Consider the following 72,089-nt stretch of genomic DNA (forward strand, 5'->3'; position numbering starts at 1 on the left):
GAACCTCAAAGAGCTAACTAGGATTGGCCCGTTTTCCCAGAAGCCATTGGAGATGACTTCCTAGGGTAGAGAATGTTCCACTACATAAAAATCCTAAAGAGATTGTTAGGGATTAGGTTCAACTTGCCTTAGATGCAAGATTTCCCTAAGAAATCTCAAGATAAAGCCTAGACAAAATATAAAGGATTCAAGGTCACATAATCTATTTCTAGAATATGTTCCAGTAGTATTTAATGAAAAATTTTAAGTCAGTATCAAAAAATACAAAATGTAGATTGTTCAGTAATCATGCCAAAAATCACCAAGCCCGCTCTATGGTTCAAAGAAAAGACGGAATCAATACACTCTGCCCATTGCTTTAGAACTTTGAGCTAAGGGTCCAGAAGGACACAATGTAGTAGTGAGCCTATTCCCTATGACGTCTGCACAGTTTGTGAGGTATGTGTGCCAAGTGGCCAGTCAAAAAGATTTATAACCATTGCATTTTCTTAAAGTGCCATTAAGAATTATAATTTTAAAATACAGAAAGAAGTGAAATAATTCAATATCAACCTAATACTAATATCAGTTCAGCTTAATTCAGTGATATATACATACACACACGTGTGTGTGTGTGTGTGTGTGTGTGTGTGTGTGTGTGTGTGTTTCGAGACAAAGTTTCTCTGTGTAGCGTTGGCTGTCCTGGAACTCACTCTGTAGACCAGGCTGGCCTTGAACTCACAGAGATCCGCCCCCCTCAGCCTCCCAAGTGCTGGGATTAAAGGCGTGCGCCACCACACCTGGCTGAGTCCTATATTCTTAATAGATGGAACATTGATCAACAGTGCTGTGTTCACCTTCCTGCTCAGGTGGAAAAGTGTCCTGGGACTCGGAGCCCAGGAACCACACAGCTCTGAGGTGGCACAGTGTCCCATTGGAAGGGCATCCCGAGACACGGGAGCCCAGGAACCACAAAGCCCTGAGAGGAAGTCTCCTCAGCAGAGACACTGCAGCTCCCAAAGGAGGGTATCTCCAGCTGAGCTGCGTTGCTCAGAAGCCTCAGCTCCACCTCCCACTTCTACTTTTCTCTTCATTGCTTCTTGGCTGACTTCTTTGGATGAGTCACATGAGGCAGCGTCTCATAAAAAGAGATTTATTGGGAGTCCAGAGGGTGGAAAGGTGAATCCAGGGTAGTCTGACCCTGCTCCTGGGAAAGGACAGCAGGGAGCTGAGCAAACACAGCCTTTCTATAGGATTTCTTAGAGGGTGGAGATTTCTAGGGCAGATTTCTAGGGATCTCAAGTCCTGAGCTTGGAGGAGCACAGGAATTGGTGGGGTTTGTTGTTATTGTTGTTGTTGTTGTTGTTGTTGTTGTTGTTGTTGTTCAGACTTTTCACCTAAAATTAGCCTAATATGGGAAAGGTCCTATTGTGGGGTTGGAGATGACCTTTGTGGCAGTTACGGAGGTTGGAAATGCTGTTGTGACAGTTAGGGAGGCCTGGGGGAGGAGCCTAACTGCTGGAGCTCCTCAGGCAGGGGCCTGGCCACTTTCCTGCCTTGAAAGTTTACAATGCTTAGAAAGTTTATAAAGTATACAAAGTTTACAAAGGGAGTCCAAGCAGGCATGAATAGCCAGCATACTGTCCTTCAATTTTTTTCTTCATGATTTTAAAAATTAAATTATATTCAAACATTGTACTCAAAGGGTTTACATTATCATGCATGTTTGTTTGTTTGTTTTTGTTTTGTTTTTTGAGACAAAGTTTCTCTGTGTAATCTTGGCTATCCTGGAACTAGCTCTGCAGACCAGGCTGGCCTTGAACTCACAGAGATCCACTTGCCTCTGCCTCTCGAGTGGTGGGATTAAAGGTGTGCACCATCACCTCCCAGCATCCAATCATGAATATTAGAAGACCCCCATCTTCCAACTTTGTCATCCTTGAGTGTTTTCTTTAGCCTGAGGATAGCCTTTACCATCTGCCTAACATCTGTGTATCCTCTCTCATCAAGACTGAGTGACTCTACTCTCCTATCTTAGCATAGATTCTTGTCCAATCTGGACCCTGACAATATGACATGCAAACCTTCTACTAAGTATTTCCTCCATAAAATGGCCTCTTTCAACACTTTTGGTTTTCAGTAATTCAAGTAGCTGGTTTTCTTTATGTTTATCTTGCTGATGTTTTTTTTTCATTTTCTTAAACATGTGTATTTAGGTATTTCAGTAAGTTTGTGCTTTTTCTCACCATAATCTCTACCAACATTTTATCTGTGATAGTCTACTTCGGTTCGCCATGAAATCCAATCACGTACAAACATTCATACACTGTATCTGCAGTAAAAATTCCAGTGTGTGTGTGTGTGTGTGTGTGTGTGTGTGTGTGTGTGTGTTCCACATATGTACAGGTGCCTGTGAAGCCAAAAAGAACTCAGGTTACAGGTGGTTTTGAACTGACATGGCCTCTGGGAACTGAACTCAGGCCCCCTGAAATAGCAGTAAGATCTCTTAACTGCTGAGCCATATTTTTTGTTTAATTAGTGGTAGATTTTTAACTTTATTCTTCCCTCTACTCTATGCCTCATATATGGACAAACTGATAGGGAAACCTTTGCAGGCCTTCATTACATCCCTTGAGGAAACTCAAACTATTATCCCTGCCTTGTTTTCTCTTCAGACCAACCTAAGAAGACATACCTACTTACCCTAAGTTGCCTTGTTTTATAAGTAATAAGCATTTTCATGCCTTCTTGATAAGGTGTCACTAATTTAAATATTTCAATAAAGTTTGGGGGAGCATCTGTCATTTCAAAATGACTACAATAGTTTTATAGAGATCTACTAATTTATTTTTCTCTGTAGTGTAAAATTTAAATAATCATTCTTCATATAAGCTAACTGTTTCTATTTAATCATTTTATAGTTTCCATTTATTTCTTAAAATTATCTACTTCCTCTATTAGCATTTTCACTCATTATTGACATATCCTTCACTCTCAGTGTAGAATCCTATATTCACTAAGCTTTCCTCCAAGAATGAATGATAACTGTTACATAAGATGAGAGTTTATTACCAGATATTTGGAGATTCTTGTGAATTTCAGAACAGAAGAGAAGCAACACCAGAAAAAAAAAGCCATGAAAGAATTATTGGAGGCTGGGTACAGTAAGAAACACCTATAATCCCAGCATTGTGGAGGCAGAGACAAGAGGATTGCAGCAAGTACAAAGCCAGCCTGAACTACTTTAGTGAGGTTTTTTTCCCTAAAAAATAGAAAAATAATTATTGGTAAACAAAGACATTACAAAATATATGGACAAAATAAAAGAATAATAGCTTGTAATTTAGTTAAAAGTAAAATACCTGCATATATATATATATATGCATACATATATATGTAATGTTAGAAAGGAATAGATCAAACTTAACATATTCTAAGGTCTTTAGTTGACTAATGATTAGGAGAACATTATTAACGTCAAGATTATTTTAAAGAATACTAATATAAATAATATAAATGTAAAAGCAGATTTAGAACATATAACTTACAAACAGACTGAAAACAAAAATTGAATAAAAATAAACAAAAGAAACTAGTCGCAGAGGAGATGTGGATGTGGACATGTAATAATACAAAGGACAAGATGTAGAGAAAATCAAAGGTAGCATAATTAAATCTAAACACATCAATAAAACAATAAACATAAATGTACTATATAACTTCCAGGTGAAAGATGAAGACGGTCAGAGAGCAACAAAGCTCTAGACGTAAAGACAAAGAATGTGAGAAATTACACAAATAGAAAAATAGGATGTCAAGAACATGTTAGTAAAAGAAAGCAGACTAACACTGGCACCATACAAAACAGATGGTGAAGCCAAATACACCATTGAGAGACAGGGGCTGCTTAAAAAATGGGAGGAAGCGGGGGTGGGGTGGGGGGGGGGGGAGGGACTGCGGTGGCACATGCCTTTAATTCCAGCACTCGGGAGACAGAGGCACACGGATCACTGTGCATTCGAGGCCAGCCTGGTCTACGAAGAGAGTCCAGGACAGCCAGGGCTCTGTTACATAGAGAAACCCTCTGTCTCAAAAAACAAAACAAAACAAAACAAAACAGAAAACAACAACAAGAAAGAAAGATTGGCAGGAATCTCAATTCACCAGAAATCTGTAGCAGATCTGCATTTGAGTGAATCCAAATAGCACAACCACGACACTACAGACACACCAAAAATCATGAAAATATTAGGCAAGCTTACTTGTGAATGTCAATGCCAAATTCATAAACTGTTATCTACCTAATTTAGTGATAAGACATGACCATGTCAGCCAACAGGTGATACACAGAGCTGAACACAGCAGAAGTTTATTCTCTTAGGAGTTGTGGATGTCAGCATCTGAGCCGCAGTAATGGAGCCTTACAAGGAAGGTCTGGTCTGATGCTATGATTCATTAGAAGAGCAGCCCCCGGCCCCCTGCAGTAGGCACCATGTTGCTGAAGGTCTTGTTTTAATAAGTTTAGCAGCTTACCATAAATCCATATATCGAAGTACATAAGTAGACTCATGCAACAGAATAGAAAGTCTAAAATATAAGTAGACCTGTGAAACAAAATAGAACCTGTAAGATGGATAATAATCTATAATCATGTGATAGGGGTCTAGAACTGTGAGTTGAGCAAATACTTTTGTATCAGCAGTGAATAAAAACACCTAAGGTAGACACGGGTCTACCCTGTGACTCAGGGTTTCTGTGTAAGTGTACAGTTGGGGAAACTCATGCGGTGCATATCAGAGCACACACATGGGCATGGTGGTAGCAGCAGTGCCCAAAACTGAAAATTCTGAAATGAGTGCAACATCATTATACTACAATGGAAAAAAAAATAATGACCTATGTAGGTTTAATAGAACATATTAAAAAGCAGCGAAAATAAACTGTCTTCTAACATAAATGAATATCCAAAACAGAACACTAAACAAGACAAGTTATAGAAAAATGTATTGACAGGTAAAGCTAAGCCATATGCTATTTGTACAATTAAGAAAACCAAGAGAAAGTGGCCACCAAGCCATAGTCCGATTGACACTGAGAAGAGGTGTGCGTTAGGGGAAGTTATGAAACCCAAGAGTGTCATAGCAGGAATTAGTCCAAGGCCATACTGTCTGCTAGCTCAGGTAAGACATTCATGGGAGCTATTTAAAGTTATTACTTTTTACATGGATCATGAATTTTCATGAGTTATTTTACATACAAAATAAATTCTGTAGTTTAAAAAAAAAATAAAGCAAATAGAAAAGGTCAAGAACAGAAAAGGCATTCTGAATAAGAAAGCCAGAATGCTTGTGTGAAAACTTTGATATATTCCACAACCATGGTGAGTCGTTATATTTTGATAATAAGGCTACCTTCCTTTCTGGTCTTAATTCAAATTCACCATGCAATCCAATGCATGTTTCCTAAGGATCCATCACATGACAAGTCTTGTATCCCTCTGTCAGACATTAACACTTTTATAAAATTGTAACAATGAAAACTACAGAAACAGGGAAGCACAGACAAACTACAGGGACAATAGAGCCGTCTAAAGCAAACAGCCTAGAAATTATCTGTGTGAAGTACACTGCAGACCCTGGGAAAGGACTCAGATAATGCTACTGGAACAAAAAAAGAATAGATCAAAGGTGTAGTGTGCTAAATTTTGTCAACTTGACACAAGCTAGAGACCTATGAGGAGAGGAAGCCTCAATTGAGAGAGTTATCTCTATCCGACTGGCCATTAGGCAAGGCTAGAGTGGCATTTTTGGATTAATGATCTATGTGTGAAGGCCAAACCAACTGTGGACCCGGCTACCCCGGCAGGTGTTCCTGGGATGTGTAAGCAAGCAAGCTGAGCAAGTGATGAGCAGACCAGAAAATATCACTGCTCCATGGCCTCTACTTCAGTTCCTGCCTCTAGGTTCCTGACCTGACGCCCCTCAAGGATGAATTGTGACCTGGAAATGTAAGCTTTGAGCCTTCATTTTTATCTCAGTAAAGGGAAACAAACAACAAAGTGTGCCTGATTCTTACTGCCTAACTTCCATTTGCTCCTGGAGAACAGGGAAGGTGTGCAGAGCCTGACTTTGCAGCATGTGGCTGCATTTCAGCAGATGGCCTGGGCGTTTTGTGAGTTGCTTCACCAAAATGGGTATAAAGTGAAAGCAAATTTGCCTTGCAGCCTTTTGACAACTGTGCGACACAGCCAGCCTCCAGTACCTCTAGGGCTACATGTGAGTGCCTGTAGCAAACTGGTCCAGACTTCGTTCCTTGTCAGTCTTCCCTAAACAACGTCCAACCCCACTGTATTAGTTACTACACATCATCTAGAGCTGACGCAGTGAGGGTAAGAGCCCACGTGTGGGTTCCCAGCAAAATTGAGCCATTATCTGTCAGGAATCCAAGTCTGTGGCCCTTGGTATCTAAAGGGTCCCTGGAAACGGGGATCCCTGTGTGTATGGTGGGAAGAGTGTAGCCCATTGTGGGTATTTATAGAAACACTACCCACTGGATGAATTCTCAATTAGCAGCTAGCTTCCAAGATTTCTGGGTTGCAGTTTAAAGGCTTGGGGTGATATAGCTGAAAAGATTGTTTAAAATCATTATTTGTTATTTGGTACTTTTTACTTGTGTGTGTGAGAGAGAGAGACAGAGAGACAGAGACAGAGACAGAGACAGAGACAGAGGAGGCGGGGAATGATGTTCAGGAGTGGATTCCTTCTTTCCACCAAGTGAATTCCATGCATTGAGCCCTGTTCCTCAGGCTTCTTTGCAAGCGCTTTTCCCTGCTGAGCCACCTTGCCAGCCCATTGTTTATCCTGTTTCTGTGTAAAGCGACAGGCTTTAACTCTGAGCAGCTGCAACTTCATAGACTCAGCACCTTGTATAAAACTTTGCAGATAATGGCTTCATAAGAAGTAAATACTGTTGCACTGATGCAAATCAACAGGAGAGAAATCAAGAAGAGGAAAAGAGGCAACGGGGGCGTTGGAAAATGCCACGGCTTTTCACTGCTGTGTGTGGGGAAAAAAAAACAAAGCAGTGTTCTAAAGGCCAAATGTAATGGATTCCCAAGGTTGTGCCACTGTGAGATTATGCTAGCGTGGAGGAGGAATTAGAATCAGACGGTCCAAAATGTAAAAGAGCACGAAAGATAAAGTAATAAAATATAGTACATTTTTAAGTGAATAGTCCAATTAGGCAAACACCAGGGAGAACTTGAGAAAGAACGTAACTTTATATGAGCAGAAAAAGGAGCAGCCGTTAATGTTCACTGTAATGACAGCCAAAGAAATCACAGCAACCTCGGGCTTGCATGCCATCGTAACATACCCTGATCACTAAGCAGGCCTCACAGTTCCCGGGTCCACAGCTAAAATCACCCAAATCTGGAAAAAATCAAAAGAAACAAAAATCGTGATCTGTCCATCTTCAAAGAATAAGATATGTCCCAAATAGCTCGTGTTCAAGCAGAATGATGTTCAGGGTCACCTAATTGTGTGACATCTTTTTAGATGCTCACTTGAGTATTTGTCAAACTGCAGTGTCATGGAAGAAACACATGAGTCAATTAATTGCTGCCATTCACTGCTAAGATACTGAAAAATATTTCTTTGGAAATTCAGGGCACAGAATTATTACATTTTTTCCGCTTAAAAATTGTCATATAGACTTTAAATTTTTTTATAAAAAATTCACATTAATTCATCTTCTTTTAAAAATATATGGCCAAGCTGTCTAAATGTCAGAATTATAACATCTTTATCCTCTAACAGAATATGATCTTTCTTTTTTTATTTCTTCACTTGGGACATCAGAAGCCCTTTCCGTCTGCATTTTTTGTCATCATTCTGGGGGGGGGGTGATCCGCTGTCGTATATCAAAGCTGGGTCTCCCAAGCTATTACATCTCCCTGTCTGGTTAACCTTATCAGGAAAGCACAGGAAAACCAACCCCACACATTAGAATGCATCCATTCCGTGAGTTATCCTGGCCATAAAGTGCTGCACAAAACTGAGATGAATCATGATGGAGACCAGAAATGGGTTACATTAACTCTGTGTGATTGAATTGGACCGGAAGAGCTGAGTGGTGTCAAGCCACGGTGTGCAGTGCTGGGGATAGTGGGATGCGGAAGGAGTGCAGACTGGGAAATGCCTGTCGCTCAGCTTACCCTGCCCAGCCCTGATAAAGCGCACACACACACACACACACACACACACACACACACACACACACACAAATACCAGGTGCAAGCACATCCAGACTTTTGGAGTTTTTAACCAATAAGAGTGTTGGATCTGCTAGAGTGTCTCAAAGTTCTGTGATTTTTCACGCTCCTCACCCTCAGCTCCAATATCTTGAGTCAGCTCAGACTTGACGGAGGCGCAATTTATTAGGACCCTAGAAAGGTGCTGAAACCAACACCTTCATGAGTAATGAGAATTTGTGAAGATCTGTGAGTGAATTTCCGCTAGGGCCAACAGCCCAAAGCACACCAAAGCGTGGTCTTAGAGAACACACAGCAGCCTTAAAGAGTGTACGAAGTGGTCCCAGCGGCTGTCACTGACGTTCACAGGAGACACGCGAACGCCCTCATCTTCTCTGCTGGCTCTGAGTTCAGGCAGGAGGCGGCATTGCTAGTAAAACTGCAGCACAAGAATACTGTTAGCCCTAAAATACTGTGGAGATAAAGAGTTGCTACCATCTGACGCAGCGAGGGTGCCTGTTGGAAGACACAGCCATCCGGGCTGTCTCCTCATTTCTTGCCAGGCAGTGAGAGATTCATTTCACACTCTGAGGAACCCATCCCACTCGTCCCTTTCCGGTCTGTCCCTGCATTCCCACAGAATGTGTAGAACTTCCAAAATGCATTACCATGCAAACGTCTTGGGTGCTTTTTACCACACATTTATATTGCAAGGTAATCAATAAATTATTATTTCAATATTTATTGGGATCTCAGAATAAGAAAGGAGATGGATTACACAAATTCATCTTCTGTGATTAATGGGTGTTCCAGCAGAAGGCAGTGCTGATGGAGGAGGCCAGTATGCAGACTATATTACTGAATATTTCAGCCCAGGCTGTAAATACAGTGTCTGTTTCTCTTAGGGACTGTCACACTGAGTGCAGTATAAAAGGTAATAAATTTCAACAGATTAATTAACTCTTTGGTTACTGGGGCTGTGTATCACCTACCCTGGCACCTAATAAAAATTCCTTAATGCCAGGACATAAAGAAGGGGCCTCTTTGGAAATGAGTTATTAACAGCGTTTCGTGAATAGATGGAGAAATTGTAGCCGAGCCATTTAAGTGTCATAAAGAGCGGCAAAGGCTGCTGGAGGCCTCTGAGGGACGCCAGGCAATACCATAACAATCAAATCTGAGATGGAAGAGGGATTGAGCTGTCCACTCAGAATTTTTATATTGTCAAAGAGCGGCGAGGAAATAATGTGATCAAGAAGTGAATTAACCTTGTGTGTGAAAGGAAGGGGACGGTCTGAAACTGCAGTCAAGGAAAAATCGCTCCATAATGCCGACCTTGCCAGAACACCGAGGGGCGCCCCCGATGTCTGTGCACTGATGGGGAATGGATCCCGCCCTTCACCTGTCATAACTCCATTATCTGCTCTCACTTGAAAATGTGATGCCACGAGGATGCGATGTGACTTCTGGCTCCGTGTTGTATGCAAACAAACTCTCAGATGATGTGCACTTGACTCCTCGGCTCTCCACGTCACTCTGCATTGCTTCGTTTAGCAGCTGGGCTGCACCCTCCACTCCCGCACGTCCTTGTTGGTTGTTTGACTTCTTTACTTGTATTCATTTTTATTTCAGCACAAGCATTTTCATCAAGCAGAAAACTCTAAATATCAAATACAGCCCATGTCTAACTACTGATGCTCAGGTCTTTCATTTTCTCCCTCGAGGTTAGACCTCAGTATGACTTGTTATAAAGTCTTATGAAAATCAGAAATATATATATATATATATATTCAGAATAAAGTTTAATCCAATGATGTTTTTCTGAAGGGAGCACTGTCAGCCTGTTATTTCAGGAAATCTAACCCAGCAACTACTAGCAGATAGGTGCTTGGCACACAGAAAGCATTTACCACATAAGAGATGTTGATGTAATCAAGTCATGTAGATGAAGCCAGTCGCTTTAGATGAAGCTCCTAGGAAATAGATGCTACTTATTAGGAAGTTGCAGCACACAGAGGTTGAGTTCGTTCCTCAAGCCACACAGATAATTTGAACCCCAGCCCCAAATAACTGTAGGAATGTGGGTCCTCAGCAATGTTGCAGTGTTTCCTCGTCAAGCAGTAGTTATAATAGGACTTGTGAGTCTCTAATTGGGTAATGTGCTTGCTGCAAGAATGTGAGGTCCTGAGTGAGGGGCCCGGTAAAGCCAGAGGTGGGCCTCTCTATTTGGTAGTATTGGGTTTTACCCTAGCTCCCATGGCTTATCTATCTAGTCTCAGGTTCTTCATCACCCAAGCAGTGTTGAGTATGGGTTCCATTTCATGGAGTCGGCCTTAAAACAAGCAACAGTTGGTCTCTCCCACAAGCTACCATTGTGCCTAGCATATCTTGTAGGCAGGACACCATTGTAGATAAAGAGTTTGTGGCTGGCTTGGTGTTTATGTTTCTCTCTTGAGAGCATGCAGAGTACTTTCCTGTACCAAAGACCCTGGAACAGCAGGGCGAAAGCTCTATGTGGGCACTGGCTCAACATCTCCATCTTCAGTGAGTCCTGTAGGCATCATTTGTTAACAATGCAGCCTTCCTGTCAGTTTGTGGATAGCAACCTATAATTGGCAATGGTCTGGGTTCTTTGGGGATTTCTTTGGAACCCCTTTGGCCAACAACTCAACTACATACAACTGAACCCTAGTGCTGGAAGCTGTAGTGACAAAAGATGTCCAATTTGGACTCTGTCTCCCCCATTATTTAGTGATTTCATTGTGATTGCCTTCATATACAATATATACATACACACACACACACACACACACACACACACACACTAGTATGTGTGTGCATGCACATTTATTTGGTTATACTTTAGTGCTCTTATTTTATTTTTTGTTCTTTTGGGGTGTGGTCTTATTTTGTTTTCTTGGTTTGGGTTTTTGTTTGTTGAGAAAGAACTTAAAGTGGGGTGGGAAGGGAAGGGGAAAGACCTGGAAGGATTTGTGGGGAGAGGAAGAATATGATCAAAAGATATTTGGATTTTAAATGTTTTAAATAATAAAAATATAATTAAGGGGGACAAAAAAGAAAAGGAGGTAGATGCGGTATTGCAGGTCAGATTTCCTAGAGTACAGGAAGATGGGAGGCTGAGGCAGGAGACTCCCTGGCAGCTCTCAGGCCAATGAGTGAGCCTGGTGTAGGCCCATGATGAACTAGAGATCATCTCAAAAGAAGGGAGGGATAAGGAGTGACACCTGAGGTTGTCCTGTGACTACAACAGGAGTGCAGTGACATGCATGCACATGTGCTCACACACGTAAGCACACACACACGTAGGTTCAATTTTCTTAGCAATTATGTTTTATTATGAACTTATTAACCAAGAGTACCTCACTTATAGCCAGACTAACCTAAACAATAGGAAAAGGAGATTAAAGAATACAATAATGAAACTGTAAGGATATCAGTTCCAAGGAACGATTCTCCCGGCATAATCAGCAGGATTTCTTCTGCAGGAGCCTGGAGCACCCAGAACCTGGAACCTCAGCCAGAGCCTGGAGCCCCGAAGCCTTCCCTCAAGCGCTTCTCTCTAGGAGCGTCTCGAAGTGGAGCAATGAACAGCCCAAACTATCCCAAGTCTCCAAAGGTCCTGCCTCCTGTTTTGGGCTCACATTTATATCGTCTCTCGGAATTTGTTCAAGGAGGTTTTTCAGCTGGTTAATAACCAATCTCCCACACATGGTGGTTTGACTTCTAAGGGGATAAACATCACCTGCTCTCTCACAAGTCTTTTTCTCATCCCCCACTTGTGATCTAAACAAAACAAAACAAAACAAAAAAACATGTTTCTCTCTCTTTCATACACATGAACACATACACACATGAACACACACATACATATACACATACATACTGTTAAAGAACATTTAATGCCAGCATAAACTTCCCAATGAATATATTTCTACATAAAATACTCATTTTAACATTGTGCTTGGAATGATGCTTGTGCATTTGGGGGTGGGGGTGGGATTTTAACTCAGCTTTCCCTTACTCCCTGTGCGATCAGCCATTCTTTTCTGTGCGTGAGCATTGCCATGGCCCTCTCATCATCTCTGCATCCTCTACCTTAACTGCCTTCTCTGTGATCTTCTTTCTCCGTTCAGCTCCCCTCTTCCACTGGATTGTTTTCACTAGCTGGCTCCACTTCTCTGCTCCATTCCCCAACTCCGGAAGAACCGGCTCTTCATGCCAATCCCCAAGAACTGCTGTGCCGAATCCAAAGGTCACTTTTATGTCTTCGTTTTGTTCAGCCTTTGGCAAACAGGACACAATTACCCGCCCACCTCCTGCTTCCTGAACGATCACTCCCGGGCTATCTGCTTCCTCCTACCCTCCACCCTTCCTGGTTCTCCTTCCTGTTCTTTCCCTCCACTCCGTAGCTGTCAGTTACTGAAGCTGCTCAGATCCTTCTCTGGGCTCCATTCTGTTGCTACCATCCACAACCACGATCAAGTCATCAATTAAATCGGTTCATAATCTTCTTTGGCTAACTCGAGTACTAACACAACAATAACAACAACAAATAAAAGAGAGCGTTATGTGTGCCAGGCTGGCCTCAAGCTCTTTGCATAGAGGGAGATCTTCTGTGAGACCTTGGATACAGGCGTGCACCAAAACACCAGGCACACAGGCTCGAACCTGAGCTCTGTAGACTGAGCTGCATCCCAGCGCATGCTTATATTCTTAGCTTCTCTTAGTCCATATGTGAATGTCAACCTGATCTCTATTATATGCAATTAGAAGTCTTTCAGGCCTCTCAGATTGAACAGGTATAAATGGACCTCTTGACCCCTGGTCTTCCCCTCCCTAGATATGCATATTTGCCCGCGCATGCGCGTGCACACACACACCCCCAAACCACTTCCACCCAATTGCTTCAACCCAAACTAGTCCTCCTGATTCTGCTCCGCCCTCCCGCGCTCACCTCCAGCCCGTTGATCGGCAAACATCCCCAAGCCCTGCTCTGCCCATTTCCCCTGCCAGCGACTCGTTGGAGAGAAGACATTTTATCTAGCTCTGGCTATTGTGACTCAGGAGATTTTTCTTTATCTCTAAAAGACACACGGAAGGAAATTACTCTTCTGTGCTGGGGAGGATTCAAACTTAATGAAAATTGTAAGGAAATTTGTGAGGAAATTTGCTAAGGATGCTCTAATGTTGCCATTTCCTTTTGTTATCATAAAATACCTTGGTAAAAGCAACTTCTATTTGGCACCCAATTCCAGTTTACATTCCACTGTAGCATGGAAGTCATCAAAGCAGGAACTTGAGCAAGCTGATCATGTAACATCCACATCAGAAACACTTAGAGCAATGAATGCATCCCAGTGTTCAGTTAATTTTCTCCTTTTTATTCACTCTAAGACTCCAAGCCCAGGGAATGGTGCTACCCATGGTCGTCAGGTCCTCTTAAATCAATTAACATCTGTAACATCTGTCACAGCCATTCCTAGAGGCCAACCTAATCAGGTTAATTCTTCGATGAGACTCCCTTCCCAGATGACTCTAAATTGGGTCAACTTTCACAAGTAACCATCACATACCAAGTACAACAATGCTGTGCACATGGATACATTTCTTGAGTGAGTGGAGCATAGGCTTGACCCACTCCAAAGTTGTCCTACCCCTGCAATGTGTGTGTGTGTGTATGTTTCTGTGTGTGTGTGTGCACCCTTCCTTCTTAGGTGTCATCCACCTTGCTTTTTTGAGACACAATCTTTCACTGCCCCAAGGCCTGCAAGATTGGTTGAAGCTGGCTGGCCATGAAGTCTCAGAGATCCACTTGTCTCTTCCCCCAGCACTGGTATTGTAAGTGTATACCACGCTAGTATTTTTATGTGAGTTCTGGTGTCAGACTTAGGTCCTTATGCTTACATAAAAAGCACTTACTAGACTGAGCCAGTTATCATGTGATACAACAAAGTCCACACTAGGTTTAGATATTTGTAATTTGTTCTTGTGTTACTGGAGTTAAATGTCTTCCAACTAGTCACCATCCCTCACTTATTTGCATAACAAATTACTTCAAACTCAGGAACTTACACAAGAAACTTGGTATCTCTCAGTTTACAATGTGGTACCTGCTGTTGGCAAAGGCCTCACATCCTGACTGTAGTACCCACTCCACTGCTGAAAGACCTCACATCATGGCAGGTGACGTCTCTGAGTGGTCTTCCAAGGGGAAGGGAACTAAGGATGCATGGTTGTCTTTAGGATCTCACCTCACAAATCACAGAGCCTCACCTCAACCACAGTTGACTCACTTAGAGGAATAACATTCTCACCAGACTTAAGAACTGATCCCCCATTTAGATGGGAGCTTATAGACATTTTCAGTCACATGAGCCCTTTTTCTTACTGCTTTTTAGTCACTGTGACCTTCTTTTACTTCCTATAGTCACTTCCCTTTCTGTCTTCAAGTGCCTCCCCACAGTGCACATGCCTGGGTAAAGGACATTCTCTGGCCAACCGTCCCTGAACACCTTCTGCAGTGGTTTCCCTACCACAAAGATCTCACTCATTTTCCTAGTATATTTCATGCAGAGGACTCACTGTGGCTAGTTTATGACCACATGCCCATTCCTAACAGTGTCTTGTAGGGAGCAGGAACACAGAAAAGGAGGAGGAGGAGGAGGAAGAGAAGAAGAGGAGGAAGAGGGGGAAGAGAAGAGGAAGAGGAGGAAGAGAAGAGGAGTGGGAGAGGAGGAGGAGGAAAATTATTTGGGAATGAATGTGAAAATGAGCAGAGAAAGGTGTGGGGTGTACATTCCCAAAATGTTTTTAAAGAGCTACAAAGCAAAGCCACTCAGTGGAAAATGTCTAAGATGATAAGGTAGTTAATAAGTTAAATGTGCCAAGTGACAGTACAGTTCTCTTTAAAATATTTAAAGGACTACTGTGAGGGAAAAGATTGAGTTTATACTTTATAATTCATGGGACTGAATTAGAATGGATGAGCAAAAATTATGGGAAAACAGAGCTGAATAAAAGATGGAGCTTTGTAATGACTGGAGTTATCTGAAAAGGAAACCAGTCCACTTTCCAAAGCAATCTTCCTGTCATTCAAAGTGTTTAAGCATTTTACATAAAGCTATAACCAACCTGCCTGCAATATAAGAGATAAAAAATTTCAGATCCAGAGACTGGCTGGACTAGATGTACTTTTACACACTAAGACCAGTGGTTCTCACCCTGTGGGTCGCAACCCTTTGCAGGGGTCTAAGGACAATTTCACACAAGTCACATACCAGAAATCCTCCATATCAGATATTTGCATTATAATTCCTAACACTTGCAAAATAAGTTATGAGTAGCAACAAAAATAATATTATGGTTGGGAGTAACCACAACATGACAAACTGTATTAAAGGGTCACAGCATTAGGAAAGTTGAGAACCACTGATTTAAGACTCCATGAGATTTTTCCTAAAGAGACACAACACAACACAACACACACGTCTACAATACACAAAAGCACAGATACCACTAAAGTCCAATTTGTTACGCCAATGAGTTCTTTTAGGATTTCTTACAGGAATATAGATGAGGGGTTACTCAGAAGAGCAGAAATGACTCAAAAAGAACTAGATCACCAAAGTCAAACCCAGCCATGGGCAATCAATCGTTCACAAAGGCTGGAGACGTGGAGCACAATGCACAGCCTGGGAGCAGCTCAACAAGGCGGCAGCTATCCAGCTGGGCAGGTTGGAAGGTCTCCTCGCTAGCTGACTCGGCTGGGCTTTGCTTCTTCTAAAGTTCAGCTGCTCTCTGCTTCTCCCAGGCTGCTTTGCTCATCTTGGAGTGACTCCAGACAGTCCTTATTGTTTATAGGGTCTTCAGGAGCAAGGAGTGAATGTGGTTAGTTTCAGGGACTTCCTGAAGCTATTTTTGAGTTGTTTACTTCCTGTCTTAAATAACAATAACAACAACAACAACAAAAGGCCATTCTGTGTGGACAAAAGGGTATACTGTAGAACACACTATGATACACTCCAGGTTCCAAGATGTTGTCTGTGCTTTGTGTTTTGTTTGTTTGTTTTTTATGTTCTGTGGGTGGGGGAGGTTTCAAGGGCAGGGGGCAGATACAAAGGGATAGGGAGATGAGTGGGGCCGGCACGCATGATGTGAAACTCACAAATAATAAGTAAAAATGTTCAAAAATGAATTTATTATACACAACCTAAACAGTTTTTCACAAATAACCTAAAAACAATCTCAAAGATGTAGCACTAGATAAAAGAAAGCAGGTGCAGAAGGTCATGTATTACACTACCATCTTACATTTTTAAAAAGAAAGGACATTGGGAAGGTGTATTTTTTATGCATGTACTATCACTGGAAGAATATTAAGCTCCAACTGTCATCAGCTGCCATAGGACAGGAGAATTAAAAGAATTAAGTGTGTGATTAAATTTTTACCACTTATGCTTTGGTAACTTAGTTTTTAATTATGTGAATGCATTTTATAATTATAAATAAAAGGTAAACTAAGAAGATAATAAAATATAAACTCAATTAAAAATCTCATCAGTGGCTAGAATGTGGCTGTGGCATCCGTTTGGCCCTTAATATAAGTCCCAGCTTATTCACTGACCACAAAGAGATTAAATGATCGGAGTTTAATTCAGCCCTTAAATTGTTTTCTTCCCTGAGAGTCAAACTAAGACACATTCCTACATATGTACAGACACAAAAGAAGTAAAATAAGCTTCCTGTTCATCTATTATTAATATTATTTTCTTTAAATTTTCATTCCTATGCATATTTCATCCAGAATAACACTATATGTTATGTCCTGACTGGAGATTTCAAGAAAATGCGAAACTATAATCTCACTGGTCATTTTAGCAATGACCGTAGTGAACTTGTCTGACAGTCTGGTGAGATTAATAGTCAGAAATTGGTTAATGATGTAGCAAATGAGCTTGCACATCATTAATATGTTTCATGAGTATTTACATTTTACACACTCTTCCATTGTTGAGGGTCAGAATAAGACAACATGGAACGGATATCACATGCTTCAACAAGCCACAACCAATGGCTACCTCAGGCATACAGGAATTTGTAACATAGGAAAAGCCAATGATGTGTTTAAAAATCATTCTTTTCATGAAACACACCAATTGAACTAAGATAACCGTATGTGCTAATATCAACTTACAGTCAAACCCCATCAAGTGCTGTCAATGACACAACCCTGACCATACAGCGTGTGTGGTAAATTTTGCATTACGGGGGGTACTAGCAGCCATTGTTGTCACAAATAACTAAAGATGAAAGGCTTAGTTTGGCGCATGTTTTCATTTCATACACAGTTGCCTGGCCCTGTCGCTCTGGGCCTGTGGTGACACAGGATAGCATTATGAGAGTACACGGCAGAGGAGGCTGCTAACCCCATGGCAGCCAGGAAGCATACAAAGAACCCCAAGAGACCTCACTTCCTATATCCTCTTCAAGGCTGCCCCACCTCTTCACAGGCTCTAATAATTATCCCATTAATTGTTAGCAATAAGTCCAACATGAAAACCAAGAGTATGCAGAATAGCAATTCCTATGTTACAGTGTGAGGAAGAGGAACAATGTTGCCATATCTAAGAAATCACAATGTGGAGAGGAAAGCACACATACATATACATACACATATACATATATACACAAACACACATATAAATACATGCACATGCATAAAAACACATATACATACATACATAAATACACATATAAATACATACACATACATAAACATACATATACATATATACACATAAGCATACATATATACACATAAACACACCTACATAAACATAAACATAAATATATATACACATGTACATACACATAAATACATACACATATATACATATATATATACTAATGCCCACTTTATACATACATATACTTACATACACATATACACACAAGCACACACGCATCATTATTTTGTGAAAGGTTATTGTCACGCAATAAAGTCAAGGCACAGAGTCTTGCAATTCGTTACATCCTCTTTGAAATCCTTAATGCATTTATTCCTATCTACTTTGAGATCAGTGAACATATTTTTTTAAATCACTCCTTGCAGTTATTTGGAGGCTGTCACTATAAGATTAATGACTTTTGGAGAAGACAGTCTTGGCTTCTCATGCTGGTGGTGGTATTTATGCTGGGAGTTTACTTATCCAGAGTTTGTTGGCTAAGACTTTCCGAAAAACCTGGGTCTGGTGAGCATTTGTTAGCGTGCTTGGCATTTCCTCTGCTCTGTGGGTCTTGGCTAGAGAAGCTGGAGAGACTTGGTGCTGATTCATGGATGGAGCAGCTGTGGGTGATCTTTGCATATACATCTTCCTTACCTCCTCTCTAGATGTAACATTTTGAGACCGTAGGGAAACAAGGTAACCTGCAACGCTTTATGTCAGTCACGATTCCTGCAGGACTGAATCATAACTGGAAGCAGAGGGCTTTTTCCAAGCTTAGAGACAGTCAGTGCATGCATCCTCCAGGTGTGTCTATGAAGGCGCCAACTATCTTGTTCTACTTTACTAATGGGGTCAGCCAGCTCAATAATTGCATTCTAGTAAAACCTCACCTATCCCAGAGAAGCTGCCATCGGAGCTACTTGGATACATTTACTAGAGCCTACCAATGAACACCATGGCTTCCCTAACTACTGCAGAGGACAAAACAGCGCATGTCAACATCTTTATGTTTCTAAAGTCTTTGTTGGTAATGCTAATTCTGAAATCCCTAAGTACAATTAGCTTCTAACTTCAGAGCCTCATTGTCAGAACACAGTAAAAGAATGACCCACAGTGAACAATGTTTGGGAACTATTGAGAGAGTCCTCAGGGAAAAAAAGGCAAAGAGCGTTTGAACATCAGGGGGACTGTCCCCTGGATTGCTTTTGGACATGACTTTGTGCCTCCTTTGATACACAGTTACAGTCAATTTATAAGACATGTTTATTCTTGTTGGATGTCAGATTGTAGCTATAGAACCCAATCTGGATATGGTCTTCTGCCTGGCTTTCGTGCTTTCCCACATGCCAGGCAATTGTGCTTCAATTGTTCTGTCCTGAGAAAGTTCTGGGAACCTGGCTGCTCTGTTACTATTTAGTATGTGCTTACTGACGTCCATTTACATGTTGTTCTGGTCCTTTTTTTCTGAACTCAAACACCCTTACTGGAGATCATTGCTTCCTTTGTTAAGTTCGTGTATAAAAGCACACTAAGAAGCCGGGTGTAGTGGCACACACCTTTAATCCCAGCACTCAGAAGTCAGAGGTAGGTGAATCGCTGTGAGTTCGAGGCCAGCCTGGTCTACAAAGTGAGTCCAGGACAGTCAAGGCCACACAGAGAAACCCTGTCTTGAAAAAACCAAAAATGAAAATGAAAATGAAAAAAGTACACTAAGCTCCCGAATCTCAGGTCGAGCAGACAAGATCTGCGCAGGTTGGCTGAAAAGTCGACACCTGCCCATGGAGGGGAGAACACCTTCTGTGCATTTTTCAAGTCTGGCTAGTAATGAAATCTCTCCAGTTCCTTGGAAATGCAATTAGTATCTAATTGCCTACCTCAGACCCTAAGAGGTAGAGTATTTCAGGAGCTTCCACCTGCCCCTTCCTAGCATCATTAGTCAGCACAGACCAGAGAAGATCTTATCTGTCGTGAAGTAGGTGATCATCGCTCATTCCCTGAAGGTTCCCTCAGACCTCACCGACATCCTTGTGAGACAGACTAGGACCAGCAGGCCTTCCGCCACTTGGCCTCCACTCTGCATCTTCAACATCAGTGTCAATGCAGCATCTGTGCCAGATGGCCCTTCGTGACTTGGTAATTTGTTTTCCCCCAGAATAAGTCCTTGTGCAAACAGCGCCAAGTGCCTTGGGAGATGAGCACGTACTGAAAGGGCTTGCAGTGGCATTACAGCGCTCTTCATCGAGAGTCAAGGGACCTGCTCCTGCCTCAAGGGAAGAGTTTGGGCATGAGGTTATTTTTTCGTGGAAGGAGTTCTTTGGTTCTTCTGTTTGTTTTGTGCTTAGTCACAGCAATTGACGCCCTGAGACTGCCCATCTGTCTTCACATTAAGAACAGGCAATGGTAATGTGGTTTCTGCTCTGGCTTTGTGGCTGGCCATAACTGCATTCACCTTGCTCCCACTGGCAATCAGGGCTGCTCTCACCTGCAATGCTATCACCAACTTCATCCCTAACTCCATGGTAACATCTGTAAATGCTTCGTTTTCATTTCCACTGGGCACATCTGAGGGCAGTGTGTTGTGCCAAAGGATGGGACAGTAAGTGCAAAGCACAAGGCACGTTGTGCTTGACAGGGGTCAGATGAACTCTAAAATGTGGTTGGATATGACCCATCAACAAACAAGCTGAAAACCATGGAAAGGGTTTTAGATTTCAATAAAACGGTAAGCCATTCGTGTGTGAGCACAACAGCATTGGACCCTAAATAGACTCATTCCTGCTGCTACACAGAGAAGTAAAAAAAAAAAACAAAAACAAACAAACAAACAAACAAACAAACCCAGACGCTCTCTTGGGCCACCGTGAATGCCCAGGCAGGAGTGGCTGGACCTTGACCCCTCTTGTATTCTACGTTTCTATTACTATTTACCATTTCACTTGTGTCCTGTAACTCCTTGAAGGGTAGGGCACTCTACTTATAAATTATGCATGACCTACACATATGCCCACTCAACAGGTGCTTGATAAATAATGCTCAGTGGCTAACAGTAATAGGATTTGCTGCCACTATTTGCTATTGTTGACTGTCAGAATGACATCACCAAATGGGCTTTCTTACTCTCTTTATGATTTTTTTTTTTTTTTAAGTTTCAGCATTCATTCAAAACTGGTCTACCAAGGCTGGTATTTTAAAAAGGGCTAACTGGGCCTCTTCTCCCCTTCAACACTTAAGAGTCTCACTCCCTAGACATAAATGCTTTTATGGAACTAACTGGATTGCAACGTTTTGGTTGACACCACCCTACCAACGCAGACTCTCAATTATTATATCGGCTATGGTAATTGTAATAGCCCTTGTCGCCAAACCCAACTTAGCATTTCCTCCATTGTATCTCAGTAATGTTAGGTGTAGCTCTCAATGATATCTGGAGATCAAATATCTTAAGTTTTATGATATTTGTCAGACCCCCAAGCTAGAGATTTACGTTCCAAGCAGTGAGTGGCCCCGCCAACACAATCCTGGCCAATTTCTGGCCAATTACAAACCATCGTCACTGTAAGTGCATGTGACGTTGGCTCCCTGTTTCTTCAGTCCAGCTTGGCCAGAAGAGCAGGAAAGAGTCCAGAGAACAGGGACAGGAAAGAAGCAACCTCATTTCTTTGAATCAAAAGACACCGGCTGGGGAGAAGGAACCTCAGGCTGTTTAGATCCAGTTCGAACATTCTGAACTCGGCCTCCTTCACGGGTCTCGGCTCACGGTCACGGATGTGAAATCACCTGGGTCATGGACCCCGCAAAATGGACACAGCCAGTCCTGGCCCAGGCTCAGAGCACGGAGCATGCGCAAGAGGTAGCGACCGCAGGCAGAGGGCGGGCGAAAGGGCGGGGCCGTGCGCCTGCGCACGCGCACAAAGACGCATAGGCGGAAGTGGTGTACAGGGTCCGGCAGTGTGAGGACCTTCCGGGGAGGTGGCGGCGGCGGTGGCTGGAGCAGAACCGGAGGCAGAGGCGGATGTGGAGTAGGTGACAGTGTCAGAACTGGGAGGGGACCTTGCCGCGCTACCTGGTGCCATCAGGCAGGAGTGGTGTGGACGCCCACATCGCGTCGGCAAAGAAGGTGGACGCTGCGGTCCGAGTGGCGGGGCTCTCGCAGACCTGTGAGGGGTAGCAGGTGGGGGTCGGGGGGTCGCGCTTCCGGCAATAGTATCCTCTGGTCCAGGCCTGAGACCACCACCCAGAATCCCCTAGCCTGCTCACTGTGCTCGGAGACTATTGGTCTCCCGGATTCCCTAGATTGTTTTTACAGTTCAGAGCCACTTCTGGGTCTGGGTCCAATCCCTCCGGTGCCCGGTGCTTGTTTGCCTTGCGGCCAAGTGACTATTCTTGCAGGGCTATTAAGTTTATGTTGCTGAAATTCCTGTGTGTTCTTTCCGACTTTGCAGTCGAGTGCTCTTCCTTCTCTGCCTCTTTTTCTTCTGAAAAAACGCTGAAAGGTTTTGTTAGAATGCTATCAAGAGTTGTTTGTTTTGATTTTTCTGTATTTTAAAGAATTACATCTGCGTCTCTTCTACAGGAGATTATCAGAAATAAGGAATTTTAGTTAAATGTTTTTCTTATAAGTTAATTGAAATGGTTTGAGACTGGGGGTAGACACTGAGAGCATTTGAAAATATTTTATATAGCGTTATTTCTGCTTAAAGTAAAGATTAAATCCTGATGTTAGCCCTTAAGGGGGAAAGAGTTTCTTTGTGCGATGAGGGATAGAAGAAGTCATAGTCTTGTTTTTCTGCTTTCTGATCTTATTCAGCACACTGGACCTAAGACCTGAAGACAAGACTGTTACCAGAGTGTGGCAAGTTTTGGGTGGAGTTGGGTCTTTTGTGCACATGACAGATTTCCTCTTTACATTCCAACTTTGTAATAGAAAACTTTCATCTTTCATGTTACAAAAGGCTAGATTAAGAGCTAAGCTGAGGCCTGCAAGATGGCTCATCAGGTAAGAGCACTTGCCACCAAGCCTGGTCCCCATAACTCGCCAAGTGAAAGGAGAAAGCCAACTTCCCACCAGCTGTCTTCTGGCCTCCACCTGGCTGCCATCTGTGGCATGTACACACAGATTTTTTAAAAAGAAATAAATCAACCTTTATTTCAGTATGTCATTGAAAGTCAACATCACCTGTTTCTGAGAGAGAGAGAGAGAAAGAGAGAGAGAGAGAGAGAGAGAGAGTGTGTGTGTGTGTGTGTGTGTGTGTGTACACATGTGCACAAATGCACTTGCGGCTATATATAAGGGTGATTTGGTTCTCATCCGGAGCTAGAGTTAATGGGCAATTACAAACCTCCAGATATAGGTGATACAGGAACCGAACTTGGCTCCTCTGCAAGAGCAATAAACATTGTTACCCGCTGAGCCAGCCCTCCTCCAGCCCTGGCTCTGATTCTTTAGATAACAATGTCAATTATTAATACTAGAAACAGAAGTGAGGTCGCAAGCATCAGGGATCACAGTTTGCGAGTAGCAGAGGCCTTGACCAGCCATGCTTTCTGACCAGTGATGTACTGCCCACCTCCCCTTGCTCTGTGTTTCAGTTCCTGAGGAGAAAGTGTTCTGACCTGTTTTCTGTGTGCACAGCATCAGAGCACAGGGCAGTCGTGTAAAACTGCACGCTAACTGCCAGCCTTTTGAAGGGAATGGTGTGCGGTACTGAGGCATCATATAAGCAGGTGACGCCATTTCCTTGTTGATCACAAGTCCTTTGTGGGAACTCAGGAGACATGAGTAGTGTGTCGCACACATTTTAAAAAGGGTAGTGCTGAAGGCATTTACCTGCCCTTGCAGGTGGAGCCTAGAGCTGCGGCTCATAAGGACGCCAGGAAATGTGTAGGAGGGTTAAAGTGGTGGGGGAGAGTGGACCGGAGTAATGCTGATCACATGTTTACTAGAGCCCAAGAGCGTCCTTCAGTTCAGTGCCTTTTTTTTTAATAGTGTGCTGTGGCGTCATATAGCAGGTGTTGGAAGGGCAGGCTAGGTAGGAAATCAAGATCAACCTGGCACAGCCAACCATTTCAGTCAGCAGTGCTTCTGAAAAGCTGAATAATGAAAGCTAACATATACCGGCTGTCACACTGTGTGCTGGGCGCCTTTACATTTATCCCCTAGATGCCACACGGATGCTTTAATCAGCACATTTCACTTTTCGCAGTAGAGTTACAGAACCAGACTTTCAGAGAGATTACTTAGCTCAGCACGCCTCGGGTGGTAGCGTAGCTCAAACCTCAAAGGTTCCAAACCATGGGGTGTTTCTTGTATTGTTAGCTGTAATGGAGTCGATGCCGTATGCCTGGCAATTTATAGAACTCTAAACATTTCAGAAGAAGGTAATGTTGGGAAAGAGTTGCCTTCTGGAGAAATATTCAGTAAATGTCAGTAAAAGTAGGAACGAGGTTTTCTAAGACTGTGTGTGTGTCTGTGTGTGTGTGCGCGCATGCCTGCCTAAGTGTAACATTGTTATCTGCATTGTCCTCCCACTTGTTATCCACCATGGGTTCTCAGTTTTGCTGATCAAGTTTAGCAGCACTATAGTCCTTTCAATACAGTTCAAGTGAGGGGTGATGTGAGCTGTAGTCTGAGAGTCTTGTAGGTGCGCCAATTTATTTGTTTGCTGGTGTAGATTTAAAAAAAAACATGACAGATACTAAGAAACTAGTAACATTTCGTCTTGCCTTTATCTTCTTCTAACCAGAGGGCTTAATGAGGGGTATCACAAAGAAGGGGTGTCAGTGGTGAACTTAAATCTGACCCAAAGAAAGAATTCATCAAGCAGAAAGGATACCATGAACAACATGAGGTTCTCAGGAATGGATGAGTGGTTTAGGTCTTTTATTGAAAGAACTCAAGGAAGAAAAGCTCAGAACCTACGTTTATTTAACTAGTGCCCTGTGCTCTGTTGCTGTGCATATAGGAAATAGGCCGTAGCATTTTTTTCCCTAAGTATTGAAACATAGAACAATGGGAGGCGGGCAATTTAAAATGTGGATTATTGTGAAAATTCTATTTCAAGGATGTCCTACAACGTGGCATTAAATAAACGTATGGAAAGCCAGACGTGGTGGTGCATGCCTTTAATCCCAGCACTCAGAAGGCAGAGGCAAGTGGATTGCTGTGAATTTGAGGCCAGCTTGGTCTACAAAGCAAGTCCAGGACAGTCAAGGTTACACAGAGAAACCCTGTCTCGAAAAAACAAACCAAAACAAAAAAACAACAAAAACCTTATGGAGATAAGAATAATTGAGACACAGCAAGGGAAGCCAGAATAAAGAACAAAAGCATGAAGAAAAAGAAAAACAATAAAAGGACTTATAAAGTTTAGACATAGGACGGATGTCCCACAGAATAAATGTCTTGGTGCCTGCATATTACTAGTTCGATTGTGTACCATTCCTTGCCCCTGTCAGTATGACTAATGAAATTTCTTTAATGTCTTCAGCTCAGCTAACTAGAAGCAATGACTCTAGTTCTTGTTATTTCAAACTACCACACGACAGTTTCTTTTATAGTTTTTTGAGAAGCCCCTATCAAACCTGTTCTCTCCTGCCCTCAGATTTGTGTGCCCTGGAATGCCAACAGTGCAACTGTCTAGGAAGATAGTCCTTCCTTCCTGTGTGCTCTCCATGTTTCTGCCTTTCCCTTAGTGTTACCAGGAATTCATCATTTTCAAGTTATGTAAATGCAAAGAGAAACTGACAGTTGTCAGTGGTGGTATCATGATTTTTTTTCTGACAAAGAAATGACACATTTCCTGCTATTTATAATCCAGAGACTTTAAGGTAGAATAATTTTCTCGTAAGGTAGGGGAGTCTTCTTAGTCATAATGGGTGGCTTGTGCTTTTAACTGTAGTGCTTAAGGCACTAAGGCAGAGTATCACTTCCTAGCTAGCCTGGACTACGTATATCTTTTTTTCTTCCAGCCCAAGGAATATTGTTGCTAAATCTCCTGCCTGCTTGACTTTAATTTTTAAAACTTCACTAGCAAATAGATTGTATGCTTGTCAGGTCCTTAAGCATCACTTTATTCTCCTACAAGGTCAACTATAACTTGAAAATATTTTACAGTTTACTAGTTCTAGTTTGGGTTGCTATGGAGATGAATATAATGCTATCCGATGCTGCATGAGTGGGGTGGGAAGGGTATTGTATTTGCTTGTTGGAGAGCTGGGGTGTGGGTGCTAACACTGACGTCCAGCAAGACTGAGCTGCAGCTATATATTTTAAAGTGTACTTTGGAATATTATTTGAATCTGATACTTCAAGTGCTTTGCCGTAATTGCTTATTCCTCTCTCTAGGCCCAGGCAGCAAAGGAAAGACCCAGCAGTGGAAAACAGCAAAGACAAGGTTGCAGGCCTTGAATGCGGCAAAGCAAGAACAATGGACTTCAAGTTCAACAACTCCAGGAAGTTCGTCTCCATCACTGTGCCCTCCAAAACCCAGACAATGTCACCACACATCAAGTCAGTTGATGACATTGTGGTGCTGGGCGTGAACCTCAGCAAGTTTAACAAGCTCACACAGTTCTTCATATGTGTTGCTGGAGTTTTTGTATTTTACCTAATTTATGGATACTTACAGGTAAAAAGTTTCATTTGTTAATAATAATGTTAGTTAATTTAGCACTTAATGCCCATGTTGGTTTTGACTACTTTTTCACCATGATATGTTTATTTACAGGCTACCTGTTGACTGATAGCTTGACATTTTCACAGAAAAAGAAAAAGTAGCCTCTTAAAAGGGCTACTAAGAGTAAAGATGAGAATCTTCAAATTAAATAAAGACTGCCTTACAAAATTAAAATTATAAAAAGTAAACTTGTAACTATTTAACAAAACATAGGTAATTGCAGCTGTGTGTTTATTATCTTTAAAAACTTATTTATTTTTTATGTGTATGAGTGTTTTGCTTGCATATATGTAAGTGCACCACATGTGTGCCTATTGCCCAAGGAAGCCAGAGGAGGGCGATGGATCCTCTGGAACTGGAATTAAAGGAAGTTGTGAGCTGCTGTGGAGATGCTGTGAAGTGGACCTGGGCCATTACAAGAGCAGCAGTGCTGTTAACCCTGAGCAGCTACACACACACACACACACACACACACACACACACACACACTCACACACACTCACTCATTCATACACACACACACACACACAGTGATTTTTTTAAAAAAGAATGAGTTAAGCATTGGTTGATGTCTACTTCTTACTGACTTGTTACAATGGCTGATTAGTAATTCATGTACATGTAATTTCAAAGTATAATACTGTATTTAGTAGCTGGGAATTTAGCTGTTTTGGTAGAGTGCTTGCCTAGCAAGCCCTGCATTCATTTCTTAGCACTTCATAAACAGGATAACAGCACGTGTTTAGGATCTTAGCACTTTGGATATAGAGTCAGAAGTTCAGTGTCATCCTAAGTGAAGTGTAGTGAGTTTTGGGTAGCCTGTGTTACACGAGACCCTCTCTCAACAAAGAAAAGAAGGAAGGAGACACATGCACAGAGAGAGAGAGAGAGAGAGAGAGAGAGAGAGAGAGAGAGAGGAGAGAGAGGAGAGATATCCACACTCTGTGTTTAGGGAAATTAAAACTCCCCTGTACAATGAAGATTTTTAAGAATCTGGTATATAATTTTTAAAATGCTGTAATAAGAACCGTATTTCTGTAGAAAAAAGTTTGTAGATCCCTGGCTTTTAGTGAAATGAGTATTTTGTGTGGGTTCTCAGATCAGCCCCCTATCTTGTCTGGGGCAACTTTAATTTTGGTCCTTTTTTATTTTTTAATGGAGAACCATAAGATGATGTTGCGTTTTAGTTACTTCTCTGTTGATTTTCACATCTAAGTTATCTTAAGACCTGTGACCTGGCGGGAGTGGAGGCGGGAGTGGAGGTGGGAGTGGAGGGCGGGAGTGGAGGTGGGAGTGGAGGTGGGAGTGGAGGTGGGAGTGGAGGTGGGAGTGGAGGTGGGAGTGGAGGGTGGGAGTGGAGGGCGGGAGTGGAGGTGGGAGTGGAGGGCGGGAGTGGAGGGCGGGAGTGGAGGTGGGAGTGGAGGTGGGAGTGGAGGTGGGAGTGGAGGGCGGGAGTGGAGGGTGGGAGTGGAGGGCGGGAGTGGAGGTGGGGTGGAGGTGGGAGTGGAGGGTGGGAGTGGAGGGTGGGGCGGAGGTGGGAGTGGAGGGCGGGAGTGGAGGTGGGGTGGAGGTGGGAGTGGAGGGTGGGAGTGGAGGGTGGGGCGGAGGTGGGAGTGGAGGGTGGGAGTGGAGGGTGGGGCGGAGGTGGGAGTGGAGGGTGGGGCGGAGGTGGGAGTGGAGGGTGGGGCGGAGGTGGGAGTGGAGGTGGGAGTGGAGGGTGGGGCGGAGGTGGGAGTGGAGGTGGGAGTGGAGGGTGGGGTGGAGGTGGGAGTGGAGGGTGGGGCGGAGGTGGGAGTGGAGGTGGGAGTGGAGGGTGGGGCGGAGGTGGGAGTGGAGGGTGGGGCGGAGGTGGGAGTGGAGGTGGGAGTGGAGGGTGGGGTGGAGGGTGGGAGTGGAGGTGGGAGTGGAGGGTGGGGTGGAGGTGGGAGTGGAGGGTGGGAGTGGAGGTGGGAGTGGAGGGTGGGAGTGGAGGTGGGAGTGGAGGGTGGGAGTGGAGGTGGGAGTGGAGGGTGGGGTGGAGGGTGGGAGTGGAGGTGGGAGTGGAGGGTGGGGTGGAGGTGGGAGTGGAGGGTGGGGCGGAGGTGGGAGTGGAGGGTGGGGCGGAGGTGGGAGTGGAGGGTGGGGTGGAGGTGGGAGTGGAGGGTGGGGTGGAGGAGAGGTGGAGTGCGCTTGTACAGTGGACTGGAGTCATCGCCGCCTCGGACCTAACAGCACTCATTCATTGCCTTCTCACAGGAGCTGATATTTTCAATGGAAGGCTTTAAGCCCTATGGCTGGTACCTTACTTTAGTGCAGTTTGCATTTTACTCCATATTTGGCCTAATAGAACTTCAGCTTGTTCAGGACAAAAGGAGAAGGTATGTGGTGAGCTTGGCTTTTCGGGTGGTTATTATAACTCGCATCAGTTGAGTCTGGAAAAAAAGGCAGCTTGCTGAATGTGCATGAACTGTATGTTTCCTGTTAACATCTGGTCATGAGTCTTCGTCACTATAAACTACTTATTTAAAATACTAAATCTCCTTCTTTTGTGCACCAGAAAAAATAAGATTCCCTCTTTTAAGTGTAGTGTCACGAAATCAAATAGATCTGGGGTCAGTTCATGGTTAAGCACAGCCCCTCAAATAGTGCTGAGCTACGCATTTTCATGACTTGACCAAAACAGATATGCCTAGTGACAGATTTAAAGTAAATGACCAGTATTGAGCTTTCTAATAGTTTTTAAAGTGTAAAGTAGTGTTTTATGAGCTATGTACCACTGACATTGTCATGAATGCCTCGTAGCTGAGATACACGTTCTTTTTTAAGTGCTTTCGTTAGTTAATAGTAACTCACATTCTCAGGTACATGTGTTATCATATGTTACTGTAGTTCATCCCATCCCTGACTGCATCCCACATCTTATCTGCCCCCTCTTGTCCCTCCCTCCCTGTAGGTCTGATGTTGGCCATGTTTTCAAATATCTCCTGGCCAGTTGCATTTCCTCTAAAGAATTGTGTATTCTGTTTCTTAGCCCATTTCTTGACTGTGTGATTTGTATTCTGGTGTTTTATTGGGGTGAGGTGGGGTGGGGTGGGGAGAGGAGTATTTATTTTCAATATTAATCCTCTGCCTGGTATATAGTTAATATTTTTCCCCTTTTTATTGCAACCCCTCCCCTTTTTTTTTTAATAGACTGTCTCTTTATTCTGGTGCTGTTGTCGTTGCTGGGCAGGAGGTTTTTACGTTTATATGATATGGTTTGTCTGTCCTTGAGATTCTCTGTCCCTGCCCTTACCTGGATTTGAAGTGCTTTCCCCAATAGTTTGAGGTCATTGGGTCTTATATTAAGCTCTTTGGTGTGTTCTTGATTCATTTTAATGCAGGGTGAGAGATGTGGATCTGATTCATTCTTCTACATAAGGATCCAGTTCCCGCCACCATTGTTGAAAGGGGCTGCCTTTTCCCATTTATGTTGTGACATCTTGTCAAAATGAGTTGGTGTAGTTGTGTGAGTCTCTTTCTAGGCCTTCTGTTTTGTTTTTCTGTTGGTCTGTATCTGTTCTGGGGTCCACTGTCATCCTTTTTTATCAATATGGCTCTACAGTACAACTTATTGTGATACCTCCAACACTGTGTTTTCTGTTAGGAGGGCTTAGAGGACTGTTATGCTTATGAATGATTTTTAGTATTTTATCATTGTGTAAAAACTGCATTTGAATTATGATGGGATTCTGTTGACTCTGTAGCTCACTTTAGTAATGCAGCTCTTCTCACATTGTAGTTCTGCCAACCCATGTCGTCCTCAGCTTCTTTCTTCATCGTCTGCAGGTATCATTGTAGCAGTCAGTCATGAGCTCCTGGCTTAACTTTATTCCTAGGTTAAGTGGGTTGGGATCTTTCTTCTTTATTTCTTCCTTAGCAGGCAGGTTTTGACATAAAACCTCATCAGAAGAATCTTCTGCTGGGCTTTAAGGAGTCAGTTCTCTAACTGCAGCATGAGTCCCGGGGAGCAAGCCCAGGCTGTCGGTCTGTGTAGCCGGCGACTTTACCCATTGCCCCCTTGCTGGCCCTCTGCTAAGACTTTGAGCGCTTTGAGCCTAACATTGCCCATAGGTTTGCCTTTTAGAGCCTTGACTTTGTTCATGTGTCTTCTGTTCCTAGCTTCAGAGTTTTAGTCATGAAGGAGTATCGAACTCTGTGTGTGATCTTTTCTGCATCTATTGAGACAGGGTTCTGATTTGTGTCCTTAAGATTGCTTATGCGGCATATTACATTGATTTGTGTATTGAGCCAGCCCTGCCATTTGACCAGCAGCATAGTTTCACTTTGTTTCTTTGTAGATTGTCTGTTGAACAGTTTGTCTAAAGATGAGAATTAGCAATAAAGTCTCCACTATATTGTACTCACACCTAAGTGACTTTTTATGCCTGTTAATATTTGTATGACATCATGAGCCATAGCGTTTGGTGCATATTTACTTACAATAGTTATAACTGCTGTTCAACTTTTCCCTTTATTACTATATGCTGACCTTCTCTATTGTCTGTCCTAATTTGATTTCAAGTTATCAACTATCAAAAAGCTATACCACCTTGTATGCAGTTTCCATGCGCTTGGTCAGTTGACTTCCACCCTTTGACTCTCTGTGAGGATCCTCCAGACAGATGGTTTTTGGAAACATCAGTTTTTATGTGTAATACATCAGCCAGTCTGACTCCTCATTATTGAGTTGAAGCCTGCTACACTTGAGGTCATTTCTCTCTTTGGACATTGGTTACTAACTTGTGTGGTTCTGGTGCTTAGATTGGTGTTTGTCCTTCTCCCTCCTGGTAGAGTTTGCTGCTCTGCTGCCCTGGACACACTGATTCCCTGTGTGCTCTCCACTGTCTGTTCCTCTCATGAAAGTCATACTTTCCTATTTTCTCATGACTGAGACTGTTTTTTCATCTTTCTCTGTTATAGTATTCCTGTAAGTATCTTCTAGAATGCCAAGTTAGTGGTCATGAACTGCCTTAATTTGTTCTTATCTTCACCGAGTCATATTTCTTTATCAGTTTTCAAAGACAACATTGGCAAATGTAGCCACTGGGTCAGCGGACTTGAACTATATATAGCATTCCATGATTTCCTGGCTTGAAGCTGCTGGTGAGTGGCCTGATGTTACCCTGATGCTGTGTCCCTGTGGGTGAGCTGTGTTTTCCCCTTACAGCTTTTGCTCAGGTTTCTTTGTATTTTTGGTTTCCTGGTTATTATGTGCCATGGACACATTCTTATCTGGTTATGTCTGTTTGGGACTCAGAGCAGCCCTTTGTGTTTGAATGTCCGTTTCATTCTCTGGGTTTGTGACATCTTCTGCTCTGGCTCTATAGGCTGTGTACCTGCCTTTCTTAAGTTTCTACCCCAAGTTCTTAGGTTTGGTCTCTTGCTTGGATCCCAGAGTTCTTGGGCTTTGAGGTCATACTGCTTCATTGTTTTCTTTATTGATATTTGAATGTAGCATGTATCCTCTTATGCCTCATTCCTGAAACTTTTTCTTCTACTTGGTCAAGTATCTTGTCAATGCCTTCCACTGTTTTCTATTTGATCCATTGAAGTTTTTTCCAACTTTTTTTTTCAAAATTTCAATTTCTTGTTTTTTTTTTTAAATCCAACTTTTCATCCATATTGCTGAGTTCCCCCCCCCACCTTAAACTTGTTTATTTTGCCTGGATTTTATCTGGTGCTTGTTTGTGTACATTCTTTAAGGTCACTTATCATTATGACCAATAAACTCTTGAAGTCTCATCTAATACCATTGAACTCGATAAATGAGTTAGCGTCTTTTGAAGTCATGCTGCTCTCTCTGACACACACACACACACACACACACACTCTCTCTCTCTCTCTCTCTCTCTCTCTCTCTCTCTCTGTGTGTGTGTGTGTGTGTGTGTGTGTGTGTGTGTGTGTGTGTGTGTTCTTTGTAACTGTTTAACACATCTCTTGGTTTGGGTTTTCCTTCTGGTCATATCTGAAGATCATCATTGAACATCCTTTTCCCGAAGGCTGAATCCCCAGTACAACCCACTGTGGCAGCAACAACATCAAAGAGGATATAAAATACATTTAAAATCAAATACAGCTCATATATCACCAATGACATAAAACAGAAAATAACAAAAAATAATGTAGGATTGCTGTAATGTTAGGAATGATTGTGGTAATTGTGAAACTAGCAAATTAATGAGATGGGAAGGAGGCACAACAGAAAAGAGCCAAGGTTAGATGAAAGGAGATAGTGCAGCAAAAGGAAGGGTGAAAAAAAGCAAAGTAACAAACAAATTAAAGAAAAACCAGTACAAGAGTTTCCAATAATGAGATGGTTCAAAATCAAAATTACACAAATTTTAGGAAAGAGCGAGAAAAAATAAAAGGATGGGTGTACATGTTTCCTAAAATAAGGCCAAAGTGTTGCTAAAAGGAATGGAGGGAAACACTAGGAGGCGTAAAGAGAAAAAGGAGAGAAGTGCTTGCTTAGTAATGGAAAAAAACAAAAAAAAGCAAAGCCAACCAGAAGTAGATGAATGTATGAAGGAGAAAAGTAAAAATGTATCTATTTTAAATGCAATAAAATGAAAATATTACTAAATGTACCCAAGAGTGGGTTCTGCTAATTTCTTGCTGTCAGAGGCAGGTGGCCTTATGGCCCATTTTTGGTGTGGTTTGTGTGGTAGTGAACAAGTGTCTGGGTTCAGTTTAGATCTTTTCCACACAGCAGAATCTCTGCAGTCCGTAGGCCCAGCAGCCCCCACTTTCCTGTAACTCCTCACCTAGCATCCTCTAGTGTCACTGAAATTTCTGCTTGGAGCTGGGCATCTCCCAGGTGTCGTGGGAGTGTGCCTCACACACAGCTCTGAGATCTGTGCAGACAAAGCACCGCACTGTACTTGCAGCCTTGTTGAGATGGTCATCACCCTCTTGCAGAGGCACAGGTGGATGTCGAGCAGCCTGCTGGGGCTTCAGAGTTCTCAGGTCCTAGAGCAGGCACTCTGACTTGTTCCTGCTTTAAGGCCACCCCAGGTAGATAAGTTTGGAACAGTAGGTTCCCTCAGGGTGGCGCCCAGCCACTGCCCTCTTAATGGAATTCCTCTCCAACATTGACGTGTCTGCCTGAACCTTCAGTCTCTCATCAAAATCCAAGACTGAGCTAGAGGCTCTTTCTGGCACCGTCACAAGGTTAGAGCTGCCTGTGTCCTCACCAGGACTGACTTCCCTTTTAGATGAGGCTTCTTCTCCACCCACACCGGACAGCAGCCAGAGCTTGGCTCAGTTCTTGTTGGTGTATACGGTGTCTGAAGTGGAATCTTTTTTTTATATACTGTGTCTTCACCAAGTCACAAAGAGACAACTGCCTTAACTGAAAGCCCAAGCTTTCTATACTTTTAATTGATTCGGATTGTTCTTTGGCAGTTTCACACATGCCTGTATATTCCCACCCTGCCCTGTCGTCTCCCCTCCAGCACTGTGAGTTTCCCTTCCCCCTACTAGTCCATTTTCCACATTTTTGTCCTAGAGATCTATGTTCCTAAATCCTGGAGAAACACATTTCTTATTGTTAAATTCAGAACTCTCACTTGAAAATCTTTTAAATTAGTAACCATACTGATTTGAAAAAATACTTTGGTTTCTCTTTAATGGCATATAAAACAAAACACAGTAATACTGTGGCCATAAACAGAAGGTGTTAGGAATATGGCTGTAATTTGGGAGTAAATGAAGCGTGTTCATCCTTTCATCACGTCTAGGATGCGTGTATTTGTGTATCTATGTGAGAGTGAAAAGATAATAAAGACAACACTGACAGTCCATCTTTCGTATAAATATGTAATGCCCTAAAAACCACAGCTTTTTATTTTTCTGCATATAATTGTTTTGAAATATATACATAGATAATTCAATTTTAAATATTCAAATCCATTTACACAAGGTTCTTACTGGAAGAATCTAACACATATCTTTATAGATTTAATTTTATTTCCTAAATTGTTTTGCTAGCAACTTGGTTGAGCAGCTGTAGTTAAGTGCAAGTGTATGAATATTATCTGTAGTGCTTTCATTCTCTAAAGCTCAAGATAAAGCATGGGTGACAGACTGGAAAGTGAGTAGAATTGCCAAGACTAATAGGGAGGGGCTGAGGGTATTATCTCTCGGAAAGTACAGCTCAGAGTAGAAGTCGAATACAGCTCCATTGTGTAGAGTTTGAGGAGGAAGCATCTCCCTGTATCTGCCAGCCTGGTGAGAAGTGGCCCTCTCCATGGCCAGCCAGGGGAGGGGTGGTGTGATTAGATTCATCTCAGCTTTCTAGCCATGTGGCCATAAAACATTTGAAAGTAAGGCAACTTGCATTTGATTTAGACATGGGAAGATTCTCAGGGATGAGTGTCTAGACTTAAGTCAGTTGTGGACTGAAGCTCTTGGGTAGGAGGCAGGTTGTCTTGACTTGAGGTGCTCTACAGCAGAGCCTCGGCCAGCCACAGGGCTCCTTGTCCTTACTATACATGATTTCTGAATTTCCTTGACTGTTGCTCTCTTTAGCCTTTGACCTACGCTCTGCTTAGTAGTTTTCTCTCCCTAAGTCTGTAAAGTAATGCTATGTTGCCATGAGAATGGGATTTAGAATGTTAAAATCATGGGTTTGGGCACTGCCTCTCCTCAGCTCTGTCAAGGCCTGGGGAGTCTCAACTCTGGGTTTGTTGAGAAATTTGCGAGTACCATCACAGCTTCTAGGCTCAAGCCATGCTCACCGAACAGCTTTTTAGCCATTGACTCTTCCTCATGACCCATGCAGAGACAGGATCGGGAGGAGGGCTAACATGTTTATAAGGTCATGTAACCGGTTTCTCTAAGGGCCAGACCCTCTGTCTGAGCCCCCCTGAGCTTTAGGACAACCCCTTTCTGCCTGTATTTTGCTTTTGTAACCATTCCTCATAAGTTTGTTTATTGGAGTTTTTTTTTTTTCAGATTATCTTTGAGGAAATATGAGGATGGCTCTGGTTTCTATCCTTAGCCAGGAGAGTTATGTTTCTTCCTTTGTTGATAAGGATAGTGATTGGTCACACTCCAGAGACACTGAGGAAATACAGTTGTAGTAACTGAAGGACACCATATGGGCAGGCCAGTTCTTTGCACTGGATTTTAAATGTAGACTCCTACATCAGTACATAAGTAGGAAAAACCTCAAAGGTGGAAGGATAAATAATGCATTTAAGTTGAATGTTTACAATAAATTATTTTTGTGTATATCTACCCATATAAAAGATGTGTAGAGTTGGGGTGTAGCTCAGTTGGTAGAGCCTTTGCCTGACATGCATAAGGCCCTGGGTTCAATCACCAGCACCACACATGCCAGGCTTATCCCAGCACATAGGAAGTCAATTGGAAGAAATGTAAGGTTTTCCTGTTACAAAGAAAGAATGAGAGGGAAGGAAGAAAGAAAAAGAAAAGAAGGGGAAAAGTTGGAGGGAGTAGCCTCTGTGCCTGATTTAAATGCTAATAGAAATGCCTAAATGTAGATTATATACCTAAGTGCACAGCATAATTAAATTACATGACTAATGGGTTTTCTTTGTGTTTGTGCCCATCACACTAGAATGCCAGATTATTGTTTTAAACTGTTAATAGCTACTCAAGACAGAGCATATACCCATACTAGTGACTTAAAATTGGAAAGATACCAAATTCAGAATCTCCTTTAGGAAACTCCAAGAGAGCCAGAGTTACAAAATTAGAGGCTACAAAAACAGCATCAGAAACTTAACCTTAAGTTGATTATGTAATGTGGAAAGTGGCGAGGTGGTTTATAAAAGTGTGCTGGCAGTGTGCTGGAGTTGAGCTTGCTCTACTGAAGTTTTTTGATGCTCTGGTGATCAGATTTTCCTAATGCTGGATGGAAAAGTTGGGAGACTGCAGCAATTTAAATGTTAGGTTACAGCATTAGTAATTGGGCCTTCTACCATGTAGAGGCCCATATTTTTAAAAAAATCATCCTTTTTTTATTAATTAAATCAAGATATTTTTATCTATGCCTAGAGCTGCTATTTAAAAAACCTTTGGTCAGCATTTATACATCAGTTAGAATCTCAGTAAAGTCTGTTATAACACATAGTTGAGATTCCTTATTGATGATTCAGTAAAAGTATATTGTGATTTTTATATATATCATGTACACAAAGTGTTACAACTCGAAAATGATTTTTTAAATGTATGTTTCTTGAAACATTAACCAGAAATCAGGAAGCACACTGTAAGCCATCAACTTTACAGTACTATGAAACTGTACTGTGGGTCCCACAATGAAGGTTTTAAAAATTGTCTCTTCCAGAATACCAGGAAAAACCTACATGATAATAGCTTTTCTAACTGTGGGTACTATGGGCTTATCAAACACTTCCTTGGGCTACCTGAATTACCCCACCCAAGTCATCTTCAAGTGCTGCAAACTGATTCCTGTTATGCTAGGAGGAGTTTTTATTCAAGGTACAGTAACGATCCATTTTATACTGTTTGAAGCACACAACCATGTTGTGGCGTCTGGCGATAGGAAAAGCAATAAATTGTCCACAACAGTGTTCTAAGCATCTTCGGGCTTGTACTAGTGTAGTGTCTGGTAAAAGCAGGCTGTCCTAAAAACATTGCTATTGCTCTAACAGACTGTAGGATTTGAAGGTCATAATTTGGATGAAGAGACAACTCAGTAACTCGTTTTATTAGTTTATCTTCTAACTTAGTGCATCCCCACAATGCTGTATTCTGTCTGAGTGGACCCCCCACTTCTCCCTGACCACACTGGCTTTCTGATGAGTTAGAGGCCACCGGGGTCGAGCTGGATAGAAAGAGGAGGAGGAGGCAGTCAGAACAGCAGGTGTTGGGTCAGCTTGTTGCCTGGTCCCTGTTGAGCCTGTTCCTGCACTGAAGGGCTTAGGCAGCCTGCGCTCAGTGCGCCTTTCCAGACTTGACCTTTCACAGGGAAAATGTGTCAGCCACCTTACTGGACATCTCAGGATAGTGGTTCATTCATACAGAAAAAAAATACCCCAGTCTCTATTAAAAATTCTGACTAGGCACATATATTTCCTTAGAATCTTTACCAAAAGTTAGACTATATATCATTTTCTAAACAGGCAGAAGAAAATGAGTGATTTTTTTTTCGTCCCCCTGTCTAAAGGTCTTCACATGGTATTTATAAGCTGAAATGACGTTTAAAATAGCTAGGCCCATTGCTCTCTTCCTTTTGTAAACTTACAAACTACAAGAAAATCTGCAGAGTTTTGTTAAATAAAAGACATACTCATTGTTACAAATTGTTAAATTTGGGGCATATACCTTTTACTTTTGTCAGTTTTCACAAATTGCAGTCAAGTGCTAAGTAAGGAAGTTTTTGGTCACTGTGTATATGACAACTGTCCCCTGAGATAAATTCGCCCAGTGACATCACAGCCATCTCGGTCTGTGTAAGTGACCTAATGATGTCAGACCACGCAGTCCCCCTCAGGTCCGTTCTCAGGGCTCATCCCCGCCATTACGCAGTGCATGTGTGTGCTTCAGGGTTTTGTTTTGTTTTGTTTTCCCACCATAATAGATAAAATCTCATTTCTATCTTACAAGAACATGTGGTGCCTGGTTTAATCTTGAGCCTCCTGGGATTGTGATTGCCTTGCTCTGAGTGTTCTTTGTGTTTGGGGCAGTGGCCATGAACAGCGCATCCCTATTCTGCTTGGTGAAGCCCTGGGGTCTGATGGTAGGCTGGGTAAGTATTTGCATAATGAGGCAAGCCTCCTTGTGTCTTACCTAGGAAAGCGGTACAACCTTGCAGATGTGTCTGCTGCACTGTGCATGAGCCTTGGCCTGATCTGGTTTACTCTGGCTGACAGCACAATTGCACCAAACTTTAATCTGACAGGTAAGGAATGTGTTTGTATTCCTAAGTTGTATAAGCATTTTATTTTGAATAAGAATTTGTAAAATTTCTTGAGGATTTTAAATGATATTATGATCTCCATAAGTCTTACACCTAATAAGGCCTTCCAATTACATCATTAGCTGTCAAAGACTTAAGAGTCAATATGTGTGCTAACCTGCACATGCACATAGGAGTTGTGGGAAGGTCACAGTGGTGATATGAGCTAAACAGTTACTGTGTGACTTAAAGTTCCCTCCAGTGTGTGCTATGCCAACTTTTGTTAATTAAATTTATATCTTTTCAAAAGCCAAATAAGTATTACAATGTATCCAGGGATAAGAATAAACATTAGAATCCTGTTTTTACTTTAATGACCATTCAGATAAAATGTTTTTGGGTATTTGGGGCATTTACTATATATACAGTATTTTCCTAAAGTTACTAAAAGTTTTACTAAGAATATAGTGTTATCACATCATTTATCTTGACTAAAATAGCATTTAAAGTTTCTAGATCAGAAAAACAAAAGCAAGAAAACACCTAAGAGAACAGGGAGAAAGGCAATATTGGAATGCCAGCAAGCACAGAGTATAAACCAGTCATTTCCGTAATGAAAATATTGGTTACATTAGCTTCACAATTGTTCTCCAGAATCAGACCAGCTATCAGTCAGCCTTACTAGCCCTCGTTAACTAGCCTGAGCTGATATGTTTAAATATAACATTTGGGCCTCTTGGGGCAGCCCTCTTAACAGCCACAGTCCTGAGGGAACTCGGTGCCTCAGCTTCCATCAGAATCTCACTGCTTGATTTCTGAGAATACTTATGGTAGCAGCTGTTGCCACCAGGGTCGAGAATTTTCAGGAAATCTTCATTTTTCCATCACAGACTTTCACATCAAGAGTGTGCTTGAGAACTTGAGAACAGACATCATTGGCTCTTCTAGTTGAGAAGACACAAATTCGCAGTGAGCGAAATTTAGTAAAAATATATCCAAGAGTGAGTGACTTGCAGGCCCTTTTCAGTCCTCCAGTAGAATGGAGAGAACACTTTGCCTCCTGCAAACCTGGTGGGAAGAGAGAATAAGATGGTAGATGTGGGAACAATTTTTCATGCTGTTTGAAGCTTGCCTTTACACATCACACTTTCACCTCACCTGTGTCCAGATGAGCAGTGTGCTTTGAGGTGATTATAACTATGTGTTCATTCTGTTTAAGCACCGTGTCCTCATCCTGTTTCCTCATCCTGTTTTAAATTAACCTTTAAGAAAAACAGTGCACTCAACCTTTCTATGTTTTGGACTCTGATGTGCAGTGTTCCCTACTTCTCCTTGGTGACCCATTCATGCCCCTGACTCAATGAGCATAAGGTTGTATGTGGCCAGATGTAAGATGATTCCCTGGAACAGCAAGGGTTGAAGGCAGCACTCGGGTATAAAATGATAACATCTGGTTGTGCCTGTGTGCACTGTTCCAAGTCAACAGAGTCAGAAGAGTAATTTCTCCATTTATGAAAACTGTTGAAGTAGGCCAATATGTTGCTAGTGGTTTTCTTCCCATCCTTAAGCTCCCAAAATAACAACTCATGAGACTCAAGATAATTATTTACAAATACCTAAGCCTAGCTACCTTATAACTTAAATGGCCGGTTATAACCATCTGCATTCTGTCACATGGCTGCTTACCTGGGCTCAGATGCCGAGCATCCATCTTCTCCACATCTCATGCCTGGCTCTGTCTCAGATTCCTTCTGCCTCCCAGATGTCCCACCTATTCCTGCCTCAGCCAGAGGCCATAGGCTTTTTCACTGACAGGCGTTGCATCCATACAATACACAAGCAATTCCGTCTATATGAAACTTCCATAAAAGATAAAGACAAACTGTCCTCACTCCTATTCAATACCCCATTTGCTATGCTGTTTAATAATTAGGAAAGATGGTCTTTATGTGAAAGGAGAGATAAGATCAAGAGAGATGAGAACTCTCCGGAACAACTTAGTTCTACTCTCGGGTAAGGGCACCAAGGGTAGTTGCTTTTGTCTTGGCTTACTGTGGAATCACCGCAGGAAGGAAGGCTGGGAACATGCACAGGCCGCAGGGGGCGGGCAACTGGGGCTACAGCCAGGGAAGGTGCGCCCCAGGCACCTGGAGCGACTCCACACTTTGAAAGAATTGGAACCCAGACACACCTCATGAAAGAAACTGCTGAGCACTGGTCCCCTCTTTGTTTTTAGAGCAGCGGTTCTCAGCCTGTGAGCCACAGCCCCTGTGAGGGTTGACTGATCTTTTCACAGGGGTCGTATATCAGATAACCTGCATATCAGATATTTACAATTCATAACTAGCAAAATTGTGCTTTTGAAGTAGCAATGAAAATAATCTTACATTTGGGGGTCACCGCAATGTGAGGAGCTGTATTAAAGGGCCACAGTGTGAGGAAGGTTGAGAACCACTGGCTTATACATTAACCCTGTGAGCCCCGAATACCCACAGATGGAACTATGACTTTCAAACGTGAAGCTCAGGGTGGCCAGGCCTGTCCTCACGCTACTTCCTAGGAGTGAGTGATGTCGCCCAGAGTCGATGCCGGTCAGTGTGTGACAACTTAATATTGTCCATCATGCCATCCAGGCTAAAAGTAGAACTGTGGCGTGATGCTAAAGTGTGCTTCTGATGGCAGCATTCAGCAGTTTATTAGTGGCCATCCCTCTCACGTTAGAGCTGTCATCTATCTGCCTACCAAAACAGCTGCCAGTCAGAACAGTCAGCATTCTAGCCAAAAAGGAGTGACAATCTGCATTTGATTTTAGCCCAGTTAAACTTCTGGTCGACCTTCCTTCCAGCCAGTGTGTTTAAAGAGGATCATTCTCTTATTCCTTGAAGGTGTGATGCTTATCTCCCTGGCGCTGTGTGCAGATGCTGTCATTGGGAACGTGCAGGAGAAAGCTATGAAACTGCACAATGCTTCCAACTCTGAGATGGTGAGCATCCCAGTACTTTCCTCATGTCTATAAGACACCTGGCTGAGCTTATGAAATAGCTATAGTGTCGAAGACTTAATGTGAATTTTAATCTACTTTATCATTCTCATGAACATAATGCCAAGGAATACTGTGGAAGGTTAGAAGAAAACCTGTCACTGCTAACATGTTACTATAGAATTGATCAATATTTCTATATCTCATTAATTTCTATAATTTTTTATCTGTTAAAAAAAACCCCTTTGTGACATTGCTCTTCTTTTGTCTGTTCCTCTCACTGTGGCGTTTATCATTATTACTGATGGCTTCTGGCTGTATCAAAAGGTTTTTCCAATTCAACATTTTAAAATTTTCATCCATATTTCTTAATGGTTTTATGATTTCCATTTCTTACTAAATAAATCCTGCTAAAACCCAATTCTGCTAACTAAGCACCCCACCCTTCCCAGTTGTTTTAGAAACCTTTAAAGAAAAAAAAATCTCAGGGTCAGAATTGAATTTTCTAAAATTGATTTTTGCCTCAGCCCACAGAAACATGAGCAGCTTTATTCACCCCATGGTTAGGACTAGCTACCTTTACTCCTTTTCAGGAGACTCTCATTACTAGCAGTCACTGACAGTGTTCATACCCTCATGTAAACTACAAGTGCCACTGGGTGGATTGAATCCTAAGTTAATTTAGGGGCATAGCGTCTGTATACTTGATTCTTTCAGTTAAGACCAAGGTATGGCTTTCATTTCTTCAATATTTTTATTTTATTTTTAATTGTATAACATTAAAGAGAGACTCTGTGTGTGTGTGTGTGTGTGTGTGTGTGTGTGTGTGTGTGTGTGTGTGTGTGTGTGTAGGTACAGCAGAGGTCAAGACCCCTCAGAGCATGAGTTACAGGCAGTGTGAGCCACCCACCATGACTGCTGATAACCTGACTTGCAATCCCTAGTCCTAATCCCTGGGCTGTCTCTCCAGTCTCCTCAAGTGTCTTTTTAAATGTCCACCAGATTTAAAAGCATTCTTCAGATAAAATGTGTTCTGGGTTGTTTATTTGTTTGTTTGTTTGAATGTGTGAGTAGGGGAATGAGAGACAGACAGACAGACAGCGAGCACACAGTTGTTTGTTATTCAGACAGAATACCCTGTACTGAAGCAAATATATTCCCTGTTGCCATCTGGGCATAGCATGGGGCATCGTGAGTAACTTCTCAACAGGAACTTGAGCTTTGGTAGATTTTTTTTGTGTTCACTGTCACTAGTCTTAATGGCTAGGGTAAAATTGGCCTCAGAATTAAGACCACACAGACCTTTAATCCCAGCACTTGGGAGGCTGGTGCAGTCAGATTGCTGTGAGTTCAAGGCCAGCCTGGTCTACAAAGTGAGTCCAAGACAACCAAGATAACACAAAGAAACCCTGTTTCAAAAGACTAAAAAAAGACCATGCAGGTCACCTGGAAACTTAAGATAGCACACAGGACAGTAGGCTTTAAACCACAGCCTGGGTTCCTATCCTAGGACACTTCCTAGCTCCTTTGGGGCAAAATTACAACCTCAAGCTTCAGTGTCTTCATTTGGAAATCAAAGGCTGTGAGAAGTCATCAGAGTAGCTCACACAGGGGGTAGCATCGCTGACCTATAGCAGGAGGTTCGCTGGGCGTAGCCCTCAATGAAGAGGCGAATCAAGAAGCCTAAGCAGCTGGAGTGAAAAGTGAGTGGGGAATTACAGTGATGATTTTCATAGCTTTTGACACTCCAGTGCTCAGGATGTTTTTCATAAGTGGCTTTAAGGATTTTGTCCTGTTTATGCTTTTGGAAGGATAAAACAATCTGCTTCAAATTTAGCAATTAATCGAGAAATGAGTGAAATGTAAACATATATGGAAGGTTCCATATGGCCATGGATTTTCAGCCCTTATTTCTAGAAACTTCAGCCATAGGGCAGTGATAATGTTGCTTTAGAAATGTTTTCTTTTATAGCATTGACTGAGTAGCTGAATTGTTCTGCGTATTCAAACCCTGGAGTTTCCCCTTCCGGGGTGACAGCCCTTCTTCTGTTTGCTTCCGCCTCCTCCAGGTTTTGTATTCATACTCCATCGGTTTTGTGTACATTCTCCTGGGACTATCGTGCACCAGTGGGCTAGGCGCGGCAGTGGCATTTTGTTCAAAGGTAAGCACATATCGCAGTTTAAAACAATAAACATCTTACATTTAATAATTTTCTCTGTACTGTTTTTGCCTAGTTCAAAAAAGGCTAGTGTTGATATAATTTGGTAACTATGAATATATTACAGATCAGAAATGAAAGGATCTCAGAAATGATTGATATTTAATTTTTTATTTATTCTCTGCCCTGTAAGTTAATTTTTAAGAAGTTCGTAATGTACAAATGAAGGGTTTTTCATTTCAATATTTTCCCATTTAAATAAAAACTAAATGCTGTTTGCTTGACTGCATTGTGGAACGACTTCTTATTGCTCAGAGGTTGATTAAGATCTGTGGCTTGATTTCATGTTTGATACCTCAGGATTTGCTCTGTATTTTCCTAACAGGCCATTTTACTCCTTGCAGAACCCTGTTCGAACCTATGGCTTCGCCTTCCTGTTTTCACTCACTGGCTACTTTGGCATTTCCTTTGTTCTGGCCCTGATTAAAATCTTCGGTGCTCTGCTTGCTGTAACAGGTAGGAGACTTGGACTGTGAAGTAAATGTTAATGTTGTTGCTGCTGTGGTGTACAGAAGAGCATGAGCTGTGCCTGTCCCCAGCTCACTCTTCAGGAGCTTGTTTTGTTTGAGTTCTGAAGGAAATGGTGTGTGGTCTTAATTTCTTGTTTTGAGGATCTTGTTTTTTCCCTTTGTGCAGTGCTGAGGATAGACAGTGGCCCTCAGCATGCAGGCCACGTCTCTACCACTGAGCTGCATCCCTGGCCCTGAAGGCTTCGTTTTTATGTCAAATATATACATTTTCATGAAAAACACTAACTACATTAGAAAAATGCTTTAAAACTATGATGGAATGAAATCCCTTCAGGGAAAATATTACCTTCATTAACTTTTAATTGATTACTGAAATTCTAGTCTTCCTTGCCCTTAAAATATGGCAGGAGCATTTTACAGTTTGCAAGCCTTTCACTTGGGTTTTTCTGACACCACCTCCAGACCAGTTTCCTCAGCAGTGATGGGCGTGCCCAGGCCTGCACTCTAGAGGACTGAAGGGTGCATTTGGTGCATTTGGAGAGCAGAGTGAGGGGAGCCAATGACTATGTGCTGCGGTGCTTTCCAGGGTGGCAAATGCATACTTCCTCCATGATAGAAGCAGGAAATTTTTCACTGTCAAATAATATGGATAATAATAGCTAACAGAGCACTTCCTGTGTACTAGACACCATTCCGGATGTAAGTCTCACCTCATTCCTAACCAGCTGCACCGTAAACTCAGATAACAATAACGTGAGTGTGGAGTGGTTAAGGGTCTGGGTGACAACCTGCTAGAGTCAGGATTCCAGGCAAAGCCACCTGGCTCCACACCTGTCTTAACCATGCCTTCTTGATTGGCATGGTGGAAGAAGACTCCATGACCCTCAGTACTCTCCCTACCGTCGCAGCTTCCTGCTGGGCAACTGGATGGAGCCTGAGAAGATGAAAGTCGTAGCATCCTCTGTGTGGAAACTTTCTAAGATGCTGTACTCCTCCACCCACATTTTCCTGGCCACAGCCTAAGTCACACGACCACACCTAAGTGTAGGGGAGACAGGAACATATGCTCAGCACAAATAGGTGCCCTAGAAGTAGTCACTGACGATCGATCAGGCCCTGACTTGTGTTCCCAGGGCAAGTCCTTGAGTTACTCACTCACGCTTGAATGTTAAGGGTCAGGGGCGGTAGTCTAGGGAGAGGCACGAGGATAAGGTGTGGAACTGAGAGAAGCTGAAGATTCAGAGCTAGTGTGGAGAAGGGTGTGGCTCCTCCTCCGCCTGGGCAAGAGGCCAGCTGCAGGTCTTACAGCAGAGGTTGACGTGTAATACCCAGAGTGGGAGGACGTGTTAATACAATGTGCAAAGAGCAGGACTGTCCGCAGAGGTCACCGTGACTAAACACTGTAAGCCAGTGTGGGGTGCACGCCTGGAATCTCAGTGCACTGGGGGCTGGAGCAGGATGAACAAGACATGGCGAGACTTGTCTCAGAAACAAGCCAAAACCCAGACACTAGTGACCCTTCTCTGTAAAGGATAGTCTTGCTTTACCTAGCAGTTCCTTACACAGGAAAGCCTCTCGTTATGGTTCCAGCATGCTGTGGCAGCTGGTGAACACACACTACAGTTGCGCTTGGACACTTGCTTGGATCAGTGCCAGTTCTCTAAACCTTTACCTCCGAAGCAGCACGAATTTGGTTAGCGGGCGGTTGGTTGCTTGGCTGGTTGGTTGGTTGGCTGGTTGGTTGCTTGCTTGCATGCATTGTTTCTCGCACCTTAGTGGTTCTGACGTACACTGAGCTGTAAATATTTGTGGAAGAGATGATTTCCAAATATTGCCAAAACAGTAAGGTGTATCTAAATCTTTTCCCCTACAGTGACAACAGGAAGAAAAGCAATGACCGTAGTCCTTTCATTTATATTCTTTGCTAAACCATTCACATTTCAGTAAGTATTTTTTAAATACAAGTTTCTCAAAATGTAGACTCTAGAGATCATATTTTGTCTTAACACTATTTTCTAACTTTTACTTTGTGTTAATTTATATGTTAATGTACGTTAGCCTATTTTCCTCTACACAGAATTCTTTTCATCTTAATCTGTTATCTATTAAGTATCTTTTGCTATTTTAAGACTTTTATAATTTATTTTTTGAATGTCATATTATATACTTACATTGCCCTACTAAAGCCTAGTGGAAATATGGTCTTGTTGGAATGCGACTGCATGCAATGGGAATGACTGACAGTGAGTGTGAGTGAGTGTGCATCAGTGCGACTGAGAGTGAGTGTGTATACCACTGTGACTGACTTAGTGTGTATATCAGTGTGACTGACTGTGTGTATACCAGTGTGACTGACTGTGAATGAGTGTTTATACCAATATGACTGAGTGTGTATACCAGTGTGACTGACTATGAGTGAGTATGTATACCAGTGTGACTGACTTAGTGTGTATATCAGTGTGTATACCAATGTGACTGTCTTAGTGAGTGTGTATATCAATGTGACTAACTGTGAGTGTATATACCAGTGTGGCTAACAGTGAGTGTGTATACCAGTGTGGCTAACTGTGAGTGTGTATACCAGTGTGGCTAACAGTGAGTGTGTATACCAGTGTGACTAACTGTGAGTGTGTATACCAGTGTGGCTAACAGTGAGTGTGTATACCAGTGTGGCTAACAGTGAGTGTATATACCAGTGTGACTAACTGTGAGTGTGTATATCAATGTGACTAACTGTGAGTGTGTATACCAGTGTGGCTAACAGTGAGTGTGTATACCAGTGTGACTGAGTGAGAGTGGAGCGTACGGTGCAGAATGACTGACTGTAAGTGCATGTTTCTGGTGGGCATGAGTATGAGCGGTGTGCATGTGTTAAGTAAAAGGTTTTTATTTCCCACTTGCAAATATATAAATTATATGTTTAAAATTCATGCTTGTAAAACCTTTATTTATGGCTTCTTTCCACAACAATAAACAATAGAAAGATATACTGTAAGCTGTATCCTAATGGTTTAGTTTCTGGCTTTTTGTGAAAGTGCTCAGCAGTCTTTTTATTCTCTATTATATAATTCATTTGAACATTGTAGATCAGTAACTGTAATTTCAAACTTTTTACCAATATATAATTTTAAATAAAACTGCAAAATAAAGTCCCATCAGTGTGTTACAAGTTGTTTATTGTCTATAGATAACTTTCTTTCTGCATGTTATACACTACAATATTTTAGTAATTAAATTATGGTGATCCTCTGCTTCCTGCAGACTGTGTCCTTTATTATCTCTGTTCACTTAACTGTGACAAGTAATTGGGGTGCTAGGTTGGATGTACAATATAGCCTTTGATAGATAGGAATCTGGTATTTTAAATATAGTCTTAAGTCTTTTGGTAAGGGTTAGACTTTATATATGCTAATAGCCCAAAGTTTAAATTGCTCTCACTCTGTGTAACTTTTCTCTGTATATATTCAACATAAATTTTTGAGACTTTTATACATGTAAACTATGGGTTTTGATCAAATCCATCTCTAGTCCCTCTTATTTCAGCTGCTCCCAGCCTCTCGCATCCCACGTTTCTATCCCAGCTTAAAGTACTCTTCCATTAACTACTGAGTCTAATTGATGTTGCTAGTATGTGATGGTTGTAGTGCCATCCACAGGAGCATATGCAGCCTACATCCCTGAAGAAAACTGAGAAGCCCTCAGCCTCCTTCAACTGCCAAAACCTTAGCGGTGGTAGGGCTTTTTGCTGCTTACATTTCTTGTCCACCTGACGCAGACTGGAGTCCACTTATAAGAGAGAGCCTAAATTAAGACAACACCATCAGATTGGCCTATAGGCAAGCCTGTGGGCATTTTCTTGACTTGTGACTGACATGTGAAGGCCCACCGCACTGAGGGCAATGCTGTCCCTGGGCAGGTGGTCCTGAGATGTATGAGAAAGCAAACTATGCATGGCAGGAGGATCAGACAGGTAAGCAGTGTTCTCTATGGTCTCTGCTTTGGCCCTTCCTTGACTTCACTCTATGGAATGGGACTCAGCGTGTGTAAGCTGAAAACAACCATTCTTCTTCCAATTGCTTTTGATCATGGTCTTTGTCACAGCAAACTGGACCAAGCTTTGTGAACCTCTACCCTCTCAATCCAACAGACGATTCTAATACTATTATTTTAGACCTCTAATAGCAAGTTTTTATTTGATTCAAGTTATTATGGGTTGACCATAACATGCCTTACTTAGTTAACAGTGAAGTGTTACCTTGTTAATGTTAATATCCACTTTTTCATTTCTTTCTTTTAGGTATGTATGGTCTGGCTTGTTGGTTGTCCTTGGCATATTTCTCAATGTTTACAGCAAAAACATGGATAAAATAAGATTGCCATCCATTTATAATCTGATGAACAAAGCCCTGGACATGAAAAAGTCAAGGACGTTGGCACAGACTGTATAGGCACTGGTTAGCCTATTTAAACTAGAACTCTGAGGGAACAATCAATTATCAGTTGACTTTCCAAAGGCTTGTGATAAAAACCAAAGGATCTGAAGGCTGCTGCCTTATGAGCAGATTCCGTGGCTTCAGCCTCTACAGAACACACGCTTTTGACCAACTCTGAAAGACCAAGAGCCCACACCTAGGACATGTTGCAATAAAGTCACTATGAAGGAAAGTGCTGAGAGCCGTGTCCTGAGCATTTCACTGGAAACAGACTGAGGTGCAAGACCGATGGAAAGTCTTCCAGCACGCAGCGCAGTGCTGTGCAGTAGTGTGCTGTTTCGTCTCCATTCCATTTTGGTGGTGTTATTTAAATTACTTCTCTGTTATAAGAGTGAGCTGATGATTTAAAGTTTAGAGAAAATAGCATTCATTTATAAATAAAATTATTCTGTGATTTTTTAAAATGATGTTTAATAAAATTTGTTGTTGAGGAAAATGAAGATGGGAGGAAGGCTTAATGAACACTTTAACATGTGGGTTTCACTCAGAAGGTAAAAATACTCTCCTGTGTGCACAAGTGAAGTGCTTAAGGGAAGTGTGCTAGGGTTATAGTGTACCACGGTGTTTGCCTTTCATTTGGATTTTTTAAATCGAAGTTAACATCTTAAGTTATATAAAATTATCCCAATTCTTCATATAAGGATGAAATTTGATTTGAAGGGTTGAGATGAAGTGGGATGACTTTAAGAAACATGGGTGTTTTTCCTCAGCTGCTAATAAAAGCTATCTCAGTTTGGGTAGCTTAGACATACTGGGTTTCTCTCTCACAGTTCTGGATGCGGAAGTTCACACTGCAGGTGCTAGCACACCTGGAAGGGCTGCCTCCTGCTTTCCAGAGGGCACCTGCTGGCTCTGCCCTCAGGTGTTGCCTTCTAATCCCAGCATGAGGTCTCCACCCTCTTGACTCAGTCTTCTCATGCTGCCCCCAGGAAGTTAGGATTTTGACAGGTGAATATGGGGTACAAAACCATTCAGACATAGCCGTATTACTTGGGTAGTTTTGAGTCTAAACTCCTGAGGTTTGGTGCCTTTCAAAAGCAGGGATTTTTATAATTGCTATATGCACTGCTCACTAAAAGTGTGTGTGTGTGTGTGTGTGTGTGTGTGTGTGTGTGTGTGTGTGTGTGCATTCACACCCACACATGAGTGCATGTGTGCATAAAAGCTGTTACTCTTCATTTTCAGTACAGTCACTATGATTATATGCTAATGGTGGCCATCATATTTTGTGATGCTCACTCTTAAGATTCTGTTATATCCTAATGGGTATGTAGCCTAATCTTTGCTTTGTGAGTCTGGCCAAGCCTGTGATCATGGAAGTGTCTCAGGTGAGGAGCTCTGCTTGGATTTTACTCGCCCAATACTGTGATGATTGTTTTATAGTTCCCTTATCCTAAATGGGAAACTTCCAGCTCTCTGCCTCATTGTGCTGTCTTGAACTACTGAGATGGTGAGCATCTGCGCTTCAGACTTACTAGCTTTCCCCGGGCCTTAATAAAATGGCATTTTGGCTTATCCAAGCTTCCTTTTGCCCTCATCCTTTCCTCAGATAGTACCCTTTGCCTGTTGCCAGCTCATCGTCACAGCCTTGATTTTAAAAGTCACCAGTTGTCACCATTGCACTCACCCCATCATATGACGGTAAACCTCACCTCATTTGTACAGATGAACAGTCTAAAATAATAGATCACACTTTGCTAAGATGATATTAAATGTGTATTTTGAGCCAGGTTTTGTAATATTGTTTATGATGCTGTTTTATCCCCACCACGGAAATAAGAGAATTAAAAATCCAATTGCAGATGTTTCTGTGTGTATCATGTGCCAGGGGCTATTATGTATGATAGCTTGGTTTATCCTAGCGGCATCACTGAGGATAGGTAGCATCCTTCCCCAAGGGAGGAGGCTGCGCTGGGGTGGTTGTTGCTCCTGGATGTGGCTAGCTAGTATAGCAGCTGTCTTTCCAGCCGTCTGGACAGAGTCCAGCGTCACCTAAGTAGATGGGCTTGTTCTTGCATTTCCACAGTGCCAAAGGCTGACTCAGTCAGTACTCGGTAGCCCCAGAGCACACACCACTGTGTGCCTTGAGTGAGTTTCAGAGCCAGCTTTCATATCCCAGAGCGCTTTCCAGTTCATTGCGCTCCACTGTGAAAAGGTGAGCACCCTCATTGATGAGTGCTGTAGCTGAAGTTGGCCCCTCCCAAAACAATAGGTTGGAGTCTGGCCTCCAAAGCAACGATCTAGGAGGTGGGAAGGGGTTAAACTATAGAGAAAACACTCAAGGAAACCTCCCCTTATTCCATCATATGAAGGTGCAATAAACTGGCAGGCTGAAGCCCAGAAGGAGGCCCTCAGTGGACCTTGGACTTCAGCCTCCAGAATGGGACACATTTCTGGGAGGATCTTTCAAGATAGCCCAATCCGATAAAGACAGTAAATGATAAAGTAACGAGTTCATAAGTCAGGTAGACCAGCAGCATTTGGTACATTTACATGTAGATTTATTTGTTTTAAGCAAGATGTGGATACAGATTGTTTTTTCAGGTGTGTTCTTTAGTCTTTATATACAATCAATAGATATGTGTCAAACAAGAGTAACCAGAGAACAAGAACATTAAAGGCATACTGGGAACTTGAGACTTTTGCTATGTCATGTTCCCATGCTCCTTTTTATTTATTTATTTATTTATTTATTTATTTATTTATTTAATTCAGAAAAATAACAGAATCTTTCCAAGAGCTATAAATCATGCTAGTAAGATTTAATCTGTAGGTAAACAGGTGACCTGTCAGAATCATCAAGACCGTGTCTAAAATTGGCCATTATCCTCTATACCTGGCAGGGAGCTTCTAAATCCCTGGCATTTCCTAAATGACAGGAGTGCCTCACACCCCCTTCCAAACCTACCCATAGGCTTATTTTACCAACCAAGCTGTATCCCCAACTTTTGAACTTTGTATTTGAGACAAAGTCTCACTAACTTGCCTAGAAATGACAATAAACATGCTTGGATCCCCCTCCCTCCCCCAAGAAAAAGTTTCAAAATTGTGGTCCTCTTACTTCGGCCTCCCTAGTAACTGGGACTCCTGGCCTGGCGCACAGGCCCAGCCTGAGCATCTTGTTACTCTGATCCTTGTTGGTATACTTGGATCACTAGGGTTGGGTTTAAACATGAGATTCTGCCCTAACAAACTCCCATGCAACATTGATGCTGCTGGACCACAGCATCTCAAAGCACCTGAGATTACAGGTCCGCGCTTCAGGTGGTTTCCAGTGTCTGAATACGTCATTTGAATTATTCTCACCTGGTTTTCCTCCATTTGCTCTCCAAACCTCCCTAGGACCCAATTCTATATAAATTCTGTTGGAGTTTCTGTGGTGGTAGTGGGGGGCGGGGCGGGGTAAAAGGTTCTTTGATCTTAGTAGGTGCTTGAGGGGTTAATAGTCATTAAGTCTCCATGGAGATGACTGCTTTCCAGTCTTTACCAAAGTATCAAACCCCTCCCAGTTGTGGTGTATTGTCTTTTTTTTTTTTTAACTGCATCTTCTTTATTTTGCATACTTTAAATTTCGGAACAAAATAAAACAAACAAAAAAAAACACAACACATGATACCCAACCCTGCTATTCTGTGGGAGGGGATTTTCCTGCCTTAAGGCACAAGGACAGGATAGAAGAGATTCTTCTTGACATGAGCAGAGAGCCAAGTGGGCCAAGGCTGCTAGGGGAACTATACAGAGGGCACGGGCTTCCAGGGGGTCTTTAGTCTACTTCTTCCATGAGAGAGGCATCCTCATCACCCTCAAGTGGGGGGGATCTCATCAGGAACAGCAGCACTGGGCTCCTCTGCTGTCACCTCATCTTCAGCACCTATGGCCTGACAGCCAACATGGAGCGGATCATGAAGGCCCAGGCACTGAGAGACAACTCTACAATGGGCTACATGATGGCCAAAAACCACCTAGAGATCAATCCTGACCACCCCATTGCGGAGACCCTGCGGCAGAAGGCTGAGACGGACAAAAATGACAAAGCTGACAAGGACCTGGTGGTGCTGCTGTTTGAAACTGCTCTGCTCTCCTCTGGTTTCTCACTTGAGGATCCCCAAACCCACTCCAACCGCATCTACCGCATGATTAAGCTAGGCGTGGTTTATTGTTTTAATGTCATGGCAGGCAGCTAAAATAAGTTTCTGTTGTAGTAACATGGCACGAGTGATTTGCTGCTCTTGCAGAGTGAACTGCATTGCTGGGACAGGGGAAGCAGTCTGAACACTTAGTCTTCTGAATGCCAGTCACAAAATATGCTTTATTAACCATCACAACCCTACAGTACTCCCCAGTCTCTAAAGCATTGTGGGTTGTCTTGATCGGTTTTAATGTAAGATTTAAGGAAAGAAACAAATGGCGGTAATATCACAACGGATAGTAGTCAGGAGTCTTTGGGGTCTGATTGTCACAGATCACAGTCTGGATATCCTTTTTGTCCTCTAACACAGTTCAGCGAGAGGAAGAAGCAGTGATCAAGACCGTTTCCTTCTTGTCTCAGCACTACCTAAACAAGTAGAAAATTAACTTAAGCATTTCGGAAATGGATTTTTCATGCTTTCTTTAGAAATTCATTGTTGATCTATATCTGAAGTGTGAGGTTTATTTTTGTGTGTGATGAGAGAAATTTATAAAGGTAAGCAATCATCTTTGGCTTCAAGCTGTATTTTTGTTGGCCATACTGGCCTGCAGTATCTGTGCTAAGCAATGCAAGCCTGTAAGATCTCAGGACCATTTGGGTGTTGAGCACCTGCCGTAAAGAGTCAGAAGACAATTCAGTGGTGTAGAGATGTCTGTCTAAACTATTAGGAGTTATCAGTGGATTTAAGAAAAGCATGATGGGAGTAGAGCTGCACAGCAGCCTTGTGAGCTGTGGGTCAGACCCAGCTAGGTCTGCATCAGCGCGGAGGGAGGGCGGTAAAAGCCACACACTGAAACTCTGCCTCGTGGCCTTCCCATCACCCATGACCTACGCACCCATTTCTTTAGCAGCTTGCCACTCAGAAACATTATGTTGTTTGTTTTTTGTATATTTATAACTCCAAGGACTTGTCTGTTTACAACGTCTAAAAGAACATTTAACAATTTGCTCTCCACCTGACCTGTCTTCTGATCCTGAGCTGTCCTTCATGGTTCCCAGCGTGATGCTCCTTGCCAATGTTCTGATGTTCTTTGGTCTGCTTATTCACCCTACTTTGTTCTTCACCTGTGCAACTGTGTATGCATTCCCCATGCAGGTTCTTCTGACACCTGCTGTGCACCTATCCCCATGCAGGTGCTCCTGACACCTGCTGTGCACCCATCCCCATGCAGGTGCTTCTGACACACCTGCTGTGTACCCATCCCCATGCAGGTGCTTCTGACACACCTGCTGGGCACCCATCCCCATGCAGGTGCTCCTGACACCTGCTGTGCACCCATCCCCATGCAGGTGCTCCTGACACCTGCTGTGCACCCATCCCCATGCAGGTGCTCCTGACACCTGCTGTGCATGCAGGTGCTCCTGACACCTGCTGTGCACCCATCCCCATGCAGGTGCTCCTGACACCTGCTGTGCACCCATCCCCATGCAGGTGCTCCTGACACCTGCTGTGCACCCATCCCCATGCAGGTGCTCCTGACACCTGCTGTGCACCCATCCCCATGCAGGTGCTCCTGACACCTGCTGTGCACCCATCCCCATGCAGGTGCTCCTGACACCTGCTGTGTACCCATCCCCATGCAGGTGCTCCTGACACCTGCTGTACACCCATCCCCATGCAGGTGCTCCTGACACCTGCTATGTACCCATCCCCATGCAGGTGCTTCTGACACCTGCTGTGCACCTATCACCATGTAGGTGCTTCTGGCAGCCCCACTGTTACACAGTCAAACCTCATCTTTACTTAGCACACTACTGCTTCCATGATGAGATGTTTTCTATGCTTTGTTTTTTGTTGTGTGTGAGAGTGTTTTATTTGGGCAGGGGTGGGGGGTTGCAAGGGCAAAGGGTGGATATGAGGGGATGGAGAGATGAGCAAGACTGGGGTGCATCGTGTGAAACTCACAAAAAATGAAAAGGGTTAAAAAAAAAGATTGCATTGGACATTTGAATAGAATATGAAATTTTCTTCTAACCAAACTTTCTCTTCTTCTTAGCAAGCTGTAGGTGTACACCTAAAGAGCTGTCCTTTGGATAATAACAGCAATGACTGGTTATATAACTATACAGAAATCTTGCATTTAAACCCTCTCTTCACAGTCTATGTGGCTACCCAATGTGCACCACATCTGATACTCCAGTGTCATCACGGGCAGCATTAAACGCTGTCCATTTGAAAGACAGATCAGAAGCACCAGCCCGGGCGTTCTTCGGTTTGCAATTTAAGTGTGAAATCTTTCCACAGTGGCAATCCATTGAAACAAAACAGTCCTGGAAATTAAGCACTAATTTCCCTTCAAATGGCCATTTCTGGTTCTTTCCTTTCTAATTACCATTGAAATGAAGTGGCCGGTATTATGGGAGGAAGCAATTTCAAAGGCAGCAATCTCTTATTATGAATCATACACTTGATTTTCTACCCTAATGGGAATCAGCCTTAGTTATAGAAAACGCACGTGCAAATTCCCTCTCCTCCGAGACTGAAATGGTCCCAGAACTGCAAATGCTTCTTTCACTAATTGTAGCTCAGAGAATGAGTAAGCTTTCAAGCACTGCACTGTAGCAAAGCTGGGGACAACCATCCTGATCTTCACGACAGCATTGTCTCCAATCTCTCAGATCTGTTGTTCCTGTCAACAGTCTCAGCACCTTAAAAACACTGCTGTATTAAATCACCCACTAAAGCCTGCTTATCTCAGAAAACCAAGAGCTTGTATCTGACCACAGCCTTCCACTCCGTCCTCTTTAACATAGGACACCTCTTTTTTTTTTTTTCCCCCAGCACCTGCCAAAGTGAAGTATCCTGCTTTCATCAATTTAAGTGGAATTTCTCTTTTCACTTTGCCTACATCTCTGCATGGACTTCTGGCCCTATGTCCCCTTAAGTTTATTTCCCATTAAAATGCTCTCAATATGCCACTGCTTCTGGTCTGTGGATTGCAGTATGGTGACAGTTGTGATCATCTGGGTCTTGGACATCTTATTAAACTGACATTACAATGATTTGTTCCAAAGAAATCGTGATAAATATGTACCCCACTCATTGGTATCCATGACAACGTCAAACAGACAGGAATAATATCACAAACAGGCTAAGGTATCTACGTGCTGGGTCTGCAATCTAAAAACTCTGGCGAACTCCTAAACAGCAAACACGGATTTGTTTGTTTGTTTTTCCCTCGTGTCGATTGCTCCTTTGTGCAGCTGGAAATCTGTGCCAGCTGTAGGAAACAGGACAACACTAAGCTGCTATCAGCACTGGTACTATTTAAGTAAGAGGAGTCTCTTCCCTGGGCACTTCTCTGTCTATTAGAACCTGAACGTGTTTTCCGAAGTCATTCTTTGGCCCATAGCATCCCTTGATGGGGGATGCATTTACTGTGCCTTCATGGGAGCAGAAAATGCAAAGTGCACCTTGTAAGAAAACTGCCTCTATGTTTTTGTTACAGTTTTATTTAAGCAAGGGAGAGGTTCTTGGAGGCACAGGGCATGAGTGTTAAGTACAGTCCCTGCTGCTTACCAGTTGTGGGAAAATTGTTTAATTTTTTCTGGGATATTGCAGGGAAATGGAGAATCGTGGAATTAAATATGTTAAGTGTATATAAGTCTTTATAACTCAGTAATATTCTCAACTCTTGTCTTGTAGTCACTGCATACGTCCACACTTGAATAATTGTTCATAGTCAGGAGATTAAGTAGTTATTTTACCCCAATACCTGATGAGAGACAGCACACTCCCCTCCCCTTTCTTGTCAAGGTCTGGCACAGATGGGTGCACAAGACAGTTGGCTGGGGGCCTCTCAGCACCACTTACGGTGAATCATTGGAATGTGGCTTAGGTTTTGTTTTGTTTTGTTTTGTTTTACCTTCATCAACTCATAGTTGTCTTTAAGTTTTAAAGCTTTGTTTAAAACTATGCTGGACCTTTTTCTTGGAGAAACAGAACAATGGCAACTTCTAGAAGGTGTTATAGACCTTAAGCTTAAAGTAAATTAAATTTAAAATTGTCTTCCCTCTATTATTACTATTATTATTATTATTATTATTATTATTATTATTATTATTATTAATTTCATATGGCTTTTCAAGACAGGGTTTCTCTGTAGCCCTGACTGTCCTAGACTCACTTTGTAGACCAGGCTGGCCTCAAGCTCACAAGATCTACCTGCCTCTGCCTCCTGAGTGCTGGGACTACAGGCCTGTGCCACTGCATCCGGCCTCCTCCTTTGTTCTTAAGTATATAAGTTTACGGCATGCACAAATAATTTAACAACTTGATACATGTATACCATATGCAATGATATGATTTAGTTTTATATATTGTCCAGAGATCAGCAAAATGTCTCAATGTTTGATTAGTAAGCTCCATTATTATTTTTTATCTCTCTACCCATATTTATTACTTTTTTGGAGATTATAATATAATTACATCATTTTTTTTCTTTCCCTTTCCTCCTTCCAAGTCCTCCCATATAACTTCTCTTGGTTCTTTTTCAAATCCATGGCCTCTTTTTCATTGTTATTACATACAAATATGTAGGTGGGTATACATGCTATGGCAGTTTGAGTACGAACGGCCTCCATAGGCTCATGTACTAGAATATTAGGTCTCCAGCTAATGAGCCTGTTTGGGAAGGCTTGGGACTTGTGTCTTTGTTGGAGGAGGTGTGCTGTTGGGGGTCAGCTTTGAGGTTTCAAAAGCTCATGCCTGGCCCAGTTTCTCCCCCGCCTCCCTACCTGCGCTCTCTCTCTCTCTCTCTCTCTCTCTCTCTCTCTCTCTCTCTCTCTCTCTCTCTCTCTCTCTCTCCCCACCCCTCTGCCTGCTGCCTGGCAATCAGGATGTAAAGTTCTATACAGATTTAGTGCAATACATGTTTGTATATAATTCTATGAATTGTGTCCAACGGTAGTGTAAAGTACAGAACCATCACAATTTCCCTTCCCTGTATATCAGGACCTTAGGGAAAACCTTGGACTAGCCTGACTCCCAACAACTAAGTCCTTTGCATTCAGCCCTCTATCTCGTCAGCTCCTGCAAAGGAACCAATACCTCATATTTTGTCTATAGTTTTACCTTTTCAAGAATATTATTCTATAAATGGAGCCAAACAGTATGTATAACCTTTCAATGAACACAATGCATTTGAAATGTACGCACACTATGGTGTATGCGGCAGTGTTCCTTTCCGTTGCTTAGTAACTCTCCATCACCCTGATGTAGCAGAGTTTATTATCTCATGCCACAGTTGATAAACATTAGTGGTGTTTCTAATATTCAAAATTGTGCACTAAGTTACTCTAAGTATTTCTCTGAACATAGTTTTATGTGCACATGTTTCATTTTTACTTTTTAAAAATACTTAGGGGTGGGTTGTTGTTTATATACTTTCACTTTACAATAATCTTCCAACCTGCTTTCCAGAGTCTCATCTCCAGCCACAGTTTTTAAGAGTTCCAGTAACTTCTCATTGTCACCAACACATGACAATGTAAGATTCATAAAATGTACCTTTCTGGTATGTGTGTGTGTGTGTGTGTGTGTGTGTGTGTGTGTGTGTGTGTGTGTGTGTGGCATCTCACTGCAGTTTTAAATATACACATCTCATTAGATTGTGATGTTAAGTAACTTTTCATGTGCTTATTTTTCATCTGTATGTCTTCTTGGTGTTTTTCAATCATTGTTTAAATTTTTTAGACTTATTTAATTTTTGTGTATGACCGTTTTGCCTGCCTATATGTCTGTGCATCACGTTCATGCCTGGAGCCTGCAGAGGGTAGAAGAGCATTAGATTCCCTGGAAATGTCGTTAAGGGTGGTTGTGCACCAACATGTCGGTGCTAGGACTCGAACCCTGGTCCTCTGCAAGATCAACAAGTTCTCTTGACTGTTGAGCTATCACTCCAACCCATGTTCGGTTCTTTTCCTAAGTTTTCATTGAGTAGTTTCCGTCTTTGTCAGGTGTGTGTTTATTTTGCAAATATTTTATCCCTATAAGTGGCTTGTGCTTTCTCTCTCTCTTTCTCCCTGCCCCTACACCGTGTGTGTGTGTGTGTGTGTGTGTGTGTGTGTGTGTGTGTGTGTGTCTGTGTGTGTCTGTGTGTGTCTGTGTGTCTGTGTATTTGTACATTGTGGATTCCAGACTAGGGGTCTACAAGTGAGTTATATCTCTGGCCGTGAATTCTATTTTCTTAGTTCCTTTCCAAGACTGGGAGCCTTTTATTTTTATGAAGTCTAATTTACCTTCTTTTTCTTTTGTAGAACTTGGTTTGGTTATTTCTAAGACATACCTGCCTTACTTTTGGTCATTAGGATTAGGTCTACTATGTTTGGGCAGCTAACCAATCTATATGGCATAAAGCATGGCTCAAACTGCATGGCTGGTTGTTCATGTATGTATTCAACTGTCCCAGCATCATTTGCTGGAAAGATGTACTTTTCTCCATTAAAGGTACCACTGGGCTATAAATGACTCTAACTCGGTACTGTTTCTATTTCACTCATGTATCTATTGTAAGCTGTGCTTTCTGCTAACTTGAATTTCTCAGTGTGCACAGTTGGTATGTAGAAAGACATTTTCTCCTATTCTGCTAAGACTTTTATTTTCAATTATAAAATGTCTGCTGGATATTATATGTATTCTAAAATACTGGTCTTCAAAGCTGATCTTCAACATCACCTGAAGAATCATTTAGAGATTTCCAGATCTCATCTCCTGCTGTGTCTTTCTTTACTCACAACTTTGGGATGTGCCTAGGAATCTGTGTTTACAAAGCTTCCCTGGTCCTCAGTAAGGTTTGGGAATCATTGTTAGGCATTTGTGGGTATAAATTATTCAACAGATGTGACAAATAACAGATTCACTGCCCCCACAGACATGACTAGCCTGCATTCACTCAGCATTTTAATTAGATTTCTGGTGATGGATTTGCAGGGAAATGTGTGTTCTGAACCAGCCCTTCGTTTTTAACCAACCACACATGTTGGGAATTGAGCCAGATCATTTGCTGAGGTTACACATTCATTAAAGTCCAATCTCTGGCCAGACTTGGCCAGATTAGCACATATTGCTAATTATTTGAGTGAATTATACAGACTTGCTTTGGAGAAGGAGCAGATGAGATGCTGGCTGAAAAATAAAAAAAACCTAAAACTTTAAAATTGGCTAAATTCTAAAATGGTTGGCTGAGCTAAAAAATATGCAGATTAAAGAATTGTGGCGCCAAAATCACATTTAAACAGCTTTGTTTAAGTTGCTTTAAGGGGTGGAGGGCAGACTTATTACCAGAACATTGTGATTTCTACAGAACAATCCAAAATAAGGAACTTCAAACTTGCTTCCCAGGGGATCAGAAAAAAAAAGAAAGAAAGAAAGAAAGAAAGATAGAAAGATAGAAAGATAGAAAAAGAAAAGAAAAGCCTTGGGACTGTAAGCAGTCCCTGTGTCCTTCCTGTCTGCACACCTTCTTAATCAGAAGCTGCCCTAAATGAGAACCCACTCATCATTCTTAGTCACAGGAATGTCCAAATAGCCAAAAAAAAAAAAAAGCCAAGAATGTGTAAGAATCCGAGAAGTTCTGGTCAGATTAGTTGGGCGTAGCTATCATTAAGTGGGTCACTGCCCACTTGACTGGATTTGGAACCACCCTTGGATGCGTCTGTGAGAGGATTTCCAGAAAGGCTTAACTGGAGAAAGAAGACACCCTTGAATGTGAGTAGCACTGCCCAGGGGACTAGTATCTTGCGCTGAATAAAAATTGGAATGAACTGAGTGACCGAAATCGGCTCTCTAGCTCCCGACTGCATGTGTGATAGGACCTGCTGCCTCCCTCAACCGCAATGAAATGTCCCCTCCAACCACGAGCTAAAATAAACCCTTTCCCCTTAAGTTGTTTTTGCCAGGTGTTTGCTTACATAATGGTAAAAGTAACTAACGCTGAGAATTAGTATGAGCCAGGCCTGGAGATGTACATCTTTAGTCCCAGTACTCGGTAGGCAGAGGCAGGCTGATGGCTGTGGGTTGGAGGCCATGTAAGTTTCAGGACAGTTTGGACTATATGGGGGGAGGGGCTTATCTCAAAAAACTAGAGAGTGGAAAGCTGGAGGGGGGGAGTGGTGGGGAGAGAGGGAGGGAGAGAGAGGACAATAGAGGAATGCCTCCTGAGGTTTTAGGGAACACTAGTGGGAACTGGGCTAGCAGTCCTTCGTGTTATATACTGTATTGAGAAGTCTGGCTGTAACCTGCTGGTGTCTTGAGAATTTGAGTAAGGGTGACTTCCAAAGTAATGCACTAAGTTGTCTGCCTGGAAAATTTTCCAGACAGCACACCATCCAGGCTATGTATGATAAGGCTGTTGTTCGCTGTCCATATTCAGGTCTTCTGTAAGAAAGAAAGACATGGCAAGAGTAAGTTAGAAGTTACAGACAAGCTGTAATTGTTAAATAGATTATCCCCATTAAAGGGAAACCTAGTGTTCCATGCTGGAACAATAGAGAAAAAAAAATGCCCTCTGGGCAAGATCCATCCATCAAAGGCTCCAACCAGTGAAAATGCAAATTCGTTTGAAAGAGGGGAGTCACTGTTAAGAAGGCTCCTAAAGGGGTGCCCTACTGGAAAAACTACCCCCTAGGGACTTGTCTTCCCAGGGTTGGCCTCAAAGGCACAGGAAGGCAGCTGTGGCCCAGAAGGGCAAAGCTACAGCAGAATTTGACAGTGACAGCAGAATTTGACACTGTCATTCATGTAGACTGGTTCTGTAGACATGAAACACGTAAAAGAGTGCAGTGCTCACGGAAACTTACAGGAAGGTTTTAGAAAGTTCCTGAAGCCAGACAATATGTGACAGGGTTGTATTCCTTACAAGGAGGTCCTAGGAGACCATTATATGATGCTGGAGACACGAGGCCTCAGTTACAATACAAATGCCAGGACGTCAGGGAAGTGACAGGACCATAGTCCATCCTCAGAGGCAAGCTGCAGGCATGGAGGGGAGTCAGCTGAAGAGAGAGGCTATGTGGACTAAAAACTGAAAAACTGGAAGGACAAGGCTTCGGAAAGCTGTTGGAGCCTAGCTGATTCATCATGAGCCCCAGATTTCAGATATGGACCTATTGGGTTTGCTGTGTTCTTGGCCGGATTTTAGTCTTGCTTTGGTCTTATTTTTCCTTACCACCCCACCCCCATTCCTTCAGTTTGCAATGGAAATGTTTACTTACATTTTTGCCACTGAATATTGGGTGTAACTTGTGATTTGTTGTTGCTGTTGCTGTTGTTTGATTGTCTTATTTACAGAGACTTGAAGTTAAAAACTTATCTGGCATCTCAGAAGAGACTTTGGATTTTGGACTTTTGAACATTATCGGGACTGTTAAAGACTACATGAACTTTCAGAGATGGATTAAATGTGTTTTTTACATCATGGGTGAAAATGAAACGTTAGTGGCCAAAAGTCTAATCTCATTATTTAAAGAGGTAAATTTGAGTGTCAAGTTGACAAGAGGTAGGTAGATTTGTGATAGCTAATCTCCATTGTTAACTTGGCTGGATTTGGAATCACCATGGAAACTCATCTCTGGAAGTATCTCTTAAGTGTTTACTAAAAGGGGAAGACCCATCCTGAATGTTGGTGGCACCATCCCATGAACTGTGGTCCTGGCTTCAAGAGAGGAGGAAGCCAGCTGAGAACCAGGGTTGATCTCTACTACCTGGCCATGGAAGCAGTGCCACCATCCATCCCACACTCCTGATGCACACCCTCCCTCCCACGATGGAATGTTCCCTCAAACTGTGAGCCAAGACAAACCATTCATTTCTTAACTTACTTTTGTCAGGTGTTTGGTCATAGCAGTAAGGAATGTCACCTTGTTATAAACAATAAACCATCCTTTATAACACTGACTGATGGAGGCTATGGAAAAATCCTAGGAAGGAGGAACAGATTCTTCCAGAACAAGTTGGAGTAAAGTGAGTAGCTTTATGAATTTAGTACACAAACATAATCTCCTTTCTTAAATATGAGTGATGGCCATGTGTTCCTAACCTGCAGTTTTGTGAGAGCACCGGTATCTTTTTCCCATGTAAGTGCGCCTATTTTGAATTTTGTAATAGACTAAAAACAAAAGCAGCATTTGCTAAATAAAACTGAGCTAGTAAAGAAAGCATTCTGTCTTAAACACATAGAACTTAGATTTAGTCCATTCTTTTAATGCGAGCTTTACACGAACCATATTATGGTAATTAAAACTAAATGAGTTCTAAATAAATGAGCTAACTACATGATGGCGTTGTGGAAATAAGGCCATTTGCTGGGTTTTGTGTGGTGTTTTCTTCCTTACTAGTTCTCAAATTATAGTGGCTTCCAGATTGTACTTCAGAATTTATGTTAGAGGTGAAGTTTGGCTTTCTAGACCCACTGACATCTGAGAGGGGAGGGATGGCTTTCCTGGGTTATACATAAAATATTCTAGAAAAATAAAGTAGCATATGCCTTCCCTCGCAGAAGGGGTACAGTCCTCAGAATCAATCAAGTTAAGGGAGATCACCTACTGATGATTTCATTTCACTTTGTGAAAGAGAAAATGAGGCCATGGAGAATTACATCGTGTCTAATGTCTTAACCTAATCTTATACCAGGGACCTGGAACAGAAGCTAGCTCCTCTGCTCTCTAAATAACCTGTCCTCTGTGAACCCATAATTGACCATCTCAAAGCTCTGAGCATGGAAGACTTAATCAAGAGTGAGCTTCATAAAGCCAACTCTCTTGTTCTCCTTGAAGAAACATCTATACAAGGTTTCCTCAACTCTCACCTTGTTATCTCCAAACTGCAACAGATACATCTTCTTTACCAAACCTTCCTTGCTGTCTGGGAGTACGATAGCCAGGCTTCTTACCCATTGTTGTAGTAGAATGCTTCTTTCATTCCAAAGGTTCAAAGGCACATCAGAACACTGCTCAGAGTTGTACACATTTATTCCGAGTTTTCAGATAAAGCCTCGTATAAGGAATCTGTGAAACAAAGGACACATCTCAATAGATGTATGACTGCAGCCGGTTAGCTGTAGACCAGGGCTTCCCAACGTGTGAGTCCCACCCCTTTTGCAGGTTGCATATCAAATATCCTATATATCAGATACTTTTACATTACAGCACTAGCAAAATTACAATTATGAAGTAGCAATGAAATGATTTTGTGGTTGGGTTCACCACAACATGAGGAACTGCATTAAAGGGCTGCAGCATTAAGTAGGTTGAAAACCATTGCCTTGGTGGCTTAGAAAGATTTAATACCTAAAGCTGTGGCAGGTAAGGCACAGATTTACATGTTCTTGGAGTTGATACTGGTGAGTGCTATGGACTGAAGTGGGTCATACACACACACACACACACACACACACACACACACACACACACTTGCACATCCTTAGCTTATCTACTGAAGCCCTGCCCCCTCCCCGGTGTGCTTTGTTTGCGGAAACAGGGCCATTGAGGAGGTGATCAAAGAATTTGAGGTCCAAAAGCAATTGTATCAGTGTCCTTGAGAGAAGAGGAAAGGTCAGCAGAGAGCTCTTCCCATCTCTACCCAGAAGAGAAGCCATGTGCAGACAAAATGACCCAGCGACCTTTGGAGAGAGACCTCTTTGTTGAAGATGCTATCCTTTTTCCATTGAATAGATTTGGCTTCTTTGTCAAAAATCAAGCAACTATATGTGTGCGGATTCATTTCTGGGTCTTCGATTCGATTCCATTGATCAACCAGCCTATTGCTGTGCCAGTACCATGCTGTTTTAACTACTGTTGCTCTATAGTACAGCTTGAGATCGGGTATTATTCGCTGGCGCCCAGTCCTGGCGCCTTGATTTTGCACTGTCACCCTCCAGAACTGTAAGGAAATATAAACATCTTCTGGCTAAGACCTTCTAGTTGCTGGTGCTGTGCTGTGCTGATCCAGCAGAGTGACGCAATGAGATCGTACACCGTGTTGTTTAATGGCGCACGTGAATTCTGAGCACTGACACAAGGCACCGCGAGCTAGAGAGGCAGCAAAGACAACGCATCACGAATGCGTTGAAGTTTAAGGTCTGCTGTCATTCTCCTTTCTCTGTATTTCTGTTTTCCCTTTAGTTAGTTTTCAGTTTTTAAATACTAGACCTTGAACCCAAGCCCCTGTGGATATTAGGCAAGTGGAGAGAGCCTCACCACGGAACTATTAACTCAGATTGAAAGTCTGTCACAGCGGGTCTCAACCTGTGGGACCCCTTTGAGCAGGTCAAGTGACCTTTTCACAGGAGTCGCCTAAGACCAACAGACAACAGATATTTATATTACATTCATAACAGTAACAAAATCACAGTTATGAAGTAGCAACTAAAATAATCTTATGTTGGGGGCGGGGGAAATCACCACAACATGAGCAACTGTAATAAGAGGTCATAGCCTTAGGAAGGTTGAGAAGCACTGGTTTATACCCTTAGATACTATAAAAGTATGTATTTGTCTATAGATAGTTTTACAATAAAACTTTTTGTTCAATTGTTCTTAACAACCTAGAGCAGTTTGAATACGTTAACCTCTTACACTCATTTCAGATATAACATGTACTAAAGTTTTCTCATAGTGTGTGTATGTGTGTGTGTGTGTGTGTGTGTGTGTGTGTGTGTGTATGTGTGTGTATTAAATACATGTGTTTGTACATGTGGAGGTACATATGCACATGTGTGTGCATACATGCCTGTGAGGGGCCGAGACCGATGATGTTGTATGTCTTCCTTCATTGCTCTCTGCTTTATTAGAGCATGTTCTCTTCCTGAGACCAGAACCTACTGCTAGTCTACCTCGCCAGCCTGCCCCAGGGAGAATCTCCTGGACCCACATCACAAGCCACAGACTAGCAACTACACCCACCAGGCTCGTACGTAGCTGTTGGGTATCCAAACTCTGGTCTTCATAGTGGCAAAGCAAGGGCTTTCCCAATTGGACAATCTCCCAAACAGCTTATGCTATTTTTTCCCCATAATTTGAGGGATTTCATCAAATATTGTGGCATTTCATCTACATTTCCTAAATATGCAAGCATTTTGTTAAACTTTATTAATATGTACACTTAATAAATATTAATCAATTAATCAAAGTACTTTTAAAAGATTATATTCTTATGTTGTAAACATATTCTATCGTATACAGTTTTAGATGGTGTGGCTTCCACTAATACTTCAGGTTCCTTGAAAATAAGCAATTATTGGCTGTCTCATGGACCCGACAAAGAGTCTCTAACATCTCTGCTTCCAGGATCTCCACACCCTACTCCGAGGCAACAAAGGTGCTCATTATGATAATGCTGCCTTTCTGTTTCTAGTGATGTGATCTCAGTAGAAAGCCGAGGGTGTTGAGCTTGCAGCAATTCTGGTGCTGGGATTTTGGGTTTGTACCAGCACACTGGACTATAATGCTGACACTTCTTCACTTATCCTTGGAATATACAAGAGTGCTAAATGCCAGTATATCCCATTACACCAATAAATCCTGAAGTAATATAAGAAACTGACATTACTTCCAGTGTAACTGTTAAATCGGCAGTTCCAAGCAAGTTTCTTTCTTTCTTTCTATGTTGTTGTTGTTGTTGTTGTTGTTGTTGTTGTTGTTGTTGGAGACAGGGTTTCTCTGTGTTCCTTTGGCTGTACTGGACTCATTTTGTAGACCAGGCTGGACTCAAACACATGGAGATCCGCCTGCCTCTGCCTCGCTGAGTGTTGGAAGTACAGGCGTGTGCCAGCACGCTTGCTTCCCAGGCAAGTTTCTAACAGAAAGTTTTAGGGGATAATTGCACAGTGAACTGCATGGCAAGATTGTGTGGTTTTATTCAGAGTCATGTAAAGAGACTATTTTCTAGTTGCATTTCTGTTGCTGTGATAAAACACCATGAGCAAGACAGCTTATAGAGGAGTTTGCTTAGGTCTACAGTTCCAGAGTATTAAAGTCTGTGATGGCAGAGTGAAAGCTGATGGCACGAGCAGGAAGCCAAGGGTTCACATTTGAACCACAAGCACAAAGCAAAGAAGATAAAATGGGCACGGCTTTAATCGCAGAGGTAGGCGGATCTCTGTTCCTGCAGGTTGGATCATCTGACCGCTTGTGAGAGTGCAGTGGAGACTCACATCACATGAGCCTCACAAGAACGCCAGAACAGGACCATGAACTCTGATGGTCTCCCAGATCAACCCTGAAGTCTTGAGAAAGTGGAGGAAATCAGTGTCGTTGTCCCTTTCTCCTCCTCACTCTTGCCGCCTTTTGATGCTTCCTTACAAGCAGCACTCCCATCGAGCCTTCTTCCTCCTTGTCCTGGGTAAAATACCTATGTCAGAGTCTCCTACTACAGTGGACTTCATCCTTCACTCTCCCTGTTTCCAACACATAAGACCCTAACTAACGTAAGACAGTCATTTAAAAAGTCTCGCCCGCCCCTTTTTAGCCAATGGTTATTTTAATTACAGAACACCATTGAATAGGGTGTAATAATCTGTTACACATGTATAGCATGTGATAGAAGCAAATGACTTGGTTAGCATTTCCAGCTCCTTAAACTTAGTTTAAATTGATAAATGTGGTAATTATTCGTTTTTATGAAGGACACTGTATTTCTTTCTTCTTTCTCTCACCAAATGATGACACTCACCTAGAATGCCAGTTCCCATCAAATTCTAGATAATAAGTTCTTCTTGTCTTGAAACTCCTCTTGTGAGATTCCTGATAAATGTAACAATTGCAAGAAACTTTTTGTCCTCCTTTGTCATCCCAGCTGTATCAGGTGACCCTCCTGGGATGTCAGGTAGTGAGTTATGCCTGCCTGCTTTCGGCCCTCACCACATATTTTCAGATAGTTTCCTTTATAGCCAGTAACATCTTTAACTTTATGGCAGGGACCATATCATTTATCTTTGTGACGCTAGATCGGTGACCTCATAGATCGGTGACCTCATAGATCGGTGAGAGGAACAGCAAAGCCTTATTAAACTGGAATCCAAATTCAGCCTTTCTTAAAGTTCCTCCCCACTCCCGGAAGTCTTCTGTCCAGCCTTCCCAGTCTTTCACTTTTAACTAAACTCCAATCACCTCTACCCCTCTGTGGTTCCGTTTCCCCGAGTCTTTCTCTGGAGTGTGTGGTTCCTATCTCTCAACTCTTATCTCAGGCAAATGTCTTACATCCAAACCAGAGTAGAAAGCCAGCTCAGTAGAAACTGCATCTTAATATTTTCACACAGCCTCTCGGAAGCTTCTAGCGTTTGCAGTTTGATGTGCTTGAGTAAGGGATGACACACGCTCTGGAAAGAGGGCACGGACTAAGTCCTCCAAGAGGTGACCATTTCTGCGAGCCCCACAGCCGTTTTTAAATAAAATACTTCCCTTTGTTTAACATAGGAACTAATGTGGTCCTTATCCTCAGCCTCATTCTTATTATTATTAGTTGCCAAATAAAACACATCTATCCTGCAGCCACGAAAGGCAATAAGAGCAGTGGCATGCTCTGAGTGCATTTATTAGTCAGAGCACCCGTCTTTTACATGTTTGGGTCTTTAATATGCATGAAACAATGTTCTCGGATGCAACAGATGATTAAAGAAATATATTAAAGCATCCATTCTGAATGAAAACACATGGACAAGGTAATTCCCAAGGCTCAGGGCAGCGACGGGGAGTAATCTCAGCTGAAGTAGGTCATTTCTCCTGAGAGAGAGACTATGGAGATTGCTTTCGATCTCTCTTGCTGCTTTTAAATCTAAGAAGTTGCAGCGTCGAGAGTCGGGAAAAATAAGTTTCTTACTTGTTCATATGCAAGACTCGTGTTTTGGTATTCTGGTTGTCTTCCTTTGTTTTCTATTTTCATGGTGGATGGGATGCAGAAGACCCTTTCTCTTTTCTGTGTGGACCCACAATGATGTCATCATAAGACTGGCTCATAGCTAAAGCCCCCGGAAGCTCCCTACTGCTCTTCTGGTCACTAGCTAGTCACAGTCCTTGGGGATACCCCCTTACCTTTGATTTCTTTTTAATTGAAAGCTAAATGTTGTACACATTTAACATGTACGTTATGAAATTTTGAAATAAGCATATATTATAAAATAGTTAAACAAGGCTAGTTAATATACGCACAGCCTAGCATGTTCCTCTTTCTTTTCCTCTTCCTCTTCTTCCTTTCCTTTCTTCTTGTTTGTTTACTTTCTTCCTTTCATGCTTTCTTACCTTTTTCTTCTTCTCCCTTCTACTCTTCCTCCTCCTCCTTCTTTTCATTTTTTATTCTCTTTTCTTCCTTCTTTTTGTGCCAGCATCTTGCTATGTAGCCCCGGCTGGCCTGGAATTCACTATGTAAATGAGGCTAGCCTGAAACACCTGCTTCTAGCCGGGTGTGGTGGCGCACTCCTTTAATCCCAGCACTCGGGAGGCAGAGGTGGGCAGATCGCTGTGAGTTCGAGGCCAGCTTGGTCTACAAAGTGAGTCCAGGATAGCCAAGTCTAACACAGAGAGACCCTGTCTCGAAAAACAAAACAAAACAAACAAACAAACAAACAAAAAGAAACACCTGCTTCTGCTTCCCAGGTGCTAGGATTAAAGGTAAATGCCTTATCTGCGTACATTTTGTTAGCTTTGTGGCCAGAACACTTGACACCTTCTCTCTTAGCATTTGCAAATGTATACTGAATTGTGATTAATTGAACTCACCAATGTCCCTCTTCATATAAAAAATTTTAAGCTTATTTTGTGGGCGAGGAATGTAGAGATCAGATGACAACCTGTGAGAGTTGTTCTCCCTCCATCAAGTGTGTTTTGAGGATTGAACTCGGGTTGTCAGGCTTGGTGACAAGTATGTTTTACCCAACGGAGCCATCTCATTGGCTTTCTCCTGGCTTTTTTAAATGTTTGTTTTCAACTTTCAAGTAAGAACCACAAAATGTTTCCCTAACTCAGATTATTGTGGCTAGAGGGTAGGAATAAAAGGCCAGATAAAATAAGGAGTTAAAAAATTTCAAATTGAAAGAAACTTTATCACTGGAGTGCAAGTACAGAGCCTGCCGGGGTCTGCACCAGGTCCTCTGTGCATCTGCTAGGCCTGTTAGCTTGGCATTTCCGTGGGACTCCTAATGGTGGGAGCGAGTGTGTCTCTGACTCTTTTGCCTGATCTTGGGACTCTTTTCCTCCTATTGGGGTTGCCTTTCCAGCCTTGATATGAGGGTTTATACCTATTCTTATTGTGTCTTGTTTTCTCCTGCTTGGCTGTCTTCTCTTGTAGGCCTGCTCCTTTGTGAAGAGGAAATGGGTCTGGAGGAGAGGATAGGTGGGGGACAGGGAGCTGGGAGAAGTGGAGGGAGGGGAGCCTGTCATCAGGATGTATTGTATGAGAGAGGACTCTATTTTCTATAAAATAAAAAAATAAGGTAGAATAAAACAAACAAACAAGATAAATTATCAAGATTTTCTTATTTCCACAGTGCAGAAGCCTCCAAATTTGAATGACATAGTACTCCTGTATTGAGTTTTGACACCAGTCCTGACACATAGTTAGTACAGACCTAATGCAAACTTGCCTTTGCTTAATTTAGAGTAGAAGGACTACCCTTGGACTAACTGGCACCCTAGAAAGAAGGCTGTGAAATCTTGAATGGTACTCTTCTTTCAAACAATTGATCCATGAAAGAATTATTGATTAGTGACAGCCACAGGTAAGTAGGGTATACACTGGATACAATTTTCTGAGTGTCTAGAATCATGATACAAATTTGATAGCATATGACGTGTGTGTGTGTGTGTGTGTGTGTGTGTGTGTGTGTGTGTATGTGTGTATGTGTCAAGTTAAGTAAAAGTTAATCCACTGTATTTGTGCAGAGCCTGGGCTAAGTCACAGCACGTGGTCTGAAATGAGGAAAAGGAGAAAGACAATATATCCGTTTCCCAGGGATGGCTGAGCAAGCAGTGCTGATGCAGGACCTGAGCATCAGCATCAGCAGCTCATTCCCACGTGGCTCTGGAAGCTGAAGTCTGAGCTAAAATCAGTGCTGATTTCTTCTAAGTCGTTCTCCTTACCATGCTATTACTGTCATTTCCATGTGATCATTCAGTAATCACTTCAGGGTGTGTGTGGGGTGTGTGTGTGTGTGTGTGTGTGTGTGTGTGTGTGTGTGTGTGTGTGTGTGTCTTTTTGTGTGTGGGGTGTATGTGTGTTCGTAAATATTTGTGATTGTATGTGAAAGTGTGTGTGAGAGTATATGTATATAAAAATATGTGTGTTCATAAGATATGTGTGTGTGAGTGTGTTAGTGTGTTTGAGTGTATGTATAAACGTTTGAGTGTGTGTGAGGGAGTATTTACAAATGTGTGATTGCATATGTCAGTGTGTGTGAAAGTATACATGTAAGAGTGTATTTATGTATAGATAAATATGTGTGTGAGAGATGTCTGTGAGTGTGCAAGTTATATGTTTGTGTGGGAGTGTATAAATATTTGAGTGAGTGTGTATGAGGGAGTGTTTATAAATATGTGTGATCATGTGTGAAAGTGTATGTGAGAGTATATGCATATATACATATACATATATATGTTTGTGAGAGATGTCTCTGAGTTTACGTTAGTGTGTGTGAGTGTGTTTGTGACTGAGTGTATAAATATTTGAGTATACAAGAGTGTGTGTATGTGTGTGAGAGAGTGTATGTGTGTATGCATGTATATGAGTATATTGTGTTAGAGTATGTGTGAGTGTGTTTGAGTGTATATATGAGTGTGTTTGTGAGTGTGTTTGTGAGTGTGTCTGTGTGCCTATGTCCTCATTTCCTATTTTTTCTAAGTCAGCTTGGATTATGGCCCACTCTAAACAACTCATTTAACCAGATCTTCTCTACAGACTAGATATAAAAAATGCACACTGCTTGAAGGTCATGTGGGCTGGGAGTTCAGTGTGAATTTAAGAGGGACACAATTCAACCCAGAGTAGGCAGATGCAGATCAAATACTTAGAGGGAAAGGAAGGAAGACGATCCAGGCAGAGGGAAAGAGGGAGCACGGGTGTGCAAGCACATCACACCAGTGTGCAGGCAGTCACACCAGTGTGTAAGTATATCACACCAGTGTACAAGCACATCACACCAGTGTGCAAGCAGTCACACCAGTGTGAAAGTATATCACAACAGTGTAGAA

The 72,089-nt window shown here is 42.3% G+C and overlaps 1 protein-coding gene across 4 annotated transcripts; it reads left to right on the forward strand.

Annotated features, from left to right (window-relative positions):
- The first annotated feature begins 21,885 nt into the window (after positions 1-21,885).
- On the forward strand, positions 21,886-50,546 carry SLC35B3 (solute carrier family 35 member B3). Of its 4 annotated transcripts, none has more exons than XM_084796406.1 (10): positions 21,886-21,995; positions 26,321-26,603; positions 28,887-29,008; positions 36,988-37,142; positions 38,458-38,565; positions 41,448-41,545; positions 43,612-43,704; positions 44,106-44,217; positions 46,105-46,174; positions 48,529-50,546. In XM_084796406.1, the coding sequence occupies exons 2-10, from the start codon at positions 26,403-26,405 to the stop codon at positions 48,677-48,679; spliced, it is 1,110 nt and encodes a 369-aa protein (XP_084652532.1). In that variant the 5' UTR covers positions 21,886-21,995; positions 26,321-26,402; the 3' UTR covers positions 48,680-50,546. The 4 variants fall into 4 exon arrangements, with proteins under 4 accessions (XP_084652532.1, XP_084652534.1, XP_084652533.1 ...); XM_084796408.1 differs by having other exon boundaries at positions 21,905-22,147; XM_084796407.1 differs by having other exon boundaries at positions 21,966-22,093.
- The last annotated feature ends 21,543 nt before the right edge of the window (positions 50,547-72,089 follow it).

The sequence above is a fragment of the Acomys minous genome (assembly GCF_964271855.1).
Source record: "Acomys minous genome assembly, chromosome: 9".
NCBI classification, from domain to species: Eukaryota; Metazoa; Chordata; class Mammalia; order Rodentia; family Muridae; genus Acomys; species Acomys minous.

What these genes read in the sequence shown, in the direction of transcription:
- SLC35B3 (XM_084796405.1), top strand. Translation starts at nt 22,863, where the DNA reads ATGACAGATTTCCTCTTTACATTCCAACTTTGTAATAGAAAACTTTCA. An exon ending in CCTGCAAGATGGCTCATCAG is followed by an intron (nt 22,973 to 26,320) that starts GTAAGAGCACTT and finishes TCCTCTCTCTAG; the next exon opens with GCCCAGGCAGCAAAGGAAAG. An exon ending in GCTAAACCATTCACATTTCA is followed by an intron (nt 46,175 to 48,528) that starts GTAAGTATTTTT and finishes TCTTTCTTTTAG; the next exon opens with GTATGTATGGTCTGGCTTGT.